We start from the raw sequence: 72,089 nt of genomic DNA, 5'->3' as shown, positions 1-72,089 counted from the left end.
AAAACCCAAAGGGGAGGGGGGAGCGGGCTCCAAACCCCCCAGTGAGACGTCAGATATCACTCCATGGAATCAGCATCGCGCTGACCGCTCGCACGGCGAGGTCACCCCACGACGCGCGGACTCCATTTTGATTATTGGGATGAACGTGTGTGTGTGTGTGTGTGTGTGTGTGTGTGTGTGTGTGTGTGTGTGTGTGTGTGTGTGTGTGTGTGTGTGTGTGTGTGTGTGTGTGTGTGTGTGTGTGTGTGTGTGTGTGTGTGTGTGTGTGTGTTGGAATCCCCTCCACCTAAACGCGTTACCAGGCAGATCTCCCCGGCCTTTTAGCGTCTCACCCAGAGCCATGAATCACTGTTACAGCCGCCGCGCGTTCACCTGGCGCCACCTCCGGGGGCTTTTTCATCAGGGTAAAAGGGACCCCCGGCCGCGGGCGGCGTAGGGGTGTTTTTATATCCGAGTGTTTCTTGAACGGAGGGGTTGGGGTTGGGAGGGTTAATTACAATAACAACGGGGGCGGCCAAAAACAGGAGGGAGAAGGGTGGGGGCTGGGGGGGGCGGCGGTCCGGGCCCCCCTCATTTGTTTCAATAAGGTAAATTGATTCCCACGTCCTCTGATGCCATTTGCATCGCATCCATTTAGCGCCCGCCTTTCTTCTTCCTACCCCCACCCAACCACCACCACCACCACCCGCCATTCACTTCACGTGCGGAGGGCGATACAACGTCGATGGGGACACATTGATCTTTTTTTTGGGGGGGGAAGATAGAGGACGTGTGAGAACATGGAACAATGCACACGTGGATATGGATATGTCAGCACATCCACCGACTTGCTTGGTTCCAGGCGTAAGGACATAGATGTTTATAATATAATAATAATATAATCTAAAATAATTAAAATTAAACAATATAATATAATATAATATAATATGAAATAATATAATCTAAAATAATATAAAATAATATAATATAAAATAAAATAATGTATAATATAAACTAATATAATATAAAATAATATAATATAATGTAAAATAATATAATATAATGTAAAATAATCTAAAATAATATAATATAAAATAAAACAATATATAATATAATATAATATAAACTAATATAATATAAAATAATATAATATATTATAATATATTATAATATATAATACAGTGTTCAAAATCTTTCCAAATGCTCGAAGGGAAATTAATGCTTTTTGCACGGCCAAGTATGACCACTGGGCGGGGGGTCCTCTTCGTGCATGACCTGGAAGCTATAAGACACTTTATACGTCAAGTCCCCAAATCCAATGAGATGTTGGGTTGACGTGTCCTTCTGATCGGTCGATCGATTGGTCGATCGATCGATCGATCGATTGATTGATTGAACGATTGATTGCCCACAACACTGTCCTCGACTGGAGGACTGCCGTTCCCGGGGGGGGCGCGGCGGCGGCAACCAACCTCCAACGAAGCACCGAGCCAGGGTGGCACCCCTCTCTGATCCCCCCCCCCCCTCCAACACCCAACGCCTCTATTGTTTTCTGTATGACACACACACACACACACACACACACACACACACACACACACACACACACACTGGTACCCATCATCAGTCAGCGTCAGGCCAGATAGCAGCAGCCGTCGGGTGGATGAGTGACGACTGAGCTAGTTACCCGAGTGCCTGCATGACAATTGGCCCGTGGGCAGATATTGAGAAACGACAAAAAGACACACACACACACACACACACACACACACACACACACACACACAAATGTCTCTATTTCCTGCTGTACAATTAGCTGTCAGCGGGTGACGCGTAAACAAGCGGTGCAGAATGACATCCTAGCCGTGTACGCCCAAGACTTGTGACAAGTTTCCTTCACAACGCGGCTCCGTCAGGGCTCCGTCAGGGCTCCGTCAGGGCTCCGTCCGTACGTTCGCACTTCAGCGGCGATCAGGGACGGCTGCGTCTGCCGCTAAAAAAAAAAAGAAAAAGGAAAAAAAGAAAAGGCCCTCTACGCCTGAATGACAACAGGGGGGCGACAGAGCGATGATGATGTTCCAGCTCGGCCCCTCCCGACGTTCACTCCGTATCAGACCTGGGAAGGGACAGCGCTGCCGAGAGGAATTTGGCAATAAAACCCGTTCGTCGACTTCAACTCCCGTTAAATAACTTTACAAAATGCAATACATTTGACCAATATTCAATAATAACACCCACATTTTGTAAGAACTTGCCGAGTTTTGTTAATAAGCGTCTCGAATCAACAAGGTAATAGGTTTTGCTGCGTTGTGGAATAACCTGTCACTCAATGCGGTGGTTATTCCTCGTAGCGGGGGGGTTGCAGATGCATTAAGAATTTATCATAAAATACAATGAAACGTTCCCTCTGTACAATGCATTAGGTGTAACGTTACACTAATAACACCGTAATAACGACATTAGTGCTTTTGTTTATATCAGATTCTACTACCTGAGGTCATTTCATTGGAAGGGTCACACAGACATTTTAACAATAACACACATGTAATTGGATATCACATGTATCATTAATAACCCCTGTAATAACCTATTATGTATTTGGTTATTACGTCATGCATTATGTAATAGGTTATTGCAAAATGCATCAATTAATAACCTATTATGTGTTAGGTTATTATGTTATGCATTATGTAATAGGTTGTTGCAAAATGCATCAATTAATAACTTAGTACATAATGCATAATAACATGTATTCATTATGAAATTATTATGAAATTGTTAATAATTGATACATTTTGTTATAACCCGTCACATAATGCATAACAGGTTTTGCTTTATGTGACGGGTAACTACAAAGTGCGACAAAACCTATAAAGTATTGCCTTCGAGATGTTTATCACAAAACGTGGCAAATTATGACCGTCTCCGGAAACTTGTGTGAGACTGCTCGCGATTACCGCCATTCAAGCCGGGCTTGAGTCGAGGCTCGGGGCACAAACCCAAACGGCCGCCGCCGCCGCCGCCGCCAGCTCCCGACACCCGGCCAGATCTGGAACAATAAACGCCCGCAAAAGGCGTTGGAACGCGCCGGCAGGTTTCGCAAAAGCGGCCGTGTGCTCCGACTGATGTGCCGCGTGTTCCCGCGAGGAGCCGGCGAAATGCGACCGCTCCGGCCCAAGCGCTCCGGCGGGGCTCACGTTGTGCAAAGTACGACAAACAAACAAACCGACGTCGCTTCCTTTGATCGATCATTATTAGCGATTATGGAAAGGTAACGCAGCCCAAGCCGCCATTGTGCGTTTTGAGAGTGTCGTTGCAAACCCTGTGACCTTATTAACCTTCCTAATCCGCAACTGGTTGCCGGCGATAAGAGGCTTACACGGCAACTCCAACTCCAACTCCCCTTCCACTTTTGACGCTTTGCCGCTTCGTCGGGTTCTTCTCACCTCGTATGGGAGGAAGAGCGACTCCCCCGTTTGTCCAACACTATTAACGGCTCCTACTGTATGGCCCCTAATATCTGGTGACGCCGGACTCGAAACGGTCGGCTCGCGGCGAACGAAATCTTATAAATGACCCAGGATGTCGGGCGTCACCGCGGCAAAGAAAACAAACAAACAACGGGTTTAAAGAAAGTTGCGCTCACGAACTGAAAATAATAACTCGGGACTAAATTTAACTCCACGGCAACAAAAAAAGAGCCCAGACGCTTTGCAAAACCGCGCAATAAATCATTGGGACGGAATCAAAACAATCCTTGCGGGAACGCCATTCCCAGCCCGGCGCCCCTCCGACTGTCGTCCGTCGTTCACCGGAGGTCCCCGCCCCGTCCGGCCCGGATCGGAAAGGGCGGCGAGTTGGGGAAAAGAAACGGCACGGCTCCGAACCTCCCATCGCCTCGAGTAGCCGCCGCTTCCAGACTGGAACGCGAGTGTGTTCCCGGTGAAGGCAGAGCGGCTGCTTGGGCTGTGGGGACTGATCCTCTGGACGAAGCGGGGCAGCCTCGCGGTTGAGCGAAAAAAAAAAAAAAAAGCCGAAGAGCCGAGCGGCGCTTGGCGTTTTTTTTTGGGCGCGGGAAGGGACCCGCCCTCCGCCGCCGCGCGGGCACACGTGGAGGCGCCCCTGATTGGTATTAAGTGGTGAGATTAAAAAGCCATCTCGGAGGTCGGGTCGGCCGGTGTTCATTTGAATGCATTAGCCGGGGTTTCCGGGGCCTCAGATAATTCTCTCATTAGCGCCACTCAAACCCTGAGTGACAACGCGGGTGAGGGGGGAGCATGTCGTACAACACTCCCGGTTAATTAGTCCACGCCCGCCGCTTCCGCTCCTCCTCGCGAGAAGGGGGCGACCCTGCCAGGCATGTGGAGGAGTCTGGCGGGCGATGCCGAAGGTGCATTTTCACTTCAAACTCTTTCTGGTTTTATTGTTTGTTTCGCAGGTTTGTTTAACGAGTCACGGTTCAATCCTCGGCCAATTTTCTTTTTTCTCATCGGCGCCAGTAAATGCCAAATTCTTATTGCTCGCCACTTATTTTAGGCTTTTCGCTGTCTGCCATGTTTTAAGGTTTTCTATTTTTGTTTTAGGTCATCACTCGTCACAATTTTTTTTACGTTATATTTTTAACTTGTTTTCCATTTGCTTTGGAATTGTAGACGTATGTTCATAAAGACTATTTGAGCAGACGGACGGACAGACAGACAGACAGACAGACGGGTGATAATACCTTTCCCTCCCGGGGGGGGGGGGGGGGGGTAGCCATTGGGGGGTCTTCTTCTTCTCCTTCTTCTATTTCTTCTTCACCTCTTCAGGCTTTTTACCCACCGCGCGCACACACACACACACACACACACACACACACACACACACACACACACACGCACGCACACCACCCACTGTGCACACTGGGACAGCGGACTATTCTGGGCGCCTCTTCCAATTTTTCAAGGAGGTCCGTGAACCCCCCCTCCAGGGAGCCCAATGAGACTTGGCCGGTCGTTAGCGGGGTCACCGCCGCCGTCCCCCCCCCGGGAGGGAAGACGGCGACGATGGCGGCTACTTAGTTCTCCGCATGGCTCCGTCGTAATTTCTCCACTTCCTGACTCGGAGGAGGCCCGACCATCCCCCTCTTCCTCCACCCTCCTCCTCCTCCTCCTCCTCCTCCTCAGAAGCATAACCGATGGCCAATGGGAGAAGCCGCAGAAGCTTCTTAAACTTCCTTCTTCTTCTTCTTCTTCTTCTCCTTCTTACAACCGGGGACGAAAAGCCGGCGCCAAGTCCTACTGTACGGCAGGGGGGAGAGGGAGGGGGAGAGAGAATTTTCCGCTATTCTTCTGCCGCTAATGTGAATTCCCAGCAAAATGTCTCGGCGAAGTAGGTCAATGGGATTACCAAAGTTTGAGTTCTGTGTGTGTGTGTGTGTGTGTTTGTGAATGTGATTATGAGAGGAGGAGGAGGAGGATGGGAGGATGATGAGCCAGAAGTTGTGGAGTTGAAAGAGAGTGTGAGAGACTTCACTCCCTCTTCCCCCCGGGGGTCCCGGCCGACGACGGGCCGACCGACAGTGGGATGGAGCGATGAGGCTGAGTGATGGGTGGGTGGATGGATGGGTGGGTGGGTGGTTGGGTGGATGGATGGGTGGAGGGGTGAAAAGCCAAAGCGATTGTCTCTGCAGGGGAAGAGGAGGAGGAGGAGGACGAGCGTCCCCAAGATTGAAGCAACGATCTAATTACCTCCCCCGCAGGAATATGCATATGAAGGTAATCAGTAAATAGAAAAGGTAACGATTCATTCCGAGTCGTCCCTTTCGTACCTAAGTGACGCGGCGATCCATAAAGATTCGTACTTTCCCGTGTGATTTATGAGGGAGATGGTTTATTAGTGGCTTAATTATTTAATTTATAATAAGTAAATGAGTTTTCCCACAGCCGTTTGAATATTTTATAGCGCCTGACAAAAAATAAATAAAATATAAATCCAACGAGTTATAAGTCCCGGTCCAAAACAAATGGGGGGCTCCCGGGGTAATTTTCCAGGAATGTTCTGTCGGGGCCAAATCACTGCCAGCCGACGTGATTGAATGTTACAATTAAACGCGCTAATTCATTGTCAAAAGCAACTTATCTATACACATGATATATTTGCCGCTTAATTGGAAAGCACGTTTTAGAAATGGTTTCTTTCGGTGACTTTCCCCATAATGAATTAAAGTTGAATATTCGTCACCGGGTTATTAAAGAGACTGGAACAGTGAATTATTTAAATGCTAATTAATGTTTCAGCTTTTCCCGACCTGCAATAGGCTCATATTATTGCTCGGCTCCGGCGAACGTCTAATTACGACGTTTGCACATTTTTTTTTCCTTTAAGTTGAAGGCCTGTGTCATTCAGTCAGAGGGGAAGACGCCCTCTTAAATCCATCAGTGCTGGGAGCAGGGAAGTGGAATAGCTCTGTTTGGAGGTGCTTTTGTTTCACGTCATAGAGCTCCTTATTTTATTCTGTTTGTGACGTGAGAGGTACCAACACCACTCCTCTACGTCAGCGTCCTGCCTGCACGCACGTCAACCACTAGATGGCGACACCTACCATCTGTAATAGCGATTTTATCATTTGTATTATATCTAATTAATAATTTTTTGATGTTTTTTTTTATTTTACTGTTATTTATTTGATTATTTTGCTATTATTATTGTACAATTTATTTTACTATACATTTTATTTATTTTTGATATATTAATATCCAGGAATGACGCATTTCATGAGGCAAATATTTGCTTACAGCTCAAATATTTTTTTGATAGTAGGCATTGGTTATTGCACTTAAAAATGCTTCCTTGATTTGTAAGACCTATATGTTGTAGGTTTTCTCACCTTAAAATGTAACTGGAAACATTGACTATTTTTTACCCCAGCGTTGCTCACATGAAACGGGTAGGGACTTATATCAATGACTTCCCTTTTAATTATCATAATTTGAGCCGACACGTTAAAATTCCAGGTGCAGAAAGCAAAAGTACTGTTTGCTTGTTCTTTGCTGCAGCCAATTCAGTGATCTCTGGGTTGCTCATACTAATGAGACAAAATCCACATGGTTGGCTGAAAATCCCGGGGTGGAATTACATTTTTCATACCCGGATTTTCCATCTCTGTTTCATCTCTGCATTTTTCACATTTTGTTTAGCATTTAGTACTTTTAAATTATAATTAGGCTGGGGTGAAAAGGACACCGGCAGCCTGTGGCAGAAGCAGCGACGGCCTTCCTCCACAACACTCAGGAGCACTATTTCATTCCTCCCTTTCCGAACGTGGGAGACGGCGTTGCCGTTTTATCCACAGCCCCCACGGATGAGTCTCCGAATATTGCCGGTGCATGGCGACATTATTCACAATAGTTTTGTTATTTGTTATTCATCACAAGACGAAGGAGAATCTCACTCAGCCCGACATAGATGGAGGAGGGCCACGAGGGCATCGCTCACATCTGTTCAAAACGATACACCGCGCTTATTAATGCAAACAAAGTCTCCCCGCTCCCAAAAATAAATGACATTTTCCTTCACGTCGCACCATAAATATTAATTGTCTTGAACCCCTGAATGCATTGTGGTTAAGGGAGCAGCCTTATTGCTTGGTTGTTGTTGCACTGCATCCATCAAACAGCACATTATGTCGTCGGGCGGTGGGTGCGGTACCCTTTGTCGCCACAGGGTGTCGCCGCAGACTCAGAAATAGGGCCCCATGTGACAGCTTGTCCTAGGATTCTAATCTTTTTTGGGATAAATACTTTACTCATCATCGGAGGGAAATTGCTGTGGCACAGCAGCCCATAAAATATATAAAATAATAAAACCTAACAATTAATGTTGGGTAAAAAAAATGAAAATAAAAAAACCCACATAAATTGACCTAAGATTTACCATGTAATACACCAGACAATTTCATTACTCAATTATTTTATTATCTGATTTTAATTGTTCCTCTTGCAAATTAACACATTTTTCAGCCAAGTCTACAACTTTGACAAGTTTTTTTTTTTCCCAGTTTCTCAAGATTTGCAATTTAGTCTTTGTATTTGTTGTATTTTCTTTTTTGTTATAAGGCCAACATTGTAGGTGCTTTCACAGGTGGACAGGGCTCAGCATGGACACTCTGACGCTCTGCAGCTACACAGCCCCATACGCAGCAAGCTGTGATGCACTGTGTGTTCTACACCTTTCTATCACAGCAACATTCACTTTTTCACCAATTTGTGCTACAGTAGCTCTTTTGTGGGATCGAACCAGACGGGCTTGACTTCACTCCCCACGTGCATCAATGAGCCTTGGGCCCCATGACCCTGTCGCCGGTTCCCCGGTCGTCCTTCCTTGGACACTTCTGGTAGTAACCACTGCGTAGCGGGAACAGCCACAAGACCGGTGGTTGTGGAGATGCTCTGACCCAGTCGTCCAGCGTCACAATGTGCTCCTTGTCAAAGTGGCTCAGATCCTGACCACGCCCATTTTTCCTGCTTCCAACATCAACTTCAACAACTGACTGTTCACTTGCTGCCTAATATATCCCTAATATAATAATAATATAGAACAGTATATATATAACACTATATATATAATAATAATTTATAACAGTGTATATATATATATATATATATATATATATATATATATATATATATATATAAAACCGTATATATATAATAATAATTTATAACAGTGTATATATATATATATATATATATATATATATATATATATAAACCGTATATATATAATAATAATTTATAACAGTGCATATATATATATATAATAGTAATATATCCCACCCCTTGACAGGTGCCATTGGAACCAGATGATCAATGTTATTCACTTCACCTGTCACTGGTTTTAATGTTGTGGCTGATCGGTGTAAGAACCAACCAAAAACCGCCAGGTAAAAATCTATATATACATATGCACAAGGAAAGCAAAGAGAATGTTCTTACAAGCATGACTGAGTTATTTTCAATACCAGAGCTAACTACAGAAGTTTTTCTGCTTTTCCCTTATCGGCATTGGGTCCAGGTCGGTGTTTTGCGATGATCTTGGCGTACTCCCGTCCGGAGCGGTACATGGTTCGAGGTCGCCCGTCTTCCGAAAAGTCCACGTGGAACAATCCGAAGCGGACGCTGAAACCATCGGCCCACTCGAAGTTGTCCAGAAGAGACCACGCGAAATACCCCCGGACCCTGACCCCGTCCTCTATGGCTAGGAAAAAACAAACGCAAAAATGGAATTAAGCGTTCTGAAAATACAAAACAATGCATACGGTGAGGGGGAAAAAGTTTTTGGGGCGGCGTTCGTGATGAGGTTTCTACTTTGGTTGCAGAAAGTTAAATAAAATGTGAAATTACCAGTGAGATGCTGCAGCCGAGTGGTAAGTTTCTCCGTATAAATGATGGGAACTGACATTTCACAACAATAAGGCCTGGGTTGCCAAAAACCAAACCTGGACGTGGTTGTTTTTTAAATCCATTATACCTTCAGCTACTTCCATGATGGTGTCGTGGTAAAACCTGCAGCGCTGGACGTCGTCGATCTCCACGGCGCCGACCTGCGAGAAGCCGTTCTCGGTGACGTAGACGGCCGGGTTGTTAAAGGTTTCCTGTCAAACACCGCATCAAGGCGTTTAAACTAAATAAGATGGAGGTCTTGACTTTTCGACACCGCCCAACCCCCCGCCCCAAACTCAACCTAATGGCCTGTGACAAGTCACAACAGCAGGAAATTGGCTCGTTGGCAAATAGTTTTCACCCTGAATAAGCGCTTCATTGGATGTGACGGCACTAATGAATCACAGAGCGTCAACGTGCTTCTGGAGGTGTCGGACGCACAGGTTCCCGGACGCAAAATCGATGAATAAATAAATAAAAAACAAAAAGATGCTTGACAAATGTCAAGTTTTGTTTGAGGCAATTTGTTTGCCGCGTGGTCAAATCAGGTTTAAATGAGAGGAAAACATTTTACAGTGATAAAGGTGTCGGGACACTTTGACGGCTACAGAGGAGATCTTACGGAAAAGTATCAGTCGTGACCGCGACAGATTCCTGGTGGATAAAAATGTTGATTCTCGTTCTGATCTGACTCTGGGAACTAAAGCCGGCGGTATGTCCAACCCTATTTTGAACAGGAGTGGAAGACCATGCTGTGCCAGTCCACCTCCCACACCGCGGCGGTCCTTCACCTTAATGTACCCGAGAAGGTTCCTCAAGCCGCGGGGGACCACCGCCAGCCAGGAGACGCCACAGAGCGGCCAGGAAGGATCCAGGACGCCCTCCGCGTCCAGGTCGCTCTTCATGGACACCCCGTCTCCGCCTGCCCCTCCCCCTCTGGACCTCACCTTACGGGAGGTGTAGTAGTTCAACGCGAAGAAGTCCGCCGTTCCCAAAAGCGCCGGTTCGTCTTCCGAGAAACCGGGCAACCTCGAGTCGACTCCGCCGTACCCCAGCCTCGCGCTTTGGGCGTCGACGGCGGACCTCATGGCCGGTGGATAGTCCCCGGTCGCAAACACCGGCCACGCAAACCACCCCAGCGTGAACGCCAGGAAGCGCTCGGCGGCGGAAATGTCGCCGGCGCTAGCCGGGTCCAACGGCTCCACCCAGTCGCTGTTCAGCGCCAGAGACACGGCTCCGTTCTGTTTGGACCGGAAGAGGGAGTCGTAGCTGTGCCAGGCCCTGGCGTGGGCGCGCAGCATGTTATGGCCGACCAGGTACGCCGCCACGCCCGGCTGTTTGACGCCCGGGGCGTGGGAGCCGTCTTCGTGGCCCAGTTTGGCGCACACGTACGGCTCATTGATGGTGATCCACAGTTTGACGCGGTCCCCGAATTCTTCGAAGCAAAACCTGGCGTAGCTGTCGAACAGGGTTGCCATGTCTGGCGATTTCCAGCCTCCTCGGTCCTGGAGGGCTTGGGGCAGGTCAAAGTGGTAAAGCGTGACCATGGGAGACACGTTACAGGCCACAAGGTCATTTATCACCGTGTTGTAGTACCGGACACCTGGTAAACAGATGTAAAGGGTCGTCATAAATGTGTAATAACGTCCAATTTCTTTCGGAGGGTGAATAGTTAACTACGTTACTGTGGTACCATTTATCTTAGTGGAAGCTCTTCAACTAGACATTCTAGATATCGAATCTGTCTCAATGTATTATTTTATTTCGTAAGTAGCCGTGTAATAAGTGGGATAACGTACAAGACCCCGATCACGCTGTCGAGGGTTATTTCATGATGACAACTGTCTGGCTGCACGTTATTATCCCTCTACACACTTCTTAATGGAGTAAAGTGTTGTTGTGGTTGTTGTGGTCGTCCCCTGGGGCGGCGTACCTTTTGGGTTGACGGTCCCGGTGGTTCCGTCGGGCAGCAGGCGGGCCCAGGACAGCGACATGCGATAGTGCGTCAGTCCCAGCTCCTGCACGCACTGCAGGTCTTTCCTCCACAGCTCGTAGCTGTTACAGGACACGTCGCCATTTTGCGCGGCGAACACTCGGCCCTCCTCTCCCTCCCGGTGGCAAAACGTGTCCCAGATGCTCGGACCCTTATCGTCCGAATCCCAGCCGCCTGGACACCAGTTTAAATTTCAGGCGTCGAAGCAGGAGCTGGTGCAAAGGTTTCTACTTTTTAATCCTAACGATTACATAGAGAGAGGGCCACAAATAACTAAATAAACTCAATAAGGACAAAAAGAAATCGACGATTATTATTTACTACCACAATATACAATGTGTTTGTACATTTCCAGAGTGACTTTTCATCCTTTGTTTATGCAAATTGTCGTGAAAAGTGTAATTCCAGAAAATTGGGCTTAAAACTTTAACATTCGCCGTGGCCTCTATTTTTTTTTCAAACGTGTGTACTTATGTCGTGTTTATATAAGTTGATATCATTATATTCTGTGTGTTTTGTTTTCACACTTGATAAAGCGTTAAACTCCCATTGAAACACGTTTTGTGACGCGAAAACCCAGACGCAGCTCGGGGGGGCGCACCCGACCGTTTGGGTGCGTTTTCGGACTCGGTGTGAAGCGTCGGGCGGGAGCCATTGAATGGCTGAGATAGGGGATGAATATGTTTGACGCCAAACAGGGTGTACGATATAAAAGAGGAAATCAAGGAACGTAAAAACAACGTCATAATTACGGAAAATAACGAGGTGAGACACTGAGGAAATCAACTGATCAGTTATTTAAAGGGGTTGATCGAGGACTTCAGCTCAGTACGGTTCACATACCTTCTATTTGATAGGCGGCCGTCGCCGCCCCCCATGCAAAACCAGATGGAAACATATTTCTATAAATTGTGTTAATGTCTTCGTACTCGGTGTCTTCAGTTTTGTGTGTGTGTTTGTTTGGCTCCTTTCCCTCGTACGAGACACGTGAAACTACTCCACTCCCGCCATTCCCACGGCTTCGAGAGGAAACTCTTGCGCCGTCACTGCGCCTCCCCGCCCCCGCCATCGCGTCGTTGTTCACGGACGTCAACGTTGCGCAAAAAGCCGCTCCCGTGACGTGTAAACACCTTTATGACTCCGTAGAGGTTTTTTTTTAATCTTGTTTTATTTTAATTTTTTTTAGGAAAGTCGCTGTTTTTTTTTTTTTTCACTCGAGAGGTTCGACCAAAAAATTGTTTTAAATTATTTTCATATTTATTATATGTGGGTGAAAAAAAACAACGCTTTTTAAAATTTGATTCGTTATATGTCGTCAGATATAATTCATGACGACAATGAAATATTGCGGTGACTATTCTGAATATTACAGTTAAATAACCGACACCGGGGGGGGGGACTTTTATTTTTAGCCGGTGATATAAACTATATGAATACCGGACGACCCACACTCAAAGTACGTTGTTATGATGGCGTTACTATATTTCCAAGCAGCGGCAGTAGCCCTCACCCTAATGGAGGTGGAAGCCTCAGGAGGCCGCTTCCCACCGAAATGAAGTCACTCAATGGGCCCGACCGTAACAAAGGAGAGGCGGATGAACGGTTCTTTCTGGCCGAGGGATCTTCTGTGATAGAAACGTCTCAGTCAACACCGGCATTACACACACACACACACACACACACACACACGCGTTGTTTTATGCCACTTCTTTTTCCATAAGCGGGGCTCGCCCGAGCTTGTTCTCTTCGGGAGAGACGTGTCCCCCTTTGAAGCCGAGCGCCCGGGCTGAAAAGAGGGTCAAACGGTTGTTTGGTCGATAAATCTCTTTTCTCTTCTTCAAATGACCTCATTTTTCAAGCGTTGACGCTTAAAGGAAAAGATATCTGGATGGATTTTTTTTTTTTTTTTAACCCGTCGTTTCCCCGCCAGCAAAGCAACGCGTCCCCAACACATCTATTTGATCTGCCTATAATAAACTGTTATATAGATTGTTCGGAGTGCGGAATCAGGCGACACAAATGCAACATCAATTTAAGCTCTTACTAGTGCCTTGTTGAGTTTTAGCTTCATTGTTAATTGTTTACTTATGAGTTGTATTGCTTTTCTGTGACCACATATGTCATGTTATCATTTTTTTTGGTGTGATCTGCTGTGGCACCAACATCTCCCCTTTCGGAGCATGAACAAAGTGTCTCGTTTAATCTCTGAATCAGAATCAGAATCAGGAATACTTTAATAATCCCAGGGGGAAATTACTTAATCTAAACTATCGATACAAATCTGTACAACAATCTAACGATGTAAATCTAAATTTGCTGACAAAAAGTGCAAATCTTTCAACAAAAATCAAATTCACCTTCTATAATCAGGGTAAATTGTGAAAGAAATATATAAAAAATATATATCAACCAACTATTTCTTTACATTGATATTTTTGCCAAATTATATTAAAATATATAAATATTTAAAATGCTATGTATACTAAAATATAAATAAATAGAATCCATATATTTAAAAAATATATATACGCAACAGAACTATTAGCTAACCATTTGAAATACATATATTTGGCAATTGATAAAAATATATACTAAAATATACGAAATGTTGGATGTCCTTAAAACATTCAAAAATGTATACGAAATAATACATAATGAGTATCCCAAAACATACAAAAAGATATACTCAAATCGACAAAATATTGAATATCCTAAAACATACAAAAATATACACTAAAATATACAAAATGTTGAATTTCCTAAAACATACAAAATATATACTAAAATATACAAAATGTTGAATATCCTAAAATATACTAAAATAAATACTAAAATATACAAAATATTGAATATCTTAAAACATACAAAAATATAAACTAAAATATACAATATATTGAATATCCCAAAACATATACTAAAATGTACAAAATATTGAATATCCTAAAACATACAAAAATATATACAAAATATTGAATATCCTAAAACATACAACAATATATACTAAAATGTACAAAATACTGAATATCCTAAAACATACAAAAAATATATACTAAAATATACAAAATATTGAATATCCTAAAATATACTAAAATACACAAAATATGGAATATCCAAAAATAAACTCAAATATATACAAAAATATACAAAAATGGGAATATGTTTTTACTCAACTGTTAAGATGTTTTTACTCAACTGTTAAGATGTTTTTACTCAACTGTTAATATGTTTTTACTCAACTGTTAATATGTTTTTACTCAACTGTTAAGATGTTTTTACTCAACTGTTAATATGTTTTTACTCAACTGTTAATATGTTTCTACTCACCCCCCCACACACACCCCCACCCCGGTTCGGGGGCGGGCTCGGCGTGACGTCAGGGGCGGAAGTGGCGCGCGGACTCCGGAAGTGGAACGCCTCCACTGCTGGACGCGGCGCTCGAGCGGAGCACGACGCGGGCGGATGTTTTGTTTTTCTGACCAACTTTGTTTTTTGTTTGTGTTCTTCTGTTGTTCTGTTGTCTTCTTTTTTTAACTGGTCCTAGAAGTTATTTATTTACACACACACACACATATATATATATATACACATACATACACACACACATACATACATACCACCTAAACTTTAAAAAACTTTTTTTAAATATACGTAACGAAAATTGGACACCGCTTCGCCGGGATAAGTTTGGAAACTGTGACGAAAACTTTTTATCCGAGTGTGTGTGTGTGTGTGTGTGTGTGCGCGTGTGTGTGTGCGTCACTGGTGCAAGCCCCACGTTTTTTTTTTGAGCCTTTTGTCAAAAGACACAAAAGCTCCGAAGGCGGAAAGAAGGGAAGCGACGCCCGCTCCGACTTTCCCCTCCGGGACCCCCGACGCCCCCCCCCCCCCCCCCCAGCGCCCTGGAGCTCCGGGGACCGCCGCGCCGTGGCATGGGAACGTAAATGAGCCTCACGGCGAACAGACAAAGAGGACGGAGAAGAAGAGGGAGAAGGAGGAGAAGGAGGAGGAGGAGAAGGAGGAGAAGAAGAAGAAGGGGAGCCCCGGTGACACACGCGCACAAAAACTAAAAAAAAAACATGGAGCGCGACCGTCTGCTCCAGGAGCGCCGAGCCCCGGTGCTAACGCGGCGCCGCGTACGCTCCTCTCCCTGAACGGACCGCGGCCGGTTTTCAGCTTCTTTTGACACTTTTCGACAAAAAAAAAACGAAAAACAACAACAACAAACCAAAACGAAGCGACGATAATCGGCGGTGCGTACAGAGCTACGGACATCGGCGGACCCGAACGTCGTTTGTAGTTGACGATTAATCGACAAACAAATTATTGCGATTAACTTTTTTTTTTTTTTTTTGTTTTTTTTTTTTTTTAGTTTGTCTTGAAGCCTCTGCAACAGCGACATGAATAAACGCACATACATTGTTTTAATTGTTAAAAAAATACAGTGAAATAATGCGTGTCTGCCTGTTACAGAAGAGCCATTTATTGGCATTGGACGTTGGAACGTAACGTTTTGGGGTAAACGGATAGATTCCCTCAACCCAGCAGATGGGAATTAACGTCCTACTTATTACGACACTTCTTCCAGCTCAGGGTTAGAAATCCCCCCGGGAAATCGGACGGAAAGAAACGATTTTTGGAGTCGTGGCGGTTTTTACGATACAAATCGCGATCTGCTCGAATAATCGCGATCAAGCGATCACATGCGATCGTAGACAAACCCCTCACGCCGCCCTAGTACTTTTTTTTTCTTACATTTTTTCGTTCCCAAATGCTGCAGTGGTGTTTTGGGGGAAAATGAGGGTGGATGTGTTGCGGGCGTTTTGGCTGGTGTTGCTGCTCAGCGGTGGCGGTGGATCGGCCGTGACGTCCGACTGCAAATCGTACGACGAGCGGGGGAAGAGCACCGGGAGAAGCCCCCCGGGGCCCCCGGGTCCTCCGTCCCCCAGCGGTGGCGGCGGCGCGGCGGACAGGAAGGTGGTGTGCAGCAACATGGAGCTCCATCAGCTGCTGCACCCAGACTCCTTCCCCAACAGGACGGTGACACTGTGAGTAGCACATGGATGGGCGGATGGATGGATGGATGGATGGGCGGGTAGGTAGATAGATGGATGGATGGGTAGATAGGTGGATGGGTAGGTGGATGAATGGGTGGGAAGATAGATGGATGAGTGGGTGGATGGATGGATTGGTGGATAGATAGATGGGTGGATGGGTGGGTAGATGGATGAATGGGTAGATAGGTGGATGGGTAGGTAGATGGATGGGTGGGTGGGTGGGTGGATGGATGCATTGGTGGATAGATAGATGGGTGGCTGTTTGGATGGGTAGACAGACAGATGGATGAACGGGAGACATTTCAGAGAGATGTAGAGACTTCATCGCGGTGTTTGCAGCAGCTCACATCAAAACTATAGGCAATAATAATGTAAAAAAGAAAGACAGAAAAGCAATATGCAGTATGCAATAAACCTGAAAATTAACAAAAAATATAAAGATAGAAATATAAAGATATATACATAGAAAAAAATGTGAGACAGTAAACCAAAAAATAAAAAAAGAATTAGAACCCAATGGCGACAGTAAACCTAAAATAATAATAAAAGGGTAAAAGTTGTAAATGCTAATAGTAAAAAAAAGGTAAACTATTTACTTATTTTTAATTTAATTCATTGAGCCTCTTTTTCATTTAAATATTATTATTGATATTATTATTAGTAGTATTATTTTATTATGACTACTATTAACGTAAAGCACTGAGTTGCATTTTGTGCATGAAAGATGCTATATATGTAGATATGTGTGTGTATACAGTATATACAGTGTGTATATGTGTATGCAATATAATTGAAACCTCCTCTAACTAATTATATTCCCTATTTGTCATCCCTTCCACACAGCTGTGAGGGTGTAATTGAAAACATTATGTGTGTCGTAGCTACATGTCTCTATTTCAGAAAGTTGTTCCCCTTAAAATAAATATTCTTAATCTGTTAATATTTTGTCAATGGGGTCGCTGCTTTGATCTCCACGATGTTCTGCGTCTATTTGAATGTCATTCGATACTGCATTGCACGTGTTCCCCAAATATATTTCGATTTTTTTTTTTATATTTATAACGCAGCTCAGGCTTTGAATTTTATTTAATTTTTTTCTGGTCTTTGTTCAGAACTGTCTGTAATGAGACAGATCCTTAATTTATCGTTTGCGAGGATTCCTATCAATTGCCTCCCAAACCCTTATTGGTACAGTTGCTCAGTCCTTGTGCGTTCCCCTGGAGACCATACCCAACATGAGAAAAGCACCCCAGCACTTGTTGGTATCCTTGGGAACTTAAAGTAACTATTATTATTATTATTGCGAGGGGATTTGTCTGCTGCTACTATAATTTGGTTTTATTTAGAATCATTCTCAATTTTATTTAAAGTTGCAATCCATAAGGTTGTTTAGTGTAAAATAAATTCCCATATTTGACACTTTGATGCAAGTGTCATTTATAAAAGAACATATTCTCTTCCCATTGTTGGTGGCAGGGTCCGCCTTTCTCTGCAAGAATTCAAAGACAGAAAAATTAATTTGGTAAGGCAGCGCAGCTCGCTTTGCTCGGTAAACTGTCTTTATAGTTTAACATTAGGGGCGGGCATGGTTATCGACTAATCGGTTAGTCGACTCGGGCAGTGGCGTCGACTTCTGAGAAACTATTCATGGTTAATAAGTGTAGCACACGCTTCACGAGAAACTCCGCGTGGACTTGAATAAGTGAAGCCCATAATGACCGCGCTTGTATGAGAGAATGATGGCGGCGCGACAGAGCGAAGTGTGGCGTTATTTTACCCAAAATGAGAAAAGAAGTAGAGTCCTCTTTGTGTGGGATGAACCTACCACGGTTATACTACTGTGATGCCGAATCATTAGCAGGTTTCGTTTTATCCTCTCTGGTACGACTTGTTTTTGTTTGGTCACTGCAGCACTTATTTGCCCGGGGCTGGCTCTTCCTAAAGGAAGCAACTGTGCAACTGTGTCCCTCTCCGGCGATGGGGTGCCCGCGGTGGGGTGCCCGCAATCGGGGCGCCAGAGCAGTGTGTTTTTATTTTAGAGTGTAGGTTGTTTTATTTTACGTCTCCTTATGGAGCAAATCAAGTGCGTATGGGATGGAATGGAATGAAAGCGTGCAAAATGGGGACACTTTCTCTGTCACTCTCCCCCCGATCGCCCCCTCTCCATGCGTGATGCGCAGAAAATAATCTTTTCGATTCACACATATTCAAATATATTTATTATTCCCTTTATTTATAATTCCTCACTGAAATATTGTCCCGGTGCATTGTGTAAGCTTCTGCCTGTTTCACCCTGTTATTGTAGTGCACACTGACTGACAAAAAAAACAACCGCTCGACTTGAAGGATCTCAGTCGACTGACGGGTTTCTGACTGATTATTCGACTTGCGACTTTCAGGGGGCAGTCCTATTTATGTCCGGTCTTGGCCAGGACACTCCGTAAAATATATTTTTAATCTCAGTGAGACTTTTCCTGGTTAGTTAAAGGTAACAAAGCTAGTTACTTTTTTTTTACCTGCGGTTGGAATAATTTTAAATATCACCTGTTGAAGTTCTTTTATTTATGTACTGCTTACTGTTTTAACATGCGGTTAATGGTCAATGTGTGGGAGGGGGGGCGTGATGACGTCACGGCTAGTCGACTAATCGACTGATATTCTTGTTAGTTGTCGACAACTAAAAAAAATGAAGATGCCCGCCCATATTTAACATTCACAAAAATAACAGAAAATATCTCCAATGCCTCAAAAAAAAAAAATCTGTTGATCCGTATCACATTGATTTCTGGGTCTTGCAAGTGAAATTCACCCAACACGGGCGATCTCATGGATTTCCACTGTAATAAGTTTTAAAAATGTGTTGTTACAGACATCTACTGAATGTTCTACTCCACTTCACCCTCACGCTGTCGAATATGAGATAGCTGTTGTCAGGAAGTAATGGTCGGGGAATTAGTATTTGCTGCTCTTGTTATTTTTGTCTTAAGTCGATGTCTGAAAAGCGAACAAGCCTGGATTACTGTCTTCTCTGAGCGTGGAGTCCCTCGTGTTGTTTTAAGTGACAGTGATGGATTGAAAGGGGGAAGCCGTGTTCCTTCTGACCCGCCAAGCTTAAAACCCCGGGAGTCAAGGGAAGTCCTCACAAAGAACGAGCAGGACAAGGTTAGGTGGTGTCGGTCGGACTCCCGCCCCGACTACTCACATGGCTCCCTTCGGATTTTCTGGATTTCTTTGGTTAACCATGGCAAACAAATTTCGGGACAATCGTGGCTCGAGAACCCGCGGTCTTCCACGGGAAACCCACTGCAATTCCCCAGCAGAAGACATTGACAATTAAACTGTGATCCATGGTTGACGGCACAGTCTGAGGTGTTAATTTACGGTCTGTAAAATTGGCCACTTCTCCCGCCGGAGGTGCTGCGGTCCTGTTTGTTTTTTTTTTTTGTTTTGTTTTGTTTTGTTTTTCTGTTATTTACGACTCGCCTCGTGCAGTTGACTGGCTGTGGCACGGACAGAGCTGGTCCGGAGAGAAGTGCCGTGAATGGGAGCCAAGGCCACATCTCCCCCCTCCTGCTTTTGCAGTCATAGATCTCCACGTAGACCTCATATTCCGCTGTCTGCACTCGATGTGGTCTGTACTCGAGTTCAGTGTGGTCCATCAAAACCCGGACCGCATTGAGCTTGAACTTGGACGCTCGACTCTGCCTCTGTGGCTCGTTGAGTGTGAGCCCGAGCAAAAGATGTTTTATTGTCGTTTGATCCAATAGATCATTGTAAATGGGTTGTTGTGTGGCTTTGACCTGTCTATGGCCCTGTTGTCTGGGAAGTCAAGTTTCTATACTCCCAGCTCGCCCTTCAGCCCGGTTGCAGCCTCAGAGTGCCTTGCAGGCCTACATTTATGGGACAATTTTACAGCACCCCTTGTTCCCAAACCCTCAAAACAGCTAAAAAAGAATGATGCATTGCTGTGTCCGTTTTGCCCTCGCTGAAGTGAAGGTCCTCGGCCTATACGACAGACCTGGATATGGATGTAAGACTATACTATACGGCTTGCATTCCTCATACTCACTAGCGTTGGCAAACAAACCTCTCTCTTTGGTTTGTTTTGGATTTCATCCACAATTTTCACTGGCTCTCGCCAGATGAAGGAGGAAAAAAAACTGTCTGGAAAGGTTCGACAAAATACCACTCGGCTTTACACCTCCCTTTTATGAACTAGACTTTTGTATTGCGGCATTTCTTTTCGGCCTAGTTGATTCAACAACAGCTTACATTAGATTGTCACCGTGGTTAGGGTTTACTAATTTCTCATAACACACCTCTACGTCAGGAAATTACAAGGTTACAACAAGTTAGGTGTGATTAGAGTCCCATTAGTCTCTTAGCTCCCTTGCCATTTGGCCTGACTTCCTGACTCTCCTCCATATTTTGATTTGAATCCAACCTTTCCCTGAGAAAACCAATCAGTTTTGCGGTATTTGTCCTCGCTGGATGCTTGGTTTGAGTCGCTGCCAGCAAATTGTTCCAAAACCAGAGTAAAACCAGTAAACACCTCGGCTGCAGTGGGCTCTAAGGTTGAAATGGTATTTATTGGGATGCCATGCCAGTCCTGCACTGAAAGGAATTGGACAGCCCGGGGCTCGTCTGATTGGCGCTCATCCTAACGTATACAATGCACACAATAGTCAAGCAAAACTTTCTCATACTTGGGACACAGAATGACTCTCTGTGGAGAACGGACGAGGGTCGCATTCCCAGCATTTGTGCTCTCCAAGTGATAGTGCGTGCCTGAGTAATCTGAGAGGAAATGGCATAAACGGTGTTTACTTCTGGCCTGTTCGTATAAGACCGCTGAAACTCTAGAGTTTGAATTTCACCAAAGACGGTTACTAAAGAAGACACTCATCTTTCTTTCTCTTCCGTTGTTTCCTCGTTCACAAACAGCCCTGAGTCAGTGCAAACGACACCTAAAAGGAATGGGAGCGATAGGGTTGCGAGCGGGCTCAATTGTAGGCGTTTTAAAACAACAAGGCGTAAATACAACACGGAACTCACGCTGATACCCCATTGGGTGATGTCATCAACTTCAGAGTTCCAGTGCCGTGTGAATACAACCAGGAAAAAAAGCCCCTGAAGGTATCTAGGATGGGGGACCTCCCCAGTTCCTAGTTCCCCTCAGGGAGTCTCCACAACAGTTTGGTGGGTTGGTGGGGTGGTAATTTGCTCAGCTGCTATATCCAAATAACCATTAATTGAATTAATTAATAAATACAATAACACTCCAGTCCTAACCTTATGTCAATATTCTTCAGAACCCAGCTTCTGTTATGATGACGCAGATGTCCCCTATTGCCCCCATTTTCCGAGTAACTTTTCTTTCCCTTGGTGAGGTTATACATTTCATATTACATTTGATATAACCTCTGCTCCAAACTCGGGGTGCGACAACATATCTATACTGCAGTATATCAAGATCTATGCAAAATATCTCATGGTTTTTTTTTTATAACTGTAGCTGTTGTTCCCAATAGATTCGTCGATTTCCACACATTACGACTGATTTAACCAAGTGTTACTACATCTGAACACGACACTTTTTGGGGTGAGGGAGTGTGAAATCACCCTAGGATGACTCAAGTATTTTCAGGTTCCAAGATTCAAGAGGTTTATTTGTCACATACATGTACACACATAGTTATTTAAAACGGATAAAAATACTAAAAATGTGCATAAGGAACTGGAGCGCCTGTGTAGGCAGATGCAAACGGGCGGCGCCACATTTTTGTGCAACATCTCTTGTAGCGCTGTAACAGCCGTATCATGGTACTGTCGTTATCATGGGAAATTCATCGCAATGGTATTTGTGAGTGAGTGAGTAAAGTACTGATTCCCAAACCCTGGTGTTATTCGTGGCGTGTTCTGTACGGCCGGTAGCGTTTATTCTTGTGTATCTGCTCAGGTTTCAGCCTCGATGGCCCCACAGACAGACAGGAACCGGAGCCCACGGCCTGCGTTTCTTAGTCTTTACTCACCCGTCTCATATTTCTCCACTCGACTTGTTTAGTAGTGTAATGGGGGAGCCCTGTTTTCCCAGAAGGCACCTGGGCAGGATTGGGCGGCACACCTGGCCCGGGCTCCCTGTGCAGGATTAATGTCAGGAAGAAAAGCAGGGATTTCCTCTGCTCCGCAGGAAATGCATGCTCGGTTTGACGGCACGTCGGGGTGCAGTTAGCTGTCTGAGGCCACGAGTTAAAGTCAGGCCCGCATCTGGTTTCCCCGTGACATCCTTTCCATTTCCACTTTCTGCAGAGAAGGACGCTGCGCAAACCAGGGTGTCTGCAGACCCTTAAGAGAATCTTAAAATATCTTCACTTCAGTGTGTAGTGAAGTCATATTAGTCAGACATTAGTCATAAGTCATATTAGCCCTTAAAAGTCACGAAAAGGTCTTGCATTTGAATTCATGAGGTCGTAATTTAATACACAAACAGTCTGGTTTTATTTTTCTGTGTCGTTCTTTTGTCAAAATGAGTCAACTGTTGTGAACCCTGCTGCATAGTTCACTTCATACTTAACCTCATACTTAGACTTTCCTATTCTGGATTGACCCAGCTAACTTCATATTTACCTGACAAACTTATCCATGGAGAGAAATCCAAAATCTTTACCTGTGAAGTTCTGTTCCTAATTTCTAACCTTGCTCATCTGACATAAAGGAAACCGTAATAACAGCTCATAAGATCTTCATAACCTACCCTATTAATTCCCATCACTTACCCCCACCCCTTACCAAATATTTAGTACTTAGCTTTACACTTACACTCAAGTGAACTTCGCACTTTGGGTTATACTACCATTGCTGCAAAAAAAAAAAACAACCTCTGTTTGTTTTGACATTTAAATCCAGTCAGTCAAACGCCCCAAACTAGTTCCAAAAGGCTTAGGGGTTTGAAAAAATCCTATTAAATTAGGAGGAATTACTTGCCTCCCATAAGTCACCTGACTCATTTGATCTGCCCGTGTGACTTGTACCCAGGTGTCCGCTGTTGTGCCCTGCCGGTGACTAGAAAGGTTTGTTTTACACTGGCCTGTGGGCTGAAGCAACGCTGCCGTGTTTTCCTTTGCCGCTCTGCAATGTTTGCCGAGGGGAGGGGGGGGGGGTTCCAAAGGCTCGTCGCTGACAGCTGCATGTTCAGTCGGTACGCAGCCTTTCATTATGCAGACCTCCGAGCTCGTCTTTTTGCCCGGTCGCGCCAACAATCCGGTTTTAATCACAGGCGAGCTCTTGGGTTGTGTTCGTTGCGGACGCGGGCCCACAGTCCATGTCCTATTGTTGTTTACACGCCATTGGCTTGTGGTTTTCATGCTCCAGACAGGGGAAGATATATCGTAGGTTGAATGTTCTCAAGTCCATGCCTTCTATTTGCAGTGCTCGCTGGACTAGCTTCAATAGATTCACCTCGTCTTCGCTATATGTTTTGTGGTTCTTGGATGGAGACTAGAGAGGCTTGTAAATAGCTTGTAGACGTGCGCCCCTCGTCCCGGTCTACCGTCCATAAGCCCGACTCCAAGTCAATGTTCTCCAAATCCAATCGCTGTTATCGGTTGAGCCCACAAGGTTGCTCCTTTCACCCGGAATGGGTGGGTCACTAAAAAGCCGCCGGGCAACACCAGGTGCTACACTGTCCTGCGATTTCAGACAGGACACATCAACACCTGTGACGTCTCGCTAATAATGCACAGGGTAAGGTATTTGGGGAATGGGCAGTTCTGTGGGAACGCCAGTGAAGAACCCTTGTAGAGCGTGCCGGGATTTAGTAAACCAGCACCTGATGGACGTAAGTGCATCCTTTTACAAACCCGAGTGGTCTGTACTGCGACTAAAGCAACACTCTGATCATTGGGAGTCAACCCTTCTCTCAAAACCGGATCAATTTAATTGATTCTCATGCCGATCACTTGGGTTGATTCCCAATGATCAAAAAAACAAGGCTTAGGCCTAAAAGATATAGGCGTTTCCCCTGAATGCAAATGGTTGTCTTTGGACTGCATTGTTTTGGGGACAGGCAATCCTTTGAGGAGCCACATGTCATGGCAGGTCCCAGCGCATCACTCCCGTTTTACCACCCCAGTAAGAGCTTGTTCCAGCCCCCGTAACAACACATGGCCTTGAATAGAGAGTTAGGAGTTCAACTTGACTTTAAAAAGTGCTCGGAGCTCAACACGCAATGCTCTAAAAAACAAAAAACAAACAACCCTTTGATGAAACAGCATTTTGATCCTCTTTTGGATCTTCCTTTTGTTCTTTCTTGCTTCTCGCGCTGAGTTTGCAATCTGACGAGCAGGCCTTTCTTTTTATTCGATGATTTTTCTCTAGTATCCAAAACAACAATAACAGAATAAGAACGATAAAAGCTTTAAATGAGGACAGTCAGCTATAGACCCATTTTATTATATATATTCATGGTTTTTAAATGTGAACTTTACACATGTATATGCAAATTATAGGTTTGTGTGTTGTGAGATGAGAGGGACCGGACAGTAATTCAATATTACTGTTTATCGACCTTCAGTTGTATTGTATCTTTATAAATGATGACATCATCATCATCGTTTTACAGTTGATTGACTTTTTCATGATCAAAGTTTGAAATAGTTTAAATATAATGCGAAACCTCTTGCTATCCTGTTGAATTCCCCCTGATGAGGAAATTCTTTCATATCACTCGGCTCCACTGAGAGCGTTCGGTCGTTTTAGCTTTAGCTCAAAGCAGAAACTCTTGATTTCAGAATCAGGGTGCCAGACCTGGCTCCGGCTCACAGAGTCTTATCCGTGCGATCAAGATAAGAGCGACTCCCGTCCTCGGTCGTCTCAGTGAGGAATTCCAGCGAATGTTTCTTTTAGTCTGGGAGTCGTGTTTGACGGCCGGAGACGGACTGTAAGGAAGCTGTAAGCACGTAGCTGCATATGCCCTGAGGGACGCGAGGGAAGATACTGATATACAGCGACCAGGCTGTTTGCTGAAAGTATTAATAGTAAAGCACATACATGCTCGCAGATGGAAAATCAATTTCACGGGGAAACAGAATTGTTTGTCTAGGAATTGGTCTCGGTCCAAATTCCTTGAGTACATGAACCCCTGACATGCACTTTGCTTGAGATATTTAGGATTGGAATGGATGTACATGAACTGAAAGTCTGTTTTTAATGTACTGGGATAGATCTTTCTTCTTTTAAAGGACTGTACTGGTGTAAAATTGAGTTTTAGCCCATTCGCCCTGACCCTTCTCCTGATGATTGCTCAGATTTTTATATTTTTTATATACAGGTACTCCTCACTTAAGGACCCACCTGTTTAAAACCGTTCGGACTTATGACCAGCTCTCTGACCAGTCGGTATGGTACGCTGCGTACAATACTTTGGCGTGCGCATCACCCTTTATATACTATATACACTATATAGACTATTTACACTATGTACACTAAATCGACTATTTACGCTATGTGCACTATATACACTATGTACTATATATACTATATACACTATATATGCTATATACACTACATATACTATATACACTATATATACTATATACACTGTATTCATCTCATCTCATCATCGTTCTCTCCTTCCTGCAGTCTGTCAGTATTCACTACACTCGCGTTCACACTGGCCACGCCCCCTTACCGTGAAATAACACGGGTCCTCACTTATCGACCAATTCGCTAAATGACCTGGTCCGAGGAACGGAACTCGGTCGTTCAGTGAGGAGTATCTGTATTTTTTGGTTTTGGAAAAGTTGAATGATGTGGCGAGAAACCTCAAAAGGATCTGCAGAAGTACGGCAGCACATCATTTTTTGTCAGATAAACTTAATTTGCTGTCTTCGATATATCTATATATCTATCTATCGATATATATATATATATATATATATATATATATATATATATATATATATATATCGATAGATATATATATATATAAATATATATATATATATATATATATATATATATATATATATATATATATATATATATATATATATATATATATATATATTTTTTTTTTTTTTTTTTTTTTTTTTTTTTTCTAGCAAATTGGACCCGCTAGATCAGCTGAACTTACCCAGTAATGGAAGATGAAGAGGAGCCTCTGTCTTCCGTCACACTGGGGTCACGCTCCTGATGAGGGAGAGGTTTGGCAAAGGCCTCAGAGTGAGCATGGGATTGGAAGGTCAAAGGAAGGGGCTCTGTGTTCTTAAGACAACCCCCCTTTGCACATATGATTTTGATGTAGACTAGAGGAGCAACTCGGGAGTAGAATGTATATTTGTGTTTGACTCGCGAGAGTGTGTGTGGATTTATAAGGCGATGACCTACTGTGTATGTAATTTCAATAACCGGTGATACCATCGCTAATGTGTACCAAGAAAAATAATTTCACTGATTGCAAATGAATGCGCCATGCGCTAACGTGTTGGTGGAAACGGGAGAGTCCCCTTGTCCTTGCTTCACCCAAGTCTTGTAAATCCAACCCTGTTTATATGATAAGGTCATCATCATCATCATCATCATCATCATCATCATCATCGTCATCCATGCTTATTCCTCAGTGTAAATGTGAACCATGTGACTCAACTCACATCGGAGGCCTGTATTCTCGCCTCTATAGCGTCCGTTCATAGAGAACCAAGACCATGATAGACTTTGCAGTCTCGTCCCTCGCCGCGTTTTAACATATGGCGTTAGAGCACAAAGAGGCTCCACAACGCCAGCAGTGAAAGATATTAACTGTTCACAACATTCTTCTTCTTCTTCTTCCTCTCCTGAGGGGTTGACAACCAAACGGCAAATCTCCAATGGCTCTCCTGTGCCCGGCCCTCTCATAAAACACCTCCCCAGCGCCCCATAATGGCACGAATCTTGGCCCGGGGGCTGCGGTAGCCCCCAATCATTTATCGCACCCGCCGCATCCCAAAAAAATATTGCGCTACATCCCCAAGTTGGTTGGTTTTTCCTCCTGGGAGTTAGCGGTGATTTGCCAGGTCTTTTGGGACGGGCCCGAGAGAAAGTAGTCGAGACTGTTGGGTTTACAGAGACTCCAAGGGGTGAAGATGTTGCCCTGAAATCTTCTAAGACGTGTTTGCTTTCTCCATGGATAGAATTGTCCTTGATGGTGCTTTGCACAGTAATCCCACTTAAAATTGGGAGGTTTTCTTGGGGGATTGGGGGGGGGGGATACCTATTTGTGTTTTACAGATTGCCGAGCCTTTCTCTCCCTTGCCAATTGAGAGTGCCGTACAGCATCATTTAAACACAGTTGCGTGATCCTGCGATCCTCATATATGTGTTTGATTGTTTGTTTGCACAGTATAACAGTGCATTCATCTCTCTCTATTTGAGGTGTTATTGCTGGTGCAGCCCCGGCGACAAAGCGCTTTTTGTGTGCGATGGGTATTCATTAAATAAGCATTTACTGGGACGTCACACTGTCAGGATTCATACAAATTACGCTAATTTCTGAAACGGGAAGCCCAGAGCCCTTGGCATTCAGTAATATCGCTTTTCAACTGCCACGAAGTTTTGGCAAAACATCAAGCCATGAGTCGGTAGCTTCTCAGTCTTCCTCCTGAGTTGACCCGCTCTGTGATCAAGCGTATCCCCACGGCGGGAAAATTACCTCATTTTTCAGTTTGAAAGGCAACCCACGACCGTGATACCAATGAGTCACCACCACGGCTCTTTGGAGAGCGCTCAGGCCCTCCCGCTTTTACATTGTCAAAAGAAAACAAGTGGGAGAGAGATGTTTTCAAAACTTCCACTTCCTGGCAGCCGGCGAGCGTTCTGTGCCAGGAAGTGGTAGAAAAATGTCTTCCCCAAATAGGATTTAGTTGGAACGTAGTCATCAAAATTTGTCCCAAAGTGGACGCCAAAAGTTTGACATCATGCTGAATGTTCGATCGAACCAGTAAGAAGGTATTTAGTGTCCTATTCAGGCATATTCACTCGTTTCAGTAAGAAATTAAACAATTAGCAGGATAAAAAAAAGCTTTTTTTTTTTTTTGCGAAAAACAACTACATTTAATGTGTCCTGGCATCAACCTGAAGAGTCCCCATGCAATCCAAGCGAAGACACGCAAAGGACAATGTTGATACATAGTTTGATGTCTGTTTGATGTCGTACGTTTTGATGTATGTGCATCGTAACAAGATAATTTTTTCTTTATTTTCACAGAATTCTAAGCAACAACAAGATTCAAGAACTGAAAAATGGATCCTTCATCGGCTTGTCTGCACTGGAAAGATTGTGAGTGTCGCTATGATCTTGTTTCTCTCGCCATTGTAGTTTTTCATGGAATATCAAGTCAATGTGAATAATGTTGGTGCATTTCATCAATTGTCCATCTTCCTGAATCTTTACATTCCGACATTCAGTTTCAATAAATGACTGATCTTCATGAAGTGGATGTATATTATCACACTTTTCTAAAATACTATGAGACAATTCAATTATTTGGATGATAACTCATCCAAATTAAAACAAATTTAATCATCAATTAAAACATCATGACCGTAACGCTTTTTTGATTGTTTGGCACTTTCTGGCTCGGGGATGACATCTTTCCAAACCTTTGTGTGAAACTGGGGAATGGTTTGGGGGGTGTTTTGTCCCTGTGATGAGGCCCCACACAACCCTCTCCAACCCCCACGCCTAAGCTCTCCGCCCTCACCCAAATATCAACCCAGGTTGGGCAACCCTCGATTTATGGACACGGCTGCTCCCGACCACTGGTTGTTTCTTATGAAGTGCCAGCGAAATAAAGTATCAAATACAATCTCACGGATTACCACTTTAATATACATTTTGTTGACTCAAAACAAACTGTAAAAGCTCCCTTTTGACCTGTTTTCACACAAAGTAGAAGGTGATGTGTTGTTTTGTGGAAAATTTCTGATCCGGCGAAGACATACAAGACCAATGCATGTGGAACACGGGCACATTTATAAAGCGTGCGGAAGCAACCGAGACTGTACTTCACGTCACATTTAGCGATGCGTTGGCGAGCAACTATCCATCGCTCCACTGGAGAAGCTCGGGCCTGTGGGTCCACGGGTTGCCTGTAAAACACACATTGGCTTTGTGCCAGCAGAACATCCAGGTCATAGAAAATGAGCATGTATCCGCCCAGCACTTAGCCCCAGTTAATAATAGCGGCGTGCGGCGGCAGAGCGAGGGGATGGCACTAGAAAAGACCAATTATAGACATCTCTCAACAAAACAGTGGATAGTGGGAGCCTGGTCAATGGCCGTCCTGCATACGAGGCACAAACAACCCCAACGTTGGTCCTCAATGGCCTGAAGCCAGATTTGTGAATTAGAGGTTTATTTTTTTTTTTTTTTTTGGCAAGACCTTCATTGACTCTTCCCAGTTGTTTTTCCGATCCTGAATATCACAGACATTCTTATAGTTGACTTGGCGTTCTATATGTGCGCGTATGTGTGTTCTTGTAGTGCACAGAAGATGGTAATGACATTGACAGGGACGGTTGTACACCTTCTGGTAAAATTTAATGCATATTGAAGAGATCGCCTGAGTCGAAGAGATATACCGTTGGGAGTGCCTCCAAATGGGGGGGGGGGGGGGGGGGGGGGGTTGGAATCTCATCATCCATGTTTTCCCCAGCGAGATTCCCGAGGAAATGACTTTGGCCTGTGGGTGATTTATCGCTCCGGAATGGCTTCACGCAGATAAAATAACCAGACCATTAATGGCCAAGCTTTTTACCCTAGGCTACAATAACACATGACGGCATCGATCTGGAATCCTAATATTCCCCCTGTCACTTTTCCAGGTCTTTAAAACAAAAAAATGTAAAATAAAAAGAGAGGCCAAAAGTCCACGGGAGGTTTGCAACATATTTTTGACACACTAAGCAACGGGACATTGGTTAGGGTTTAAAGGGTAAATATCTCAAGAAATACATGGCAAAAATGGAGAGGTCCTCGTGTGGTACTCGCTGGTGTGTTCTCCACCGGCAAGAAAGTGATCGCGCTGTCCAAGAACATATCAATTTATTTTCGAATGGAATCAGAAGTAGCTCTTGGTCTTGTAGCCCCCGTTGGGCGTCTCCGTTATTCCCACGCTGGGTCTCCAACGCCTGTCCTCCCGTTGACTCCCGTATTTAATATCACCTCGCCGTGCCTCCGGTTCTGTTTATGGACGCATACTGTAGTGGGAGTGGGCCGGCCCCTCGGGGGAGCCCTCGAATTGGGTCAGACGTTGCACCAGGGGGTAGACACGGAGGCGTGTTTGCCGAATCCACAAGTTTTGGAGGGAAAGGCTTTGATCTTCCTACGACGCCGTGGAAAGGCCCTGGGCCGATTGGACGGGGGGGGGGGGGGGGGCTTCCTTCGCTGCGCCCGTCGCGGCATCCGTCCACGGGCAGGGGTTTTTTTTTGTTTTGTTTTTTTTACCCCCTTTACCTCCAGAAGCAGCTCCCACTGCGTCCCCCCTTTAACTCCCGCGCCCACGCCCACGCCCAGCTCTCCCCTCCCGGTGATGAGCGCTCGCCGGCTTTGTCATTGTAATGAGGCCGAGCCGAGGCCAGAGGTGTTGCTCGGCTCCCATTTTGAGTCGCCCCTCCCCCCTGCTTGAATGTTATCCCCCCCCAATTCCACTCCATTCCACCCCCACCGCTCCTTCTCCTAAAAGTGGTGTTCAGAAGAAGGAACAAAAAAACAAAACAATGCCTATGTCTATGTGACTCCATCTTGCTTATTCCGCTCTTTACAACCCAACAGTCCCAACATATTTTACTTGGAGTTAGAGCTGTCACAAATATTATCATTTTGTCAAATTGAAATTGTCAAGGTCCCACATGTTTCATTTAAATTTAAGGGGAATTTCAAACCGATGTGAATAATGCTGCAACGCATAGGATGCAAAGTTGGTGCATTTCACCTTCCCGAATATTTATATTCTGAAGTTCAGTGTCAATAAATGACTGTTCTTCATGAAGTGGATGTATATTATCACACTGTTATCAAATGCTATGGAACAATTAAATTATTTGGATGACAATCGTCAATTAAAACGGCATGATCATAACAGCTTAACAGCCTATGGACTACCACCTCCATAGGGAAGTGTTTTGATTGTTTGGCACTTTCTGCCTCGCGGATGACATCTTTCCAAACCTTTGTGTGAAACTGGGGAATGGTTTGGCGGGTGCTTTGTCCCTGTAATGAGGGCCCAAACAACACTCTCCAAACCCCACCCCCAAGCTCTCCGCCTTCACCCAAATATCAACCCAAGTTGGGCAACCCTCAGTCTATGGAGGAGGCTGCCCCCGACCACTTCTGATAGGTTTTATTACTCCAGTCTTTTATATGCGCCTTTAGAGCTTTTTATCTCTCGGCACATCAATTTCCTCTGGGATAAATTACGTTTCATCTCATTTTACCTTGAGAGAGTGATATTTTCAATAAAAGTGGAAAGATTTTACGCTTTTGCAGAGGCAGGGATTGAGGAGGACAGTTTGTTGCAGGAGCAGGCGGTCTTGTGATCTGTTAACAAGCAGCCATCCGTCTGCCGCACAGTGCACAGTCTTGTTTTGCATTTTATGACTTTATCTCCCCAGAGTGGGAGTTCTCATTCCAGTGCCGGGTCGCTCTCCCAAAGTCAAACTTGTCTCAAAAATCCAAACAATAACAGCTTTGGAGGGTGGAGGGGGAAGGGATTCTGTTGATGTGAAGTTCCAGAAGAACATTTTATCACAAAGGGTTTAGGGAAGTTAGAGAAACAAGACACGATACAGGAAAAAAAATGTCACCTGAAATCTGCAGATTGATTCAAGTTTCATTGTCAAGTAATCCACCTCAGGTTAATCCCTTTTTGATTATATGGTAAGGTCGAGGGATATATTGCACCAACTAAGTTGGACGATATTAACAATTCGACGTCATGTCCTCTAATCAAATTTGAGACCCAATAGACTCAATTGTGGACAGTGTTATATTTAGTGCCAGTAAAAGACAATAAATAATCATTCTTTTGTGTTAACCTTGAGCAACACCATATGAGGTGCTCATAAAGTGCATGGGCCGTGCTGTCCGGGTGAGCACGGCGGTGATACCAACATTCGGGGCCGAAATGCAAACGGACTTCTGGAACAAACTCAGTTACTTGACTGAGGTCAGCCAGGAATGCCACCGCAAAGGTGGTCAAAGGTGCATCTTAGTCATCTTAGTCAACTTACTGAGCGTTTTCCCCAGTTACGGTGGACAGATCTGCTTTGTTTACCCCAAGCCATGTTGGCCTTAAAGAACGTTATCCTGAACAGACCGGATAACGTGGAGACAATATTCAGTCTTTTTCCTCGTACCGATTATTGAACGCACTTGATAGTAGGGGTGGGAATCAGGGGATAGGATACTATCATGATGCGTTGCCTGCGATCACGATGGTATCACCATACAGCCGTCCTGCCATACTCGATATATTTCAAGACAATTCATCTATGATACATCACGATACAGTATCTGTGTCACTGAAGAAGAAAAAACATCCCTTAAAAGGCAAAACATGGGAATTGTGTATTTATTCACTGCAAAAAGATGTTTCATGTTTAAATAATATCTTAAAATGCATAACATTTTATTCAATACTCAGTTATTAAATTAAAGTGCAATGTGAGGCGAGCATGATAGTCTTCCTTTAAACACGGCAGTGAATGAGAAAATATGATTAGATCCGCCCCCAGTAACCGAATTAAAATCCAATAAGTAACCAGTGTCATGTTCAATTTCTCATGTTTATAACAAACCAAATTTCATGAAAACGCTCACTGAAACTCCACTGTGATGGTTAAATTCTGCAATTTATTTCACATGCGTGTCCCGAATGGTGGTGGCGATCCGTATGCCACTCGTTTAGAGTGCCAGCATGTTTTAATAAAAATATAGATATTTGGCGCCAGTGTATGGATAACGCAAGGGGAAATAACGCGATGCATTCCAGTATCAGTATTTTGTCCCACCCCTGCTTGATATCACTCATTGTGTGACAATTTGGTACGGAGGAATGCATTCATGATCTTTGCGCAAGGAACCAAACTTACCCTATCATTTTGGTCACATGCGGTGGCATTGGCGAACGCGGCAAACTAAAACCGTTTAGTGGACGGCGGTTTGGCCTTACCGTCGTCCACGATCCCTCATTTGTTAGACGCCACACGCACCGGATTGGCTTTGGCGCAAAGCTTTTGCATCAGTGTTTTTCTTTTTTTTTTTTTTTTTACTACATTTGGCATTGGTCTGGTACCAGTCCTGCCGTGGCACCCAGCCGAGTGATCAAGGCCCCGCTAAACATTAAAGGGAAGTTTGCCAGCAGTAGTCAGCCCTCCCTCAAAGCCAAAATGAATGAAGAAGTGGACGGTGGGTAATCTAATCTTGTACATGTGACGTTTTCATTCATTTCAAACCCCTAATTGCACCAATGACCAACACCAAAGTGGTACTGGTCATTTGCTTCCAAATTTGTTGGAAAATTTGTTACTGTTTCGGCTGTGTACTGTTTTTAATCGTAATGGCACAATAATACTGTAACCTGTATTTGCTGTGGCCTGACTGCCACCTTGACTGCACTGTTTGTGCTCCTGTAATACCTGACGTTCCCTCTGGGGATTAATAAAGTGTTATCTTATGTTATTAAAGGGGATGTACCATTTTTATGTCCGTACCCTGCGTCATAGGCCCAACCCTGTAGTCATCCGCGCTCCCCTCCACCGTATTTCTCTCAACACTTCTGCATCGAGGAGCCAGGTCTGCCAGCTCACCTCAAAAGGCCGCGGCAGCCAAAATAGATGCTGTTCATTGACCCACCACCCCCACCCCCCACCCCACCCCACCCACCTTCAGATGACAGCTCCTTGACATCAAACAGTCAAAGGCAGCTGGGAGGCCCTGCAGTGTGCACTCAGGTGGTGACTCAAGGCAACCCTCCACTCCCCCCTCCACTCCCCAAAAAAAACCCCTACCCTGTAATGAATGGATCGGCAGTGCCAGGGCAGGTGAGCGCTGCAGGTATTCTGCGACCGCAAAAGTCTTTGAACCTCCCAGAAAGCAGCGCGGGGCAAGCAGGCAGCCAGACGGACACCCCCCCGGGGTCCATGTTGTCAGTGAACCTTGGCTTTGTGATGATTGATTTTTCTTGGGGGGGGGGGCTCATATGCCCGAGTGGAGTGTTTCCCAACCTGTTTTCTGCCACGGCACACTTCTTACAATTAAGTAATCCCAGGGCACTGAGCCACTCTCCCTGTATCCATTGAACTGTGCTTATTTTTAATGCCGACCAATAAATAGTGATTCCTTTGTTTTGAGCAAATCGTTTGAATGCAGCTGCTTATTAGTGTGTATTAGTGAATTTATTATTTTTTTATTCCTATTGTTACTACTTTACCTTATGTTTCCCCATTGAGCTGCTGCAACGCAATAAAATAATAAAATAAAATACTATCTTATCTTACTGCAATATATTGTGATACTTGCTCTTGTAGTACACGTGTTATCAATACACGAGCACCATTTGTCAAAAGATATATATTTATTTTCAACTTTCTGGCAGTTTGGCCTCTTGCTACCACTTTATGCCTGTTTTTTCATGTGAGTAATGGGGCTAGTGTTGATGTTTTGGTAAATGTGTGTTAAAATGATCATCTTTGCCTCTATGAGTTACCTTGTTTCATCTCTTATTTGTTAATTATCTTTCTTGATTCATTCTTTTTTTTTTTCATCTATTTATTATATTTGCATATAGGAGGCTGAGAAAATTATTCTGAGGTGGTTTCAGAAATCAGAATTTGGATCCGGGCTCAATAACAATTTGTTGCATTTATAATCACCTTTTTTATTTAGTTACCTGATCAGCACGAGATGCTGTAGTGTAAATAGGGAAAGTGATATTGAATTAGACATTGACAAACACTGCCTTTGCCTTTCGGCTAAATCAATACCTCATGGAAAAAAAAAAATGTTTCAAAGCTACAAAACAAACAATAAATCAGGATTTTGAGTGGTTTGTCAAATTCAGGGTATAGTTAGTTATAATTTGTAAAAAAATAAAAAAAATATATATATATTTGCCCCTTTTAAGAAGCAGTCATTCAGTGTATTTGTGTTATGCATGTGCTCCTCTCTGCATTGTGTCCATTGTTGGTGGCGGGGTCTGCCTTTCTCAGCAAAAATGCAAAGTAAACTTGCAGTTTGGAATGGAATTCCAGGACCTGCAGTGTAATCCACCCAATAGAGACTGTCTTATGTATTGCAATTTGCAAATTTCATAATGTTGCCAGAGTGTAAAAGCAACAGTTGTTCCTGTTTCATTGCAATGGTAGTGTCCCTGTTTCCCTCATGGCTTCCATCCTCCTTCCTCGCAGGGACCTGAGGAGCAACCTTATCAGCCGCATCGAACCCGGGGCTTTCCTCGGACTGCCGGCGCTGAAGAGACTGTGAGTAGAAACTTCTGGGAAAAAACCGTACTTCAAGACTCATGTCAGTCTCACTTATTCACTCAGTCAATGGACCAATCAACCAATCAGTGGATAAAACCCTCCTGTTAGGGATTCACTGAAGCTGGAAAAGAACCCATTTCAGTGTGAACGCTAGCGAGTCCCTATCGGGGGCTTAAGTTGGTGTGTCTTGGTTACTATGGAAGTAACTGCAGGATATACCTGTATATTACTGGATAATTTGGGGGGTATACAGGTAGCTGACGGACTCAAACCCAGGAACACGACACCTATTTTTTTTGTTTTTTACCTTTTTAGGCATTTATTCACTTTTTTGTCATACTGTATATCTAACTAATAAAGGAAGAGTCTCTGTCTGTCCAATCTCCGTCTGTCTGTCCTTTAATTATCTCGACAGTCGGATCTGCTCTACACTTGGCGGTTGTCCTAATGAGGACATGGTCCAAGGACATGCAGCGTCGAATATCTTGCAATTTGGACATGCGACACGTGTGATATGATTAAACTTTGAGTAAATGGGTGAACAGTGTGCCGCTCAGCTCGCGGGGCGTCGCGAACAGCGAGCCGTGTGCAGCGGCGGGGCGGGGCGTCAGGGCTCTGTGGCTGAGTCACTTACGTCAACAGTGCAGCCCGTCCTGAGCAGGTTTTGAACGGGCACTGCACTCGATGCTACAATATCTATATCGCTAAATGTTGTTTTTAAAGGCTGAATTACCGTTACATTACAGTTGTCTTTCTTCATAGGCTGTTATAGCTGTTCTAGTCCACGCCTGCTTGGTCATAATATACACATTACTAAGGATTGACTTTCAAATATTTATTGTGTATCAATATATTTTTTATTTGTGTGTGTGTGTGTGTGTGCGTGTGCGCGTGTGCGTGCGTGCGTGCACGTGCACGCGTGTAAGGGTCTCTGCCAGCAACTGGACTGCATTCGGCCCCATCCACTTTCAAATTCATGTGCACGCCCACACAATGGATGGGATTGTGTGAGTGCATGTGCCCTGCTGGGTCGTGTGGGATGATAGTTGTGTGTGTGCGTGTGTGTGTGTGTGTGCGTGCACTACTATACAGGGAATTCCAACGCAGCATGGTCTGCTTTGGGTTGGAATGGCCCAGAAGCTCCCGAGCCGCTGCCAACATAAACTGGAGTTTGGCTGCTCCTCTGGAGAGCGAGACAGGAAGGCCGGCGGCTCCTCGGCCCCAGACGCTGTCTCGACACTCCACCCCCCCCCCCCCCCGCAAAAAAACTCCTAAAACCTTCCCCTCCCAGAAAAACAACCCCACGCGGCCGCCTCTTCACACCCTCCCCTGCGTGCTGTGATCATTCGTACACGTTTGTACTTCGACTGAAGCTCCTCTCCTTGTCGGCACGGTTTGATCCGACGCAGAGAGGATCTAAATTCAATATTTTTTCAAACCCTTTTATGTGTTATGATTCAATTCTGTGGAGTAGATTTCTCCAGAGCGGCTTGGTTTCTCAATAGTAAAGCGCTCGCTGCCGTAGTTATACATGATGGAAACATTTGAATGAGTCCAGGCTTGAAAGACGGCCAACCTATCCTTTTAATTTAGCCCCTCCCAACTTTCCCCATTGCCTCAATTCATTGTAATCACTCATTGAATTGACTTATTTTGCCGTCTTGGCGTCTTACCAGTGGAAAGTTAAAGGAGGGGGAGCGGGTATGAAGGAGCTCGGAGGGGACGGGGCGAGGTGAAGAGCGTCTCTCCACACGCCCTCTGGTTGGCCGGGTGGTAGCTGCCGTTCAACCCGCTCCACCTTTTCCCTTTGCTTTCATTTTGAAATTTGACATTTGCGGGGACGCAAGCGGGATTTTAAGGATGAAACAGGCGAGGCTTGGCAGTGGACAAACAGGATCCTAACTCACGCTTGCATGGGAACAAGACAGTGGTGTATGGGGCTGACGATGACTACATTGATATAAACTTTTTATGCATGATGAGTGAATGAATGAATGAATGAGTTTCTGCCAACTCTTCAGTGCAACCTGACGTGCATTACCAACGATATGTGGTAAACAAAGTCCTTGGGCAGTATAGAACTTTCTGGTGGTTTCACGGGCCATGTAAATTTTCCCCACGATCACGCCCTGGTGGTATTTGTTACCATGATGTTGACACACAACACAAATTTTGGCAACGCGTATCAGGTGTCCAGGAATTATCGCTGCCGCCGAAAAATCGTAGAACCTTCTTTGAGGGTATCCTCGTTCTACAGGTGCTCCGCCGCCGATACATGGATTGCATTTAAATCCATAAAAAAAATTAAATAATCTGCAATGGAAGACCTCCGCGTTTGTCGAAACGCATGTTTTTGGGGCTGTAATGGCCGGTTCATTCAAAGTTGCATAACTTCCAAACAAAGTGTGGGTATTGCAGTTTGTCAAAGCCCAACAACACAGTCAACCCCAAGTAGAGATAAAATCCCTTCCGCAGGCATCTGCGCCCACGGAGCCGCCCTTCGTCTTTGGCATCGGGGCTGAAATCCAAGCTGGGGCCTCTGGGACGGAGCCTGCGTGTCCCGGTTTGTCTGGGGCTTCATCAGAGACGGCTGGGAGGCGGAGGTGTAGGGTTTGCTGCCGGCTGAGGCCCCGTGGGGCAACATGAGTCTAACCCGTAACCCCTCTCGGACCTCCCCTCCCAGCATTCGAGGCCGTGGAGGCGCCGCTGAGTGAATGTACACATATCCATTTCCCGGATGGATTCCGTCGGCTTCTTCTGCCCTCGTTGGCCCACATTCCGCCGACAGCTGAACAGTCGGCGACCGGGCCTAATCACATTGGGCTATTTTTGCATTCGCTCCTCATATCCGTCACGGCGACCGGAGCCGTTTCGTTGAGCCTTGCTTACGCACTGGGACCAGAACGCTGGATGTTCAGTTGAGCCGTGGCCGAAGCGACTCAGTTTTGATTTGGACGAATCGAGAAATGAGTGAATGAATGTTCTCCGATTCTTTTTCCGCAGTTTCTCCAGAATCCTCCCTTGTCGGATTTCGATTCATTGATGAATTCAAAGTATTTATCAATATTTCGGTGTTAACTTTGGAAATATTTGAGAATTAATCATTGGTAATGTGGATATTATGACCAAGTGGGGAGAGGTGTTGATCATAACAGGTAGAACCACGCCCCTTTCTCCAGTGTGCGGTTCTAGGCCATATGGAAAATAACAATTAACACCTCTACACCCCCCCCCCATTTATTCTTATATACTTGGCAGGGCCACAAAAGCCGGATCTTTCTCCAGTTTCAAGTGCAACTAATTGCCTCATCCAGCAAATTCCCCAGGCGCCACCTTTAAGGGCGCAACAGCAGTAATTAGACAGAGCGCTCGGATTTGAGCGCGTTAGGCAGCGTGCGCCTCGCGGCCGTTGGACAGGTATCCCTTTGTGTCGGGCGAGTCCGGATCCGGGCTCGGCGATGGGGTTCCGGTGACTTCTCCCCGGCCCCCCAGTCGGTCGCTGAGCCAGCGACATGAAAAAACGCCTCCATTCCACCATCCGTGTGGATTTGACCTTTGGGTTCCTCCATATTGCTGCATAATCCCAAAAATGCAGTATAATTAAATGTAACCCTACCATCCTGCTGACCGATAATCCTACAGGAGGTTTTCCCGATATAAATATACGACCTACAAGAGCTGTCATAGTTATTATTATAGATTCGAGATTCAAGATTCAAGAGGTTTATTCGTCACATACATATTCATACTTTCATACATATATGCAGTGAAATGTAATAACTGCATATATGTATGAAAGTATATATATGTATGTGACAAATAAATATATACATACTTTCATACATATATACATATATATTATAACCGCCTGATAGCCACCATTTTTGTCGAAATGTTCTGTCCGATCACATGTTTCTGTCCCAGCATCACAGGAGATTTTGAGCCAGCGTTAGAAAAGTCGCAATCACTGGAACGTTTCCAGTAGCTGGGTTGGGGCGAATGAGCTGACGTTCCGATATTCACGGAATTTTTTGCTCCTCGGCTGGACGTGTGACATGCATTGGCAATTATTTTGAGCGCAAATTACTATTTAAATAAAAATGCAATAATGTAAATATGAATAAATAACATAACATATTTAATATATAGTAATATATTATTATGCTGAATTGTTTGTAACTACAAAGGCAAGTCGTACCTAAAGTGAAGTGGCAAAAGTCCAGTCCATGAAGATGGATCATTTCCAAGGTTTTTGTTTCTGGGACCCTCCACAGGTCCTCACAACCTGTGACTCCAGCCTCCAGCCTGTTAATCTGCCTTTTCTATTTTATTTTTTATTTTTTTTTCCTTCATTCTTTTTCCATCCCTCTTCCCCTGATTTATTCCGCCCTGACACGCTGTTTAAAAAGAAACCGGCTATTCCGGAGCCCACGGTTATGTCTATTTAGCCCGGCGTTGAATTACCGCCGCTGCTCCAGCCAGATATATGCCTAAATGTTTGCACTCTGCTCATAGTAATAACTCACAGCGACAGGATCGGTCTGTCGGCGTTCGGCGCTCCAGTCACCGTCTCTCTCCCCGCGAAAAATGCCCCGGAAAAATCCGAAAGACGCCCGCCCGCCTGATGTTTGCCAGAGACGCGCCGCCGCGTCCTCTCCGGCGGGAGCAACCGCACACTTTTTCTCTTCTTCTTTTTTTTTTTTTTTTTTGACTTGTTTGACATCAATCAGCGGCGATTAATCACCTCCCGGAGTTGTTACTCCGCTTTCCTGGAATCGGGAGTGAATCGCTCCTCAAGAAGAGGCTGTAAATCTGACAAAGGCCAAACCTGTCTCGCTGCCAACCCCCCCCCCCCCCCCCCCCCCTCCCCAAGCTGTGCCGTCCAGGGCCCTGTCAGACGTCGACCCCGTGGACTGAAGCTCTACATCTCTTGTAAACTAGCAGGTTTTTTTTTTTAATGCTGTAAAACATGATATTATTCAGCACAAACTGTCAAGGGCCTAATGCCGGGCCCCTAATTGATGGTGGTCCCATCCCAGGTGAAGTCAACGAGGAGAAATTGACCAGATGACCAGACGGTGTCTTTGTTTTTCTTTCCTTTGGTTTTACAGGGATTTGTCCAACAACCGCATCGGTTGTCTCAACGTGGACATCTTCAGGGGACTGAAGAGCCTGGTCAGACTGTGAGTTCCTCACATTATTTCCTTATTTAGACGTTTGGCAGGGGGCGGGGGGGCGGCGGGAGGGGCTATGTCCCCCTTAAGGGAATGGGGGGGGGGTAAAACTCCGGTATTGCCAAATCCCAACCCTATGCATGTCCATTCCGGCAACCGCGGCTGCTCCATTGTACGGCTGAAGCAGTGCCTTCAACACCGGATCGGTTTTGAAAGGTTCTGCCGTGACTTGGGTGGACTGCCGGTGATCGCAAAAACGAGACCTTCAAGTTCAAAAGCAGCACAGGTCTCCTCAGGCCTGTTCCTAAAACCAGGCAGATAATGGAGGAACACCTGTTCACTCCACTTAAGTTGAATGAAATTAAAATGCCTGCTTCAAAAAGGCCAGGATTGTTTGGAAAAACAAAACGAATGAAGTACATCTTTAAAACAGTCATTTGGTATTTTTTCCAACCTTGAAGATATATTGTCAGGATATCAATCTCATCCGTAACGGGGCATTCCAGAGGTCAATGCCAATACAGTACTTAAGAGTGAAGGCAATAATCATAAAAGAGTCAAATTTTGAAGCCAAACTGATTACAATGTCATAGTCTTGTGATGGGCTGTCTGTGTTTGTGCTCCATTTGGTCTCGGAATATCGATTGTAAATATCTGACGTCCATTCTGGCCGAGCTCATTATTATTATTATTATTGTTATTATTATTACTCTTTATTTCCTTCTTTCCAGGAATCTTTCAGGGAACATTTTCTCTTCGTTGGCTCAGGGGACCTTTGACAGTTTGGTGTCGTTGAAGACGCTGTAAGTACAACACGTCGGTGTGGGGTCCAATCAAGGTGTGGGAGAAATATTATTATTTCTCATTTAATTAAATCATGGGGTGAAACAATCAAGCGATTGACTGCCATCTCAACTTTCGAAACCCAGCAGGTCATTGTTGCAATATAACCCCCTTCAGCGTGGTGCGAGAGTGACAACACCCTGATCACTCTGTCTGGGGCTTACTTTGCCGTAATGACCGCCTGGCTCGACATTATTGCCCCTGAACTTAACACCCTTGACACACTGCTGACGGCGGCGCTTCTCCAGGGAGTTCCAGACGCCCTACCTGCTGTGCGACTGCAGCCTGCTGTGGCTGCTACGCTGGATCAGGGAGAGGAACATGGTGGTGAAGGAGACCAGGTGCTCGTACCCTCGCTCGCTGCAGGGCCAGCTCATCACCTCCACCAAGCCCGACCTCCTCACCTGCGGTAAGGGCCGAAAAACCTCGACCCCAGGTTTTTTTTTAATCTACAAACCATGAAACACGGCATAAGAAAACACTCAACGTGGTTTTTTTTTTGTTGTTTTTTTTTTATTGTAGAAGGTTAATTTAAAGCAAACTCAGCTCAACAGGCGGGCGTGGCTTCCCAATATGATGCTGTAATCTGATTGGCTGGGTATTAATGTTTCGGATGACATATTTCGGATGTGCGCTCTTAAAACAAGGAGAATTATTTGTACTTTTTTCTTTACAAATGAAACTTTTTAAAACTTTAAAAAACGACTTAAGAACCAGTTTTTAAGTCCTCCAGTTTTGAGTCCTGATTGCATTGAACCACGGTTTCTCAACAGTAAAGCGTCGAGCGAGGTTGTTGCTGTGAGCAGTTATAAGCGATGGGAACAAATATTTTATAATATTTTAATATAACAATGAGGCCTGGGTTGAGAAATAGAGAACCCTCCTTGAATTACAGCAATAGAATATCAGTGTTTGGGGAACAGGGCCTTGTGCAATGACACATGGAGATAAGCGCCCCCGCTCGTGTCTTATCAGTTTGAGTAGGTTCCGAAATACACGACACAGACGGAGCGTGAAGAGGCCGGCGGAACGAAACGCTGTTGTCCCCTTGATGCACTACGGTAAATTACAATAGGCATAAAAAAAAAAGCCTGGAAAGAAAATAGGCAAAAATATAAAAGTAGTCAATTATAGCAAGAAAATGGATAAATATACAAATATATAGCCAAATAAAAACATAAAAATGCCAAATATACAAAAATATAGCCAAATTAAAACAAGAAAATAGCTTAACAAAGGCACAAATATAGCCAAATCCACAGAGATGGCCAAGCACACAAGAAGATGGCCAAATGAAACACAGAAATAGTTGAATGTACAAAAAAAAACAAAATAGCCCAATAAAGTCACAAAAATATCCGAATAAAAAACAAAAATAGCCGAATATACAGAACATGGGCTAAGTTGCAGTATCGGTCACTATTGCGACTATGGGTATAAAATAAAGTCTGATTTTTGTTTTAGGGACTCTCTCCAAGACCTTACATCAGCTTGGTGTTGTCAGTCCTGATATGACCTCTACCTGACGTATTTCCTTGAGGTTTTCTTATGTTGTTTTCGACATACAACCTCCTTTCCGCCCCCTCCACTCCAGACGCCCCGCTGGAGCTGCCCTCCTTCCAGCTGACGCCGTCCCAGCGCCAGGTGGTCTTCCAGGGTGACAGCCTGCCCTTCCAGTGCCAGGCGTCCTTCGTGGCCGAGGACATGCAGGTGCTGTGGTACCAGGACGGCCGCATGGTGGAGCCCGACGCCGCGCAGGGCATCGCCATCCAGAAGAGCATGGTGCACAACTGCTCCCTCATCGCCAGGTAACGCCGTGCCGCGGCTTTCAACTTTGGGGTTGTTGGGGAAAATTGTGTGGGGAAAACCCGCGTGTGCAGGCACAGGGGAGGTGTTTGAATATCTGATTGATCGATTGGTCGTTGGTGATGGCACCAATCGTATTGAGTGTGTGGATAGTTTCCACTGAAAAAAACAAGTCGTGTTTTAGAGGAAGTCATTTCATCCGAAGTTGACGGTCTAGGAGAACAGCATTTTGGGAGCAATTAAAATTTTCGGGTCGGTTCAGACGCAGTAAATATCGTGTCGGCTCGGCAATATATTGAAGAAAAAATGTGTCGGGGTATTTATTGTTGTTGTTTTTTTTTTTTGTTTTTTTTTAATGGTCCGTTCCATAATTTGAAGACCTCGGTTGTTTTCCGCCGTCAACAGGAAGATCTACCGCATTTCCCACTCAGCAGGTGTTTCTTATTTCTGATCCTGTCGCCACGACCGAATAATCGATAATTCGCTCTTAGCGCCCACCGATTAATCGACCGCGAATATTAGAGAGTTTTGCAAATCCCGAGCGGGTACTTTTCATAACAACAAGTTATTGTGCCTGTGCTCATAGTCAAACAAAAAAAAAAAAGAAGAGAAACAGTTGAATTTATCCTGTGCATAGAACACATGTAGGATATTTCTGAAAGGCTGCGTCAGTGCATTCGTGGGCAGTATGGTTTCTGGTCTGGCTGTGGGTGCAGATGGATGTACTGTGAAGGAGGAATCAATATGTAAACAATGACCCAACAGGAATAACAATGGATAAATAGGTCTCAATTAGGACGATATTATTTCTAAATTAGGAGTCTCTAAAGTCTAAGTCATTACAATACTCATCTTGTGTTTTTCATATTTTTGTTTTTTTTATTTTATTTCGTTATTTGTTTAACTGTCTTTTACATTGATTTGGTCTTTTTGACTCATTTGTGTGCTTTTTAAAAGTTTGTCCTCCAAAGTTTGTTTTCCAATGTTGAAGTTGATGTCCCTGCACCTCGTATTCATCTTTGTCCTCCATGTTGCTCTTCTTCTTCTTCTACTTCCTGGTCCTCCTCCTCCTCCTCGTCTTCCTCCTCCCCCTCCAGCGCGCTGACCATCTCCAACATCCAGCCCGGCTCCACGGGGACCTGGGAGTGCCGCGTCCGCACCAGCCGCGGCAACACCACCCGCACCGTGCACATCCTGGTGCTGGAGAGCTCCGCCCGCTACTGCGCCCCGGAGAGAGTCACCAACAACAAGGGCGAGTTCAGGTCTGTGCGCGCACACGCACACACGCACACATGCACACACACACACACTGTCACACACACATAGTTGCTTTACATGGACTATAATTTAAAGGATACACTATTTGTTTTTGTTGTTGCTGCTCTGGTGCTCTGGCCCCCCCTTGTGGACAGATATGAGCATTACAAAGCAGTCTGAGAAGCTTTTGTCACTGTTGTGTTTGATATTTGAAGATGGATAGAATGAAACTTTGTTCATCAAAAATAGACAATAGTGATAATAATAAAATAAAAATAGAAAAATAATTGGCAATATACAGTAAACCTAAAAAACAATAATAAATATAACTAGCTCCAAGTGCCAAGTTCACAATTAGTGAGTTAAGATTTGTTACTCATTGTTTCTGCAGAATTTGCAGATTAGCTCAGACGATGACGTGTGTAAAAACGACGCCATGAAAGAACAAACACCTTTTTGTTCAAGTAAAGTATTTTAGGTGCTCATTTCCTTCTATAGACACTCACTGAGAACTTTGAGGAACACCTATACACCTACTTATTCATGCAATTATCTAGTCAGCCCAATCGTGTGGCAGCAGTGCGATACATAAAACCATACACGTACGGGTCAGCAGCTTAAGTTAATGTGCACATCAACCATCAGAACGGGGAACAAGTGTGGTCTGGGTGTTTTCCACCGTGGCATGATTGTTGGGGCCAGACGGGCCGATTTGAGTATTTCTGTAACTGCTGATTTCGTGGGATTTTCGCGCACAATAGTCTTGAGAGTTTACCCACAATGGTGCGAAAAGCTCCAGTGAGCGGCAGTTCAGAGGTCAATGGAGAATGGCCAGACCTGTTGGAGCTGACAGGAAGACCACGGTAACTCAGCTAACCACTCTGTACGATTGTGGTGAGCAGAAAAACAAGAGAGAAACAGAGAGTGACTGCGAGAGGGTCCCTGTTAAGCACGGTGCTTTTTTGTTTGGCTCAATAAGGAAATTGAGTAAAATAATAAACATCGTTATTAACAGCACAATGTTTTTATTTGCTTTATTTAGAGGAATGGGACACACAATCGCTTCCTCTCCAGTAAAGGGAGCAATGGGGGTGCAAATTGCTGGTCAGACGGACCCAAAACGAATCAAGTGTTTTTGATCAACGATATCATATTATTTTGTGAGCTTTAATGCATGTTTGGAATGACAGATGAATAGATCCGGGGCTGTTTTTTCTTAATTATTCTTATTTTTGGAAATAATAAATTTGATTGGGGCTATTTTAGAGATTTTTTTTATGAACTAAACTTATTTGTCCTTAATTCATTTTCATATACTTTTCACATGTTACACCATGTTTACAAATAGCTGACGTGTAGGAGCCGGGTGTTATCGATAGTGAAAACTTTCACGACCTGCCTTTAATTATTTGTGTGTGTGTGTGTGTGTGTGTGTGTGTGTGTGTGTGTGTGTGTGTGTGTGTGTGTGTGTGTGTGTGTGTGTGTGTGTGTGTGTGTGTGTGTGTGTGTGTGTGTGTGTGTGTGTACAGTGGTACCTTTAGTTACGAGCGCACTAACATACGAGCTGTCGTTCCGTCAAATTTTTTTTTGTATGGATTTGCAAGCAAAAATGTGAGTTACGGGGCCCGAGCTTCAGGTGCCGCAGCCAGGTGGCGTGGCGAGCGAACGCGGCCACATCCCGAACCATGGGTCCGAAAAAAGTAAGCGCCGAGAAGAAGAAGCGGATGATGTCCATTGACCTAAAGCGCAAAATAATAGGAAAACATGAGCGAGGTGTGCGTGTGATGGAATTGGCGAGGCAGTACGAGCGTAGTACTTCTACCATATGTACCGTACTAAAGCGGAAGGAGATGATAAAAGGGTACTACGCCAGCCAAGGGCGTTAAAATAATGTCTACGCTGCGGACCGCCGTCCATGAAAAGATGGAGAATCTGCTGTTGGTGTGGTTGACGGAGAAGCAGCTCGCAGGAGATAGCGTGACGGAGGGTTTCATCTGTGAGAAGGCAGAAGAGAAGAGGGATCTACACATTGTCTTTTATTGTGTTTTATTATGTTTTTATACAATATTTGTTCTATATAAATACATTTTTCTTATTTAAAAACACGTAACAAAAAAAAAATTGGGGTGGTTTTTGGGGGCTGGAAGGGATTAATGGCATTTCAATTTATTTCAATGGGCGAAATTGAATTGCTCTACGAGCAGATTGACTTACGAGCTCTGTCAGGGAATGAATTTAACTCAAGGTCCCACTGTATATAATTATTTTTGTTGTTCTTCACTTATTATTCTCATATTCTCCAGCTCATTTTCCATTTGCTTTATCCATATAAACCTTTATTTACCATGTTAATGAAACCCACTGGCATTGAATAGAAATGGAATTGTGTCAATACTGTCACGACGGCCCCTAACTTCGACGTCACCTCCTCCCAGGTGGCCCCGCACGCTGGCCGGCATCACGGCCTACCTGCCGTGCAGGACGTCGTCGGGCAGCTACTCAAGCAGCCCTGCGGAGGAGCAGCGGGCGTGGCGGCGCTGCGACCGCGGCGGCCTGTGGGCGGAGGAAGACTACGCCCGTTGCCAGTACCAGAAGGACGTCACCAGGTTCCTCTACGTCATCAACCAGGTCGGTGAAGGTTATTTTTTAAGATTTATTCACGATGTAAAGTATTTATACATTTAAATGTATTACATGTATAAAATTGATAACGATCATTTATTTAACTACTGTTTATGGCGATACTACAATAACCCACACGATATCTCGTTTCATATCACAATATCAGCATTATATCGATGTATCGCCCACAGGCCCAATTTATATCAGATTCCGTCCCTAATCCTTAAATACAACATGTAATTATGCCGGAATATTTCAATCACAAAATCGATATTATATTGCGATAAATATTAAATCCTGTTTCTGGCCATGTCTCCCAGATGCCTCTGAACGTGTCCACCGTGATGACCCGAGCGCGGCGGCTGCTCGTCTGCACCGTGGACGCCGCCAACTTCTCCGACAAGATGGACGTCATCTTCGTGGCCGAGATGATCGAGAAGTTCAGCAAGTTCGCCGACAAATTCAAGGACGTGAGTGTCGGCGAAAAATACCGATCTGAAAAAGTTTTTTGGGGTTTTTTTTTCTACAAGGCTTTTCTCCTTGAGTGATTGAAAAGTGGTTTGTGAAGTTTTTGAAAAGAAAAGAGAGCCCAGAGACGTGCTTTTCCCCATCATACCTTATTGAACAAAACAGATGATTTGTCTTAAAATTCTGTTGAAACTTGTCTTCAAAAAATTACATTTAACTCTCAAACGCCGTCATGTTGTCATGTGGCTCTGTGGAATACTCTAGTGACCACTTATCTGTTGATAACCGTTGCCACAGGCAACCACTTCTCCGCCTGTATACACGTCCCTCGTTTCGGCCGAATGTACATTCTGACGGACGACTTGAAGACATGAATGTGGATATGTCCAAGTTCACATTAATAACAGTAAATACGTTCGTCATATGTAGAGAGAATTTTTTTTTAAGCAGTGTGGTGTTATATTTTTCAAATCAATATTCCATCTCAATGTATACATTTTTGGAAGTAACTGTGTAATAAGCGGGATAACATACATCCAGCCGGTCACTATCGCAAATGAACCCCCTTCAGAGTGATACAAGACCCTCATCTTACGATAACAACCAGCTAGCTCCCACGTTTGTCAATTTACATATTAAAAAACATTTCTGGAACAGTTGATTGCGTTCACGAGACAAAATTGTCCTCTGCTTGTTCCTCTTTCACCAGGATGCCAAGTATCTGAAGGATCCAGGATAGGATTCAGATTTATATTTAATACAACACAGACAATGAATTATATTAAATAATTATAGAACCCAGAATCGCGATTGTGGCGCCGCCCCTTGCGGCCGCCTGTGCGAGCACTGCGTGTCGATTACGCACATTTGAGAATTTTCCGTATTTTTCGAGCTTATAGAGCTTATTGTGCGTAATCACCGGGTGTCATGACATTTCACTGCATATATGTACGACCGTATGTGTGTGTATGTGACAAATAATCTCTTGAACTTGAACTTGAACTTGAACTAGCTCGACGTTATCCCATACCTATACATTTTAGACGCCCAACCCACTGAATGCTTTTGCTTACCTCCATCTTTCCTCCCCTTTCTCCCCCCTCCCCCCTCCAGCTGGGCGAGGTGATGCTGAGCATGGCCAGCAACCTGATGCTGGCGGACGAGCGCGTCCTCTGGATGGCCCAGCGCGAGGCCAGGGCCTGCTCCCGGGTGGTGGCCTGTCTGCAGAGGATCGCCACCCACCGCCTGGTGGCCGCCCAGGCCTTCTCCCTGGTCAGTGCACCGCAAAACACTGGAACAAACCGGCCAGCTTCACGTTGGAACGTTTTAAGATTTTATGATGCTGCTTCATTAATGCCCCGCGGGGGGTGTACACCTATAAGCAGAAGTTACCAAGGAGTAACGCTTATACAACATACTGTGTTTGATTGTGAGCCCAATATGTGCCATCTTTTTTATGTGCCATCTTTTTTTTTAAGAAATATGTAAAAAATATTAATAAGAAAGTATATTTAAAAAAATTCTGTACCAATGCACCAAACGTTTCTTATTTGAACCACTCTCACCCGAAAATCCAGTTTACTATAAATAAAGAAAGATTTTTTAAATGTAGATATATATAATAAAAACAAAAAAAAAATTCCAGCTTCCGTCACATTGAAGTAACTTCTAATTATCTGAAACACTTTGTGACCAATCCTCTCAATATTTGGGTACTAGCCTGTGAGCTCTGTGTTGCAGACGTCCCCCAACATCGCCCTGGAGGCCCACTGGGTGCGGCCCAGCGACTGGGCGGGCATGGCCTGCGTCCTGTTCCAGAGGCCCAGCCCCGAGCGCACGCCGGGCCAGGACCGCCAGCTCACCTTCAAGTGCAACACCACCAGCGCCTTCTCCAGCCTCCTCCATAAGGTCCGCTGAACATTGAGGAGTAAACCTACAGTCCGGCCAATACCCTGCCCTCGGAGCTGTTTACACTGGGGCTGTCAAACCATTAACATAATCGTAATAATCTCATGATATTTGTGTGATGATTCACTTTTTTTTTATCGACTGTGATTTGACCCTAAATATAGATTTTTTTTTCCATATAAATACCACTACAATGAGCCTTAGTACCACACTACTTAAGGCGAAGTAAAGTGATGATTCTGCAAAATAAGATTGATTTTGGTGACTTCCTGTTCATGCGAGAGATTCCCAGTTGACTAGTTCTCAGCGTCCCATCGTTTTCTGGTATATTTAAACAGACAGGCCGCCATAGATGGACGTCAAATCTTAATTATTTTTTTTAATTGGCCAAGGAAGATCACCAAAATGTACATAAAGTGCTGGGTAAGAACAGTACGTCACTAACACGTTGTTGTTGTTTGTCCCCTGCAGAGCACCGTAGTGGACGCCTCCCTGCAGCTCCCTCCCTCTCTCCTCTCCGACCCCTCCCTCCCCCAGCCCCTCCCGCCGCCCCTCCCGGGCCCGGGCGGCGACGACCCCCCCTACAAGCTCCACCTGCTGGCCTTCCGCAACGGCAAGTTCTTCCCCTCCACCGGGAACTCCACCCTGCTGGCCGACGGCGGGAAGAGGCGCAGCGTGGCCACGCCCGTCATCATGGCCAAGATCGGTGAGATGGGGGAGGCTTTCAGAAAGTTGAACAATCCTGTTTCCATGTTTTAGCTCCACCTCTGCGTGGATCTTTATTAGTACTTTATTAATTCCCCGTGATGTGAACTTGAGTGTGACAGCAGCTCAGTGAGATTTGTGAAGTAATTACAGGAGTAAGATGATATACACTAGGTAAAAAAAATATAAATATGCAATATATTAAAAAATAACAGCAAAAAACTTCAACAATTACTGTTGAGTTGAAGTATAAATATTTTGTCGGAGGAAAAATATGTATATTATTATAAAAGTGGGGAGTAGTAGTAGTAGTAGATCTGTGTGTGTGTGTGTGTGTGTGTGTGTGTGTGTGGGGAGAGAGAGTCTTTCTGGCGGTGGATTGCCAACATGGCGAGGCTCTTTATTAATAATTCTAAACAAAAAGGCTCTGGCCAAAAGGATAAATAATTAATCCATAATGAGTCGGGCGCAGGAGGAATGACGTTCGGATCTGGCTCCTGGTCGGCTGACGGCTGAGCCCGTGCGCTGATCCATCTCTGCAAGACAGAAAAACATTAAGAAAGCCCCCAGCTGTGTGGCCGCGGGAAAGGGAGCCACGCTGCAGTGTGCAGCCGCGGCTTGGCCACGCCCCTTGGTCCGCCACAATACTGTATACGTGTATATTCAATTTCAAGCCAAAAAATATAAACGTAATGTAAATGTAGTATACATTTATTTAATTACATTTCATTTAAATAGAAAATAATAATAAATTCCCTCCAACCCGCTGGACTTTCTCATACGACCACCAGGGGGCCAAAGACCCCTGTACCGCCATGACACCGGTTGACCAACCTCCTCTCCCTCCTCTTCTTTTGGGGTCTCTCTGTTGTCCCGTCCAGACGGCTGGCCGCTGCTGGGCCTGCGGAGCCCCGTCAACGTGACGCTGCGCCGGCTGTCCCGCGGCTCGGACGCCGTGGCGGCGCGCTGGAACGGCAGCCTGGGCGGGGGGCAGGGAGGCTGGAGCGGGGAGGGCTGCCGGATCCTGGAACACCACGACAACCACACCACCATCTGCTGCGACGCCCTGGGGAACTACGCCCTGCTCATGGTGAGAGGGGGGGCTGGATGGATAGATGGAGGGATGGGAGAGTGGATGGATAGATGGATGGGTGGATGGATGGATGGGAGGGTGCATGGATGGAAACCTAAAGCTACACCCTGCTTATGGCGAGGAAGAGGGATGGGGGAATGAATGGATAAATAGTTAAATATTTGGATGGATGATCGCATTACATGACATGATAGATAGATAGATATAGTACAAGAGAAGGATAGAAATCTAAAAATTTACAAAAAAAAAAAAGAATTTAAATTTGGCAATAATCCTAGAAAATATCAAGAAAAATAAACAAATCATTTTTGTGAATGTCCATCCATATAGACAGTGTTTCTGACCACAGCTGGTTTATGGTGGCGGGGTCACCCAGCGACAATGTGAACCGAATATAGTGGCTCACATGTATAATGCAAATACACTGAATGGCTGTCTCCTATAAAGTTTTTCCTTTAAAGTTTATTTTAATCCGAACAAATTAATGTGACGGATTACCACTTTAAAATACATTCTGTGGATGCAAAATAAAACACAAATGCTGGATTTACATGTTTTCACACAAAAAGGCGGAGGTGGTGGTATGTTGTGTTGTGAATTGGATAAACTAGCTACACTGGTTTATCAAATGCACCATGGCTGCTTTTTACTTAATGCACTTGTTTGCATTCTTGTGGCGGACCCCGTCTGCAACAATGTAAAACAGCATCGAAAGGATCACGTGCATAACGCCAAGACATCACACGGCTGTTGAAGAATTAAAATATATATAAAAAATATTTAAAATATGGTCTAAAATACTGTTTAGACAAAATCATATGACAGATTACCACTGTGTGTGTGTGTGTGTGTGTGTGTGTCTGTGTGTCTGTGTGTGTGTGTGTGTGTGTGTGTGTGTGTGTGTGTGTGTGTGTGTGTGTGTGTGTGTGTGTGTGTGTGTGTGTCTCTGGTTGCGTTGACCGCTGGTTTTCAAGATGGCAGAGTTTAAAGTACTTTACAATGACTCTCGTCAAGTTCGAATCGTCCGGATTGTCATGTTCATTGTAATACGCTGCGTCTCTCCGTCAGGATCCGAGCAGCGTGGAGTACTTCTTGCCCTCCATCCAACCGCTCCACCCAGTCATCTATGCCTCTGCCATCGTCCTCCTGCTCTGCCTGCTCACCGTGGCCATCAGCTACATCTACCACCACCGGTAGGGAGACAAATTCAATGAGATATTGTTTTCAGCGTGAGCACGGGGCTGGTTATTGTTTAAAAACGTCCGGATGACCTCGGGTCCCGTAGCGATCCCCAAACAATACCAAAGAATAGGAGGGGGAAAGAGATGTTGATCCACTGCGATTCCTTGCGTGACCAGTAGGGGGCAGCATATCTCATTTGTTGTAAGAGCACCGAGTTGGAGGTGCAGTGTGCAGAATTCAGTGGCCTCTCGCGGTGAGGTTGCAGATCGCAACCAACTGAATACCCCGCCCCCTGGCGGTGCAACATGGCGGCCGCGAAACTCGCGACAAATGGGGAAGGTGCCCTTTAGAGCCAGCGTTTGGTTTGTCCGCTCTGGGCTACCGTGGGAACATGGCGGTGCAACATGGCAGCCCCGGTGAAGCGTACCCGCTCCCTGTGTAGCAATGAAGGGCTCATTCTAAGGTCACGAAACACAATTGTTATTTTCATGGGATTATACACAAATTAAAACATACGTATGAACTTACTCACCGCTAGATGCCACGGAATTCTCCACACGGCACCTTTAAAGGGCTAATGCACCTTAAATATTTATTATTTCAAGTAAAAAAAAAAAAAAAAAAAGTTTAAACCTTTTAATTGAAAGATGATGACTTTATTATTGTACAAACCTTTCGTTTTACTTCTTTGGTCACTGACGAGGAACGAGAGAACCTTGCTTTAATCTTTTTTTTTTTTCGACAATAAACTTTATAATAAACATATACTATATAAATACATAATATAATAAACCTAAAAATAAACAAAAAAAATAGAAACGATTTGGTTTGATAAAATAAACCTAAAAACGAACAAAAAACACATTCAAATAGTCCGTACAGTACAAACAGAAAACCTCTGTAACAACAAATTCACACTCACACACAGGAAGGATCGTCCACTTTGCATATATTTCTTAAGTGTTTTAATCATGAATAATGTAAATACTATACATTAATTCATTGTTTAATTGATTCATTGATAATCATTTCAAAATTCTTTCATTTGCATTCAAACATTTATGTTAAAAGCTCCTAAATGCCTCCACGCCGGTGTGTGCAGGTCGGTGCGCGTGAGCCGGAAGTTGTGGCACATGCTGGTGAACCTCTGCCTCCACATCTTCCTCACCTGCGCCGTCTTCATCGGCGGCGTCAACCAGACGCGCTACGCCAGCGTCTGCCAGGCCGTGAGTACAACTCCACTCCCCGCTGGCCACAGGGGGACACCGCAGGGTTCCACCACCAGTCGGGAGCAAAACATAAAAAACATTAGAGAACTTGATGCCCTGACTTGTAAGAAAGATGCTTCTTGTGTGACTTTATTCTTTTATTAATTTTACTTACAGATGAATAGAATACAAATTGCTTAGGTCAGGGAGTCCAGTGTGAAATTATTATTTTATAGTTTCTATTTATTTTTTATTTTTTATATATATATATATATATATATATATATACTTGTTTTGAAGAAATTACACAAAATATATTGAGATTCATATTCTGAATGGAAATATGTTTTGTGAAAAATGTGTTAAAACAAACAAACATGTAAAACGATAAAATAGAATGAAAACGTGATTCTATATAGTGATGCGTTATGTGACAAATCATTTGTTTGACCAGGTGGGCATCCTGCTGCACTACTCCACCCTGGCCACCTCGCTGTGGGTGGGGGTGACGGCTCGGAACATCTACAAGCAGCTGACCCGAAAAGCCAAACGCTACGAGGAGCTGGACGAGCCTCCGCCCCCTCCACGACCCATGCTCAGGTACAACAACAATAATATTAATACCAGGGTGCCTGGGGTTGCTTAAAGTGCTTGAATTCGTCCTCAGAAATGTACTGAGACACCTTGAAAATAGCCCCTTTTGTGCTGAAGCGCTTGAAAAGCCCTTGGAAACAGAACAGGAATTGATGATCATTGAAAAATGATGATTGATCATTGAAAAATTGTGAGTCCCCCTTGATTTGTTATTGAAATCGTAATTTTATAAAACATTTTATTAAGATATTATATTTTAATTAATAAAGATCACGTTGAAAATGTTTTTTATTTGTTTCGCGGGTTTTGGAAGGTGCGTTGCTCCGTCTCGCCACCGGGTGTCAGCACACTTGAGCTTTTCCGATTGGCATTGGTTCGGTAAAGAAAACATGGAAAAAAAGAAAACGCACGGAAGCTAAGGATCGAAACTGACGGGGCGATTTGGGAGGCGGGCTCATCCTCACCCGACGCCAGTTCCGCGAGTCGCTTTCGACTTTGACGAGTTTTCGACCATTTTTTTTCCCCTTTCCTTCTGTCCAAAAGGTTCTACTTGATCGGCGGAGGGATTCCTATCATCGTCTGCGGCATCACTGCCGCCGCCAACATCAAGAACTACGGCAGCCGAGCCACCGCGCCCTAGTAAGTAGTACCGGCTTCAGCTGCCTTGTTGTAAATCGAGTATTTGGGACTTTGCTGATGGGACTTCTAATAAGGATTGATAATTACTGCTAAACTGATGATGATGATCCATCATTTCGAATGGAATTAGATCCGTTGGAAACGTCCATTAGAAAGGGAGCGGCTGTTACTTATAAAGTTCCAGCAAAAAGAAAAGTTAGAAATATAGGATTTTTTTTAACAAATAAATCTTATGGATCACCACTTTAATCTTAATTGATTTTGTTATATTACACCAATGGGCTAATATTGGCAATCTTAACACTCCCCCTCCCCAGCTGCTGGATGGCGTGGGAGCCGAGCATCGGGGCGTTCTACGGCCCCGTGGGCTTCATCGTCTTCGTGGACTGTGTGTACTTTCTCAGCATCCTGCTGCAGCTGCGCCGCCACCCGGAGCGTCGCTACGAGCTGAAGGAGCTCAGCGAGGAGCAGCAGCGCCTGGCGGCGGTCGCCGGCGAGGCCGCCGACGGCCACTCGCACTCGCACCCCCTGGCCCCGCGCCTCGCGCCGCACGAGGCCTCGGCCGCCCACGCCGCCGTCAGCCTGTCGGCCCTGGAGAACGAACACACCTTCGCGGCCCAGCTGGCGGGCGCGGCAGGGGCCCTGGGGCTGTACGCCGCCCTGTGGGTGTTTGGCGCCTTGGCGGTGTCCCAGCGCCACCCGGTGGACCTGGCCTTCACCTGCCTGTTTGGCGTGGCGGCGCTGGCGCTGGCGGCCTTCATGGTGGCGCACCACTGCGTCAACAGGCAGGACGTGCGGCGCTTCTGGTCGCAGGCCTGCTGCTCGGGGAGGCCGGCCTACTTCGCCCAGGAGGACGCGCTGCTGCCCACGCCGGAGGGCGCGGCGGCCACTCCGTCCGCGGCAGGGTCGTTCGGCCGGGGCAACGGCGAGGCGTCCAAATGCGGCCAGAGCAGCGCCGACTCCTCCTGCACCAACAAAAGCGCCGCCAGCGTTCGCAACTCGGCACAGGGCAGCAAGCTGACAAACCTTCATGCCGAGGCCGCCCAGTGCAAGCCCACGCCGCCGCTCCCGGCAGCGGCGAACAGTACGGCCATTTTGGACAACAGCCTGACCGAACACTCGCTGGACAATGAAATCAAAATGCACGTGGCACCTGTCGAGGTGCAGTTCCGCCCCGTCAACAATGGCGGCTGCGGCAACCTGGTGATCCCCGCCTCCGCCAACGGACACTTGGCGAGGCACCACAAGAACCGGGTGCGCGCCCACCGCGCCAGCCGGCTCACCGTGCTGCGCGAGTACGCTTACGACGTGCCTACCAGCGTGGAGGGCAGCGTGCAGAGCGCCCCCCACAGGCGGCACCACCACAGCGACCTGGCGGCGCGCAACAGCCGGCGGGCGGCTTACATGGCGTACCGCGAGCGGCACCAGAGCCAGCTGCAGCCCGACAGCAGCGACAGCACCAGCCTGCCGCGACGACCGCGCTACGCCGACAAGGGCGGCGGCGGCGGCGGGTCGGTGGAGGAGGGAGGGGGAGGGACGGGGACGGCCGAGAAGTCGGGCTCCAGTAAAGAAGGTTTTGCGGTGAATCCGTCCGGCAGCTCGGACCTGGAAGGCCAAGCCAAGTCGTACGGGCTGAACCTGGTGACGCAGAACGGCTCGGCCAAGGACAGCGGCCAGACCATGCTGTTGCTCGGCGCCGACAACATGGCCGCCGGCGTCAAGACGGGGTTATGGAAACACGAAACTACCGTGTAGCGAGCGTTTCCAAAGACTTGCGCCAAAGACCCGACGCCGACTCAACTGTGAAATGACGTTTTGTTTTGTACCGTGTTTGAACCGATTTCAGGTTGTACATTTTGTTTCCTGTGATTTGTTTTGATCGTCTGAAACTAAGTTTTGGACAAATCGGAAACATTATTTCCAGAATATGTCACTCAACTGTCGATGTAGATATCTTTTTTTTTTTTTTTTGTAAATGGTCTATTTTTATATTACTTTAATTCCAAACGACCCCGACTGTTTTGGAGTTTTGTTTTTACACTTTGAGACTGCGTGGCCTCTGTGCCCCCCCCCCCCCCTTTTTTTTTTTTTTTTTTGGTGTGTGTCCTTGTAGTTCGTTCTGCCCAAAATAATAAAACCAAAAGTTCATCATTCACCCTGAAAACTTGGGAGTCGTCTTCTTTTGAAACCGTTGACGGTCTTTGGGAAGCGACGTGGAGAGGTTGAGACCCGGCCGCTGGTTTTTCAAGGACCCGCCTCCGGCTGACGGCACTTATCCGACAAATTGGGGGTTTGTCGTGGACCTGCGGGTGGCCCCGTGGCCCCGTTCCCCCACCACGACCCGCCAGGTGAGTCCGCGCGGTAATTGCAGCCGGCTCCTGGCTCGGGGGCCTCGGTAGGTCTGGGGTTTTGCGTCTTCCCAAATCTGACGGGGGTCCCGCAAATTTCCCGGGCCCTGACTAGGCAGCCGCCTCCGGGAGGGAAACGATAATTAGTCGAGTTGCCTTCACCTCCCTCATCCCTCCATCGTCGGCTGTCTCCCGCTCCTCCTCCGTCATCCTTCCGTCTTCGTCTGTTCACAGCTTGAGAGCGCCGCCGGTGCTGGAAACGACAACGTGATCCGACAACGGAGCGATACCTGCTGGTGAATGCTTGGATGCAGGTTTCCTCCCTTTTTGATGGGGAAACCGCACGTTTTTCAAGTCAACGTCCAATAAATTCAGTGTTTTCGAGGAAAATACCCGAGAGTCTACAGGTTACTTCTTCTTTGGTGAGAAACCACTTATTTGCTGAGTCGATGTCCAATAAATTGAACATTTCTAGGAATACTAATGCTGCATAACTGGGGTTAATACTCATACACATATGAAATCGGCATGTCAACGTCTTAAAAATTCAGCTTTTTTTGGAAAAGTAATGCTGCGTTTTGGGATAAATACTCTCAAATACTCTCAAATTATTGCCTTTTTGTCAGAAATCAAAATTTGTGAAATCTGTGAAATCTTCCAAAACCAAATCAAAAATTCTAAATTATATTCCGTTTTGTAGGAAACCACAAATTTGCTAAGTAAACCAAGGTCTAATAAATTAATCAGTAATTCAGCATAATTTTAAGTATCCGGCAGAGAAGCTACATTTTGCTTGCTTATAACGCTCATAATCATCTGCTTGAGACACCCTGGAACCACTTGTAGGATCCCCGAAATGGTCCCCGGACCCCAGGTTGAGCACCCAACGCTCTAAGGCAATGGAGAATTTTTTTGGGGCGAGAATGGTTCTGCCCCACAAGTACATTATTTTTTTTTCCCATATCGACCGCCCCGAACACCCTAAAAGACACAAAATCCACCTCTAATCTTTTTTTTTTCGAGGTACAAAAATGTCATGTGTTTGGGCATTTTAGCAGCTTAACCGTGGAGCCCAAAATACAGCCCCGCCCCAGCAGCCATCCCCGTGCAAACGAATAACAAATGACCCCGTTTTTTTATTTTTTTTTCTTCTCTCCCACGTCCCGCCGGTCATTCTCAGCCAAGGTCTCCGAAGGTCACGATGGGGAAAAAAAATATCCAGGAAACGTCGTCCGATTGAACCGCTGTCAATGACTGTCACCCGCCGACCCGCCCGCCCCCAGTGAAGGGAGACGGCTCGCCCCTGTTTTGCCGTGGTTTCCCATCAACGGCGTATGAATAAAAAGCGTAATTCACCCGGGCGGTGATGTATTGCGCCGCGGTCGCGGATATGACAAACCGTAATAAGACCGTTGAATTATGTATGGATAGAGGGGCGGGTCGTGCTTTCATTAGATGGCCTCGCCTTTGCCCACACAGTCACCGGGAGAGTGATCCTGGAATAATGGCGGCGGTGTCAATTCAGTTATGTGTTTTCGGAAAATAAAACCGGACATTGAAATGTTCTGCATGTCTAAAGCGGCCAGTGGTTTTCCCTTTGTCCATACGAGGTTTTCATTTGTCCAACTGGGTTTTCTCTTCATCTAACTGGGTTTTACCTTCGTCCAGTTGGGTTTTTCCTATGTCCAATTTAGTTTTCCCTTAGTCGAATTGGGTTTTTTTTTTTTCTTTTGCCCGAATGCGCTTTCCCTTCGTCCGACTGAGTTTTTCCGTCATCCCAACGACCTTTTAGCACCTGTACGTCTGGGTAGCTCTTCATTTAAGGCGTAACGAGAAATCGTCCTTTCTCAAGTGGACATGTGGACTGAAATCAGATTCACGCGTGTTCCACCTTGTCAAACTGCATATTACCACGAAAATCTCAATCAGTCAGATCGGGGTGAAATATACTGTCATACTGTCACTGTTCAAGTAATTTCCCCCTGGGATTATTAAAGTATTTCTGATTCTGAACAGTGAGAGTTTTCCTCTCCCGCTGCAACGCCACCGACCACCTCTCAAAAACCTTGCGTCTATTTTTAGATAGAAACTAATTTGAAGCTGCCTCTTCTTTTTACTTTTATTTTATTTTATTTATTTTTTAAATCAGCAGACATTAAACTATATTCCCGGAGGTATTTTTGGTGACACTCCATTTCAAAACTCTTCCAAAGCAAGTGTCACTTCACCTCCTTGATTGGCTGAGATGGAATTATTCTGGGATGTCCTTTCATCCGCGCAGACTTTTCCTTTTTTCATTTTTGTTTCTTTTGGGGTGATTTCACTTTCAATTATGCTGCTCTGTGTGGATCGGAGAGAAAATTCAAAATAAAAAGAACAGACAAAAGAACAGAAACGCAGCTCAGGATGTTTTTGTTTTGGTCATTTTGTTGTTTGCATAACGTTCTATTCTCTAAATATCTGCTGATCTTCACTGGCTGAGACGTCTGATGTCGTCAGGTTTCTTTTCTTTCTTTCCTTTTATCAGCGACTTGCTTTCATTCCTGCTTCCAGTCATTTAGATTGATGGAGCATTTAGATGGATAATGATGATGATGGACGACACTATAGATAGATTGATAACACTGTCAATAGATGGATAACACTATAGATAGATGAATAACACTATAGATAGATGAATAACACTATAGATAGATGGATAACACTATAGATAGATGGATAACACTATAGATAGATGGATAACACTATAGATAGATGGATAACACTATAGATAGATGAATAACACTATAGATAGATGGATAACACTATAGATAGATGAATAACACTATAGATAGATGGATAACACTATAGATAGATGAATTACACGATGGATGGATAACACTATAGATAGATGGATAACACTATAGATAGATGAATTACACGATGGATGGATAACACTATAGATAGATGAATAACACTATAGATAGATGGATAACACTATAGATAGATGGATAACACTATAGATAGATGGATAACACTATAGATAGATGAATAACACTATAGATAGATGAATAACACTATAGATAGATGGATAACACTATAGATAGATGGATAACACTATAGATAGATGGATAACACTATAGATAGATGGATAACACTATAGATAGATGAATAACACTATAGATAGATGAATAACACTATAGATAGATGAATAACACTATAGATAGATGAATTACACGATGGATGGATAACACTATAGATAGATGAATAACACTATAGATAGATGGATAACACTATAGATAGATGAATTACACGATGGATGGAATACACTAAATTGATGGATAAAACTACAGATGGATAACACTAAACACTTTAGATACATGGATGGAAGGATGGGTGGATAGATAGATGAATAACACCATCTATGGACAACTACAAATATATTGAGCGCGTTTCCAACCAGATCCATCAACGCTCGCTCCCGAGAGGCTTTCCAGCACTAGCCGTGCACGCGCAACGGGTGCGTGAAACTTTGGCGCGCGCGCGCGCAGGGGCGGGAGGTGGAGGTGGTGGTGGTGGAGGTTTCCTCGTGGAAGGAGGGCGGAAAGTACACATCCAAGCCGAGAAGAAGCAGAAGAATGATGGAGGAAGAAAGAGTGGAAACCATCTCATCCCGAGTGGACGCTGCAGGCTCTGCACCGGGTAGGAACACGTGCAGAAACATACAGATTGCATGTATGTTTGTTGTATGTTGCCTGCAACATGACATGTATGTATGTTGTGTGTTGCCTGCAACATGACATGTATGTTTGTTGTATGTTGCCTGCAACATGACATGCATGTATGTTGTGTGTTGCCTGCAACATGACATGTATGTATGTTGTGTGTTGCCTGCAACATGACATGCATGTATGTTGTGTGTTGCCTGCAACAGGACATGTATGTATGTTGTATGTTGCCTGCAACATGACATGCATGTATGTTGTATGTTGCCTGCAACATGACATGTATGTATGTTGTATGTTGCCTGCAACATGACATGTATGTATGTTGTGTGTTGCCTGCAACATGACATGTATGTATGTTGTGTGTTGCCTGCAACATGACATGTATGTTTGTTGTATGTTGCCTGCAACATGACATGCATGTATGTTGTGTGTTGCCTGCAACATGACATGTATGTTTGTTGTATGTTGCCTGCAACAGGACATGTATGTATGTTGTGTATTGTTTGCAGTATGACATGTATGTATGTTGTGTGTTGCCTGCAACATGACATGCATGTATGTTGTATGTTGCCTGCAACAGGACATGTATGTTTGTTGTGTGTTGCCTGCAGCATGACATGCATGTATGTTGTGTGTTGCCTGCAACATGACATGTATGTTTGTTGTATGTTGCCTGCAACAGGACATGTATGTATGTTGTGTGTTGTTTGCAGTATGACATGTATGTATGTTGTGTGTTGCCTGCAACAGGACATGTATGTATGTTGTGTGTTGCCTGCAGTATGACATGTATGTATGTTGTGTGTTGCCTGCAGTATAACATGTATGTATGTTGTGTGTTGCCTGCAGTATGACATGTATGTATGTTGTGTGTTGCCTGCAGTATGACATGTATGTATGTTGTGTGTTGCCTGCAGTATGACATGTATGTATGTTGTGTGTTGCCTGCAGTATGACATTGTATTTTGCATTTTGCATAAGCAAACTCACCCAAAACTCCGGGCGCTGGGTTTTCATCCCAAAAAGTAACGTGTTCTACTTCTCAACTCTGTTGGACGTTGAGTGTGTGAGTGTTTGGAGAGTCGTGCATGTGAACTTTTGCCTTCTTTTGAAACAATAATATTTATTGACTATCTTGAGACATTTTCGGGTAAACGTGTCTTCGGGTGAGCGTTGCGGATTGAAATCAGTGATTGTCAACTGTCCCCACCTGCTAAAAAAAACCCCAAAAAACGTTTTATCCTCGATCAAAGTCTTGAGAATAATAATGAATAATGTTCCTGATCATAAACTGTTACTGAAATCCTGCGGCCGAGACGTTTCCTCACGACCCCCATGGTGATTTGAGTGAAATGTCGCTTTAAATCTGCACATTGACTGTAACTGGGGGTGGAAGAGGTACTCGGACCATTTTTACTTCTAGTAAAAGTTCTAATACCCCCACGCAGCACGACTAGTGAAAGTAGCACATTGCCGTTTTAACTCCAAGTCTATTAGTATTTGCTATTGAACATAATTTTAATTTTAATTGAAAGTATTTGTCATGTCCATTGTCCTGATAGAACAGAATCCATGAGGCTTCATCAAGTGTCTCTGTTGTGCCTTTTCATGCAGAGGCAGATTTTAATTCATATCTATCATAGTCATTTATGAATTTATCCAATCAATCATTGATTAGGACTTTATCAATAGATCAATCCACAGTTTTGTTATTTCAAAAAATGCTTTGAATTACTTTTTATTTGTATCCATAAAAAAAATTAACAATGAAAGCAAGTAAAGTAGATGAAGTCAAAGTAGATGTCTGTGTAAAATGAATTATATTTATAGTGTTTTGAACCATTGCTTTGAACCAGCCATGATGTCATTAAACCAGATTTGATTAGAAAAGATTATATAGATTATAGATTATATTAGAAAATATTAGAAAGTATTAGATTAGAACATATTTGATTAGATTAGAAAATATTGGTTTAGATCAGATTATAAAATATTTCATCATATTAGATTAGAAAATATTTGATTATATTAGACCATTAGGTTAGATTACAACATATTAGATTATATTAGAAAATATTAGATTCGAAAATATTTGATTATATAAGAAAATATAAGATTTGATTTGATTAGAAAATATTAGATTAGAAAATATGATTTTAGATCAGATTAGAGAATATTACATCATATTAGATGAGAAAATATATGATTAAGAAAATATTCAATTTTATTAGTTTACAAAATATTAGATTTGATTATAAAAAATTATATTAGATTAGAAACTATTGATTAATTGACAAACTATGAGATCAGATTGGATTAGAAATGAGAGATAGGCAGATCATACACTCTGAGGGATTAGAAATGTTGGGACAGAACAGAATTGATGAGTTTGGTTGTTTTCATCCCTCACGTGGCAGATCTCTGCTTCATACTCCATTAGAACAGAGTCACGATGCCTCCAGTGACGTTTCATCTATTTTAGTTTTTCTTCTTTTTTCACTATGACGTCTCTTCTTTCAAAAAAAAAAAAAAAAAGAAGAAGTTTGATCCATCCGTCCTCTCCCTCCACCCCTCCCCAGTGAGCAGACTTGAGGGTGGTCGACGGCTTCAGGGGAATCAAAAAAAAATAGAGGATATTAATATATCCAGTTTGAAATGTTACAGCTACTCGGGCGCGAATTGATCTCCCCAACGACTCTTTCCTTTGGCAAAATGATTCTTCCCACCAGTGAAAGTTGGCGTCCTCCGGCGATTCATCGTCTGAATTTCCCGAAATGTGAAGGAAATGTGAAGGTTGAATGTTCTGATCTAGTTTGTTTTCAGCGTCGCGGACAGCGCTGGTTTCCGAGGGTGGGGGGTCTCAGTAGTTGAGTGCATTGAGGGGACTCTTCAGTTTAGACTTTAGACTCCAAAAAAATCACACATAAATTGCATTTTTTTCCTGTTTTCCATGTCAACCTTTGTCTTGTGTTAAGTCCTCGAAGCACGTTACTGTTGAGAAACGTACCAGTCTGCTGCAGCTTCTCACTGGGCTTCAGTGCCGTCCAATGGGGCAAATGTTTAAGACCAAAAAACATTGAAAGTTTTTTTTAATCTAAAACTACTTTCTGCAATTGCCGCAGTGCATCCACTCTGGATGTACTGCTACGGCAGGTTGCCAGGAGGAAGCAACGCAACTTCCCGTTTCTAGTCTCTTCAAATAGCGCCGACGCAGCTAAGGGAGCTGAATTGCGGAAGAAGAGTCAATAAAATCCTGAGAAACTTGATAAGCTTTGCGTTTTTCCGCCACCTGTGAGATTCTTGTTGTCAAAAAGGAGATTTATCATGATTATTTAAGGTTTAAACGTTTGCCCCATTGGACTGAATTGAAGTCCACTGAGGAGCTGAGGCAGAGTGGTAAGTTCCTCAGCAGTAAAACATTCATAGAGGTTGCTGCCGGAAAACGGGAGTGAAACGGGGGTGGAAAAACGGCAAATCCTTATCCCTAAAAGCCGGAAAACCAATGCCCACAGGGTCGTCGTCTTGACATCACCTCTGAGATATTCATGTTTGTCGGCTGAACTCGGTCCCGTGGCCCGTGCTGTAAAGTGGCTTTTCGGTCCAAGACCTGATTAATTGCAGCGGAGGACTCCCCTCCCCGGTTTCCGGGACACCCCACCGCAGATTCATGTGTTTGCTTTGGATACAGTCTTTGTTTTGGTCCGTGGGGAGACTGGGTGGGGAGCGTCGGCCTAGCATGGACCATCTGCCTTGGGATCCGGGCCAGGGGAGGCAGGGAGGGAGGGGGAGAAAGAGAGATAGAGAGAGAGCATTTGTCATGTCGTTCCATCCCTCCTTAATGAAGGGATGGATGGAGCGATGGATGGAGGGTTGACTGAGTGAAATAGTGGAGGGACAGAGCGTCGAGGTGGAGCTCCAAGCTCCTTGGGGCGTAGACGTTCCACCCCGGGGATCGCAGAACAGTCGGTGTTTTCGTCTTTGATTGTTCGCCAAAAATGAAGGCGAAGCGGACTCCTCCTGTCTCGTCACGTGGGCGGGGTCCACCCCGCGGGCTTGTTTACGCCGCGGCATCACTCTCCCTGATCTCCCAGTGTTCAGCGGGAGGAGGTTGAGTCGACGCGAGAAGCTCATAAAGGAAAACTCGCAAGGGGCCATCTGACATTTGTCCATTTTTAAACTATATATATATATATATATATATATATATATATTGTTTAAAAATGTTTAGGAATGCAGAAAATAAGTCTCCTGCTACCCACAAGGTGTTACTGCACCTTGGGTTCATTAACTAACCCTACGGATATTCTCAATGCGACGCGCGCTCCAGTGGCAGTACCACACATTGCCGCTAGGGGGTATACAGTACATATTAAAGGGCACCTATTATGCTTTTCCTTATTTTCCGTTACAATTAATGTTACAATTTGGGATGTTCATATTAGACAGGGCGGCCCAATGGTGCGGACACGGCAACCAAAGTCGGAACAAACTTTTTAATGAGGCCTCGTAGATCTAATATGAGTGAAGATTCAGCAACTGCAGTGACTATTTCCCACCTCAAATTTGTTTGGAATAAGATTTTAGTGAACTGATGAGGTGAAATTTTACCGAGTAAATGAAACGGAGCCCGGAGTAAAGCTCAAACACCATTGGCGCTGAACCACACACTGAGTTGAGAGGCATGTCACAATGGCTTGAATGCATAATCTGAGTGGTATTTTCAGCAAAAACAATGTTTTGGGGACCTCAGAGACCTATATTACCATGTGTAAACAGGAGCATAATAGGTCCCCTTTAAATCCCTAATTTTCTTTCCTTAAATGTATTTTATCTTTTTAAATTTCAAAAAAACCAAAACAGAAACTCTCCCGCTCATCATTACAGTTTAGTTTAATGATCCTCACGTTCGTTTACACCGTTATAAATTTTTTTGAAACTCTCCGTCTCTCCTCCGAGAGCTAATCAGTCCATTAATTCTTCTCTTTTTCCTCCAGTACAATAGGTACACAATGACACATTCCTCAGTGGTGGACATGTTGGTTTTGTGGTTTTGTGATGTGGTGAAGGTTTGTCTATTGCAGATGTGATTCTACCTGGCAGATCCGGCCTGGTCTCTACTGCCCCCTGGTGGACGTCAGGTGCATTACTGACATTCCAACAGGTGTTTCACTAACCTGCCAACAATACCTGCCCTGAAAACCCTCCAATATATAAATTAAATAATATTTATATAATAATAATAGTAATAATAATAATTATCCATAAAGACTAAGCCATTAAACGATGTTTCACAATGAAGTATCGTCTGAAGTGCTTTTTAGGTTAAAGCCTTCAAAGCCGCTGCATCCAGGCCACTGGATGGATGGATGTTTGTTCTGGTCCCAGCGGTCGCCCCCAAAATGGGTCCAATTCTTCACTTGAACGCCTCTAAAAGTCCACGTCCTCTGGGGTCTGGAGCTCGACATCCATTCCCTTTAATAGATCGACAAAAACCCCCCCAAAAAAACACCACTTATTTTAAGACCCAAACCCCCCTATTTGGAAAATATAGCTTTCATCATCTGGAATCAAACTGAATTAATTCAGAATAACTGAGTATTGATTGGATCGATTGTTCATTTGTGAGTTGGTTTGTCTACAGTGTTGCTTTTATCTTAATTTTCCTTCTTTTATTATATATAACTGTGAGTCTCCTGAAAAGCGTCTCCTGCTCCCTGGCTTCGTATAGTGCGCAACACTGCCACCCAGTGGTTTCACAGAGGAAGTTCAGCCCTCATCTGTGCCTGTACAGGTAACTGTAGCTCTGCTGACTTTAACCATGGAGTGATCTAGATTTAAGTCGCCGTGTCTGTTCATATGGCTGTGTATTGTTTCGTCATTTTTTAAAATAATTTGTGATTTGGACGGGTACATGATAACCCCCTCCCAGTAAAATGACCGCGCACCTATTATATAACATGAATATATTCCCTGAAAGATGAGAAAAACTTTGTCTGCACTACTTGAAAAACTACAACCAAAATTGACCAAAACTAAGATGGAGAAAGGCGACAAATATTCCAAACTTTTCCTCTTCAAAGTGACCACAGAAATGAATCGTGGGAGGAACTCTGTGGGGGCCCGGTAGGGAACGTCCTCACGTCCTTGCGTCGTAAACTTTTTTTTTTTTTTTTTTTAATTCCCTGCTTCTTGATACACAGTTGATTCTCAACTTCTAAACTTTTGACCTGAAATTGTGTGTCCCATAAAGGGCCCCAACGCGCCATCGCCCTGTTCCGAAGGAGGGTCGTGGAATTTCCTCGTTGAGCCCGTTTTACACCGAATCCGTATTCGCACGCGACGGTCGGATCCTCCCTCTAGTGGCCATCGGGTGAACTGCGTCTGGGTTTCGCATCACAAAATGTCATCATAGTGAGTGGTTTGCTCGGCTGGAACCTTCACCATTTTCCAGGGGAACGGGAGTTTAAAACCCCCTTTTATATCGTGCAAAGTGCGAAAAAATGGAGAGGGCTCGGACGTTTGAAGTCGACGGCATTTTGTTTTCCCGGCCGACGGTTCTTCCTGTTTTCGCGGCGACTTGGCATTTAAGGACGGATTCCCGGCAGGATAATAAGGTGACCTTACAAGACGGCCCGCGGGCGACGTCCCCATTGTGCGGCCCGCCGTCCCGTTGCGCGGCCCCGCCCCCGCCACGACAAACAATAACACGCCGTCGCGGGCAACAACACACAACGGTGCCCCGAATCCCTCTCTGCGTGGCCGAGAAAGCAGCCGACTGTTATCTTGCAGTAACAGACGCCGCGGCTGAATAATTTACATACGGGCATTACGACACGTGGACTCACAGACTGTGTGTGTGTGTGTGTGTGTGTGTGTGTGTGTGTGTGTGTGTGTGTGTGTGTGTGTGTGTGTGTGTGTGTGTGTGTGTGTGTGTGTGTGTGTGTGTGTGTGTGTGTGTGTGTGTGTGTGTGTGTGTGTGTTTAAAGGATCCAGCTAAACATGATGAATGAACTACACTTTCCAGGCTGTCGGTGTTTACATTCTCATTATAGATAGAAAAGTTGACAATATGCAATAAGCTTAAAAGTTGATTTAAAAATAATAAAATTGGCAATACACAGTACACTACAAAATGTACTAAAAAGGGGAAATTTGGCAATGTGCAGTAAACCTAAAAATACCAATAAACAATAAAATAATCCTGAAATAACAATGTCAAAAATAGTCAAAATATAATAAACCTAAAAGTTTAAAATAAACCTTTGTGAAGACAACTCACGTTCTGACAAAAGTAGGAAATTGTGCAAGTTTACAAACATAGATACAACCATCAACACATCCATACTATACAGTATATACATAAGTACATATACTGTGTGCACTCTAAGGTGGTAATCCATGAGATTATTTAGTTGAAAAAAATCCCGTATTTGATGTTCATCCCTTTTGTTTTTAGGTGATAATTCATAAGAAACAGCTGTTCACTGTATTTCTGTCATCCGCTGCTCTACGAGCTGTCTTCGCTTGTTGGTGGCGGGGTCCGCCCACTGTGGGACTTGAACAAAAACGTGATGTCTGATTTACTGCTTGGTGCTTTTTGAGTATGTTTTGGTTTTATTTGAAACTGATCACGGCCTTTTCTCGACCGCATTTCACGTCGACTATCACTTTACTGAGTCACCGCTCAAACGCGAGTCAATGTATTGAGTTCAAGTCCAGCTGAGTAAATAAGTAAACGACCCAGACGCTCACGTTTCAAAACCTAGCACCAACATTGTGTGTGTGTGTGTGTGTGTGTGTGTGTGTGTGTGTGTATATATATAAAAGCACATTGTATTCCTTTCATTTTTACAATTTATTGCTTTCAGATGTTAACACATCAGCTTTCAGACGAGCTCATTTGGAGCCTCGTTGCAGATTATTTAATCCGAGACACAGCTCCCTTCTGTATTCTGATCATTTTAGCTGCTAACTTTGGCGGACAAGGTCGTGGGGGAAGTGAGCCAGACTGTGTGTGTGTGTGTGTGTGTGTGTGTGTGTGTGTGTGTGTGTGTGTGTGTGTGTGTGTGTGTGTGTGTGTGTGTGTGTGTGTGTGTGTGTGTGTGTGTGTGTGTGTGTGTGTGTGTGTGTGTGTGTGTGTGTGTGTGTGTGTGTGTGAGACAAAATGGAGCACGTCGTCCTAGATCCTCACAGCGAGATGCCTCCTCGGCTTGGGTCCGGCTGTGACCGTCCACCTGGCCTCCAGAAAACGGTGGATGAGTGGAGATGTAAATCGAGCTGCAGGCTGAAATCATCACAAACACGCCTCACCGCCTCTTTGTGTAAGAAGGAAGGGCACGTGTCTGTCTGCGAAAGAACGTGACGTTCCCGTTGGCCTCTCATGAGTGAATGCCAATTGTGAGCCGTGATGCAAGACTCGCAAATGATTCAGTCATAGGGAACTATTTGTTCACGGGGAAGGATCCGTTTATGACAAACCAATAGTTCATCGTGACCGAGTCGTTGGTAGCGAACAAATCGTTCATGGTGAGGACGTCGTAGGTCGAGAACTAATTCTTCCTCACGGACAAATCGTTCAAAGGGAACAAATCGTTCCTAATGAGCAAATCTTTTAAATGACTTGGGAGTCAGGAGTCACTCCGGCTTAAGAGTCCTACGTTTGTTTTGTTGCTGCCAGAATCTTGATTTGAGAGAGAGAGAGAGAGAGAGACTCAATGGATCTGTAAGAAAAAAGCATTTGTCATGTCGTTCCATCCCTCCCTAATGAGGGGATGGATGGAGGGTTGACTGAGTGAAATAGTGGAGGGACAGAGCGTCGAGGTGGAGGTCCAAGCTCCTTGGGGCGTGGACGTTCCCCCCCTGGGAGAGAGAGTGTCTCAGTCATCAATGGAGGTGTGAGAAAACGGCATTTGTCATAAGTGGTGTCGCAAATCACTTTATATAATATATTTTGACAGAAGTAAATGTCTTTTGTGATTCACATACATTTGGAAGAATGAGGCTCAGAGATCTTTCAGATCCACACTTTTCGATTCCGTGTCCGATAGAACCGAACCGACTCTTCTGACCGTCGCTCATCGTTCGGGAAGTGCTCCGAGTCGGAAAGCTGAACGGCTCTTTTCACCGAGCGACTCGTCGGGAACCGACTCTTTAAAAAAACAAAAAAAAGAGTAGAAACCTTTCGTCGCTGGTTTGGAACATCTGACGGTAAACGCCACTTTTGAGCATTTACCTGGCGTTGGCACATAGTGTGTGGAAGGGCGGAGATTTCTGGCGTTTGTGATTTTCTTTTTCCCCAAAATGATTTGGACTCCGCCCCGCCGTACCGAACGCGTATCTGAGCTCACACTCATTTTCGGCGTAATTAGGGAATTTCACTCTGAGGAACGGTGTCGCAATTAAAGGTGATCTGAGCTAACGCTGCCGCTGGGTAACGGCCTCTTGAATGGACCGGTGCCTCATCCTGCTGAAGATGGAAGGAGATTCCACCACGGGTCCAAAACAACAGCCCATCGTCCTGAATGTGTGCGCTCCGTCATATTTATTATTATTATTATCATTATTATTATGATGATGATGATGAGGATGATGATGACCGCAGCAGAGTTCCGCCGAATCGTCCTCCGTGACTTATGTTCCTCTTAAAGCAGCAACTTCAGAGGGAGGTTATCGTGCTTGAAAATACAAGAAAGTCATAGTTAAATCGATGTAAATCAGATAACGACTAATTAATTCAGTGTAATTAATATAAATATCACCCAACGAGCTGTTAAAAAAACTGAAACTTAATTATGTGAAAATGACCTAAAATTGTTGCACAGACAGTTAATATGTATGTATGTATGTATTTATGTATGTGTGTGTGTATATATATATAATTATTATTTTTTTAATATATTTTAAATGTAACTGGATCTGCCCCACGGGGCGATAGAAAAAAAACAACAAACCAAACAATGTCGAATAAGAACCAAAGGACTGGGCACGGGGAGGCGTGGAAGTGTCTCCAGAGATGTTGGACCAAGAAGGAAGTCAACGACCAAGGGTGAGTCCAGCACCTCGCCCATCTGCCAACCTTGTGTTTGCAATCTGGAAAGTTGTCGCATGGAGCTGTTGGGGTTTTAAGGACCCTAACATACTCCTGGAACAACAGGAAGGTTTAAAATATTATTTTAATTGAACTTTGGAAGAATCAATTAGGAAATAATTATGTAGGTTAGCATGCTGTCAGACAAGATCATATGTTCTTATGTTCAGGATACATGGGGCTGTTGGGAACATAGGGTCCTGGGAACATAGGACCTTGCAAACATAGGGCCCTTGATAACATAGGGTCCTGGAAACAGACCATGGGGAAAAAGCTTTCTTGGTAACAGGAGCAAAGGAACATAGGGACATTGGTAACATAGGCCCATGGTAAGGTAGGGCCCTGGAAACATACGGCCTTGGGAACATAGGAGCGTGGGAACATAGGGGACATTGGGAACATAGGACCTTGGGAGTATAGGGCTCTGGTAACATAGGACACTAGTAACATACGACGCTAGGAACCAAAGCACCTTGGGAGCA

At 44.6% G+C, this 72,089-nt stretch overlaps 2 protein-coding genes across 2 annotated transcripts; one reads left to right on the top strand and one right to left on the bottom strand.

Moving 5' to 3' along the window:
* Positions 1–8,989: 8,989 nt before the first annotated feature.
* Positions 8,990–12,292, bottom strand: gba3 (glucosidase, beta, acid 3; the record flags this gene model as incomplete). The annotated part of the gene is made up of 5 exons (XM_080023600.1): positions 8,990–9,216; positions 9,490–9,613; positions 10,193–11,004; positions 11,335–11,568; positions 12,238–12,292. The coding sequence occupies 5 exons, from the start codon at positions 12,290–12,292 to the stop codon at positions 8,990–8,992; spliced, it is 1,452 nt and encodes a 483-aa protein (XP_079879726.1).
* Positions 12,293–16,316: 4,024 nt separating this feature from the next.
* adgra3 (adhesion G protein-coupled receptor A3) lies at positions 16,317–57,531 on the top strand. Its single transcript, XM_080023640.1, has 19 exons — positions 16,317–16,439; positions 28,690–28,761; positions 35,892–35,963; positions 41,078–41,149; positions 41,872–41,943; positions 42,232–42,392; positions 43,578–43,791; positions 44,887–45,051; positions 47,482–47,674; positions 47,989–48,138; positions 49,250–49,408; positions 49,877–50,044; positions 50,516–50,750; positions 51,631–51,839; positions 52,911–53,035; positions 54,127–54,250; positions 54,687–54,832; positions 55,370–55,465; positions 55,783–57,531. The coding sequence occupies exons 1-19, from the start codon at positions 16,384–16,386 to the stop codon at positions 57,218–57,220; spliced, it is 3,927 nt and encodes a 1,308-aa protein (XP_079879766.1). The 5' UTR covers positions 16,317–16,383; the 3' UTR covers positions 57,221–57,531.
* Positions 57,532–72,089: the final 14,558 nt, after the last annotated feature.

The sequence above is a fragment of the Zeus faber genome (assembly GCF_960531495.2).
Source record: "Zeus faber genome assembly, chromosome: 22".
Taxonomy (NCBI): Eukaryota; Metazoa; Chordata; class Actinopteri; order Zeiformes; family Zeidae; genus Zeus; species Zeus faber.
This window is presented reverse-complemented; position numbering and strand designations above follow the sequence as displayed.

What these genes read in the sequence shown, in the direction of transcription:
- adgra3 (XM_080023640.1), top strand. Translation starts at nt 16,384, where the DNA reads ATGGAGCTCCATCAGCTGCTGCACCCAGACTCCTTCCCCAACAGGACG. An exon ending in CCGCCCAGGCCTTCTCCCTG is followed by an intron (nt 49,409 to 49,876) that starts GTCAGTGCACCG and finishes TCTGTGTTGCAG; the next exon opens with ACGTCCCCCAACATCGCCCT. An exon ending in TCTCCAGCCTCCTCCATAAG is followed by an intron (nt 50,045 to 50,515) that starts GTCCGCTGAACA and finishes TGTCCCCTGCAG; the next exon opens with AGCACCGTAGTGGACGCCTC.